The sequence below is a fragment of the Staurois parvus genome, unplaced genomic scaffold, assembly GCF_062004578.1.
Source record: "Staurois parvus isolate SC_StPar_1 unplaced genomic scaffold, SC_StPar_1.0 ptg000069l, whole genome shotgun sequence".
Classification (NCBI taxonomy): domain Eukaryota; kingdom Metazoa; phylum Chordata; class Amphibia; order Anura; family Ranidae; genus Staurois; species Staurois parvus.
Window position 1 is genome coordinate 170,931 of NW_028317865.1, and position 72,089 is coordinate 243,019.

The window sequence follows — 72,089 nt, forward strand, 5'->3', positions numbered from 1 at the left end:
AGAAGCCACCAGTCTCAAGCTTGGCCATACACTAGTAGCATTTAAAGTTCTAAGAATTGTCTGCAAAAGTCGCCTTTTGTTTAGTGAAGGGTTTACCTTCGTGTTTAACCATCAGTGGTGATGCCATGTGTGTTGTCCAATCTAACGAGAACCCTTTTTTTTCTGCCCACAGTGAAGAATGCTCCGTTGTATCAACGGCTATCACGAGGTTTTGGACCGAATGAAAAGCCCACTTAGGAGCATCTTAAAGGGTAAGTGGAAATGTCTCTCATTAAAGGGGTACCAATCAGCCGTAGCCCATGACATCCATTCAGATGTAGGCTCTACTGAGTCCTATATGGTGGACACTTGGATCACTGGACAGCCAAAGGCAAGAGGCTCATTAAAGGGCACCTGTCATCCATCCACAATGTAGAGAGCCATACTATGGAAGAAGACCACTCTTCCCTTCATGCCGTATTTGTGCGGCATGAGATGTCCATAGCATGGCTCTCTGCATTATGGATGGAAGACAGGTTCTCTTTAATACAACTTTTTTTACAGATCCTTGTTCGGTTGGTGATAAAGGTGCCAAGATTCAGCTTGTCACTCATCCTCAATAAGCCAGTTGGAGGGTAGGTTGTCGTGAATAATGGTGGTTCTCGAACCTTCCTGTGGACAGCTTGAACCGCTGCTAAGCAGCATAAATTCCAAGTAGCCTCAACTTGACTTGGTCACCCCACCAGTGATACATTGCAGGGGGCTAATTGGCATAGAACCAGGGGCTTTTACATGCCATTGAGAGGGCCCATATTTTTTTTTTTTTTTTTTTCCTCCCAGCCACCCAACGATTCCAGGTATCATCACTGTGCCTCCCAGAAGAGCTAAGAGTTTGAAAAAAACCCCATAAATAAACAAAACAATGCTCTGGCCTTTCAAAGATTCCATGACATCACAGTGCCTTCACGTCACAGCTAGGAGCATAACAGCCGCTGAGATCTACTCCAGCCCAGGGGCAGACTGACCATTTGGAAACTCGGGCACTGCCTGAGGGCCCGAGGTCAGTAGGGGGCCCCATGAGATGCCCCTGGTACCTTTTTCATAGGCTTTTTTGAGTTTGGGCAAGGACACAGGGGCCCCATGATCCCCCTATTAGCCCGGGGGCCCCATGAGTTGTCAGTCCGCTCCTGCATAGAACACCTCATTCCAGGCTGACCAATGCTTTGTCTTTCCTCTGTACTATTTGAACATTGGTAGTAACCGATCTTCTTGTTTTCCAGGGCTGTGGAGGAAATCGGAGCATTCCAATGAGTGCTCACAAGCTGCTACCTTTCTTCTATATGGATATCTACGCCTATACCGGACCCTTCGCCTATACCGGACCCTTCGCCTATACCGGACCCTTCGCCTATACCGGACCCTACGCCTATACCGGACCCTACGCCTATACCGGACCCTACGCCTATACCGGACCCTACGCCTATACCGGACCCTACGCCTATACCGGACCCTTCTTCCTACGCAAGCTGTGATTGTACCATCAAAGCAACACTAAACTTTATTTTTCTACCTTTTTTCTTTGGAAATTGTCCCTGCTGAAGTCACATCTCTGGGAATGTACAAGACATAGATATCTATTTTTTTCAGGCCAAGACTTGTTAAAAGGAAAATGACCAAATATATTGGGAGACTTTTATTTCTGTATACTTGAGCGCCCCCTGCTGTATGTTTTACCGGGGCTGAATTTTTGTTTTTTCATATGAAGTGGCTTTTCTACAAGTTTTTCGTTTGCCATCTCGTTGACTTGATTAACAATTTAAATGGTTGAAAATGATCAAACTTTGTTTTTTTTTTTTTTATCTTTCCATGGCCACTGTGTGTATAGATACCTCAGGTATATATGGAGAAACTGAACCTTTTTTTTTTTTTTTTTAAATTTTTTTTAGGTCGGTTTTCTTCCATGCCTTGAACTCGCACTATTACTATGCTGTTCACTGTGGTTTTTTCCCCTGTTAGACGTCTTCTATGACTGTTGCTGTAATTTTGATCCTCAAGTGGGACCTACAAACCAAATCACCCCCCATTGTGAACTTGGCTTGATCTGATATACACACCAAAAAGGGCTGCTTTCCCTCTAAGGCCTACAAGAACTTTTTTTTTTGTGGACGAATATATAAACATTTCAGAGACTTGGCAGAACCTGGAACTCTTTTTTTTTTTTTTTTTTTAATTTTTTCTTTTTTGTACCTCCTTGGAATATTGCTGCCAAGTGTTAGTTGTGGCCCTTCTGGAACTCAAGATGGCAGCTAAAGCTAGATCGGGCTGATGTGAATATTCTGTTGGGGCATGGGAAGGTATTACAAAGTATATTATTGGTGACCCGTTTTATTTTCAAATCAAGTGCCTTTTTGTTCTGGGTTTGTTGATCCTTTAAGATGGGTTGATGGTTATTTTTGACCCGCAAGTTCTCTTGTAAACAGAATTTTTGGTGTACATTGGATGGTTTTTTTCTTGGGTGCTAGACTTTTTTTTTTTTTTTTTATTTCTTAAAGTGGACCTTACATGCCATTGAGAGGGCTCTTTTTTTGTTTGTTTTTCCTCCCAGCCACCCAACGATTCCAGGTATCATCACTGTGCCTCCCAGAAGAGCTAAGAGTTTGAAAGGCAGTGGAGAAGGAGGGTTTTTGTGTTTTTTTTTTTTTTTTTTTTTTTTTTTTTTTTTTTTTTTTTTTTTTTTTTGCAAGCTCCTCAATATCCCCTCCCAAAAAACCCCCCATAAATAAACAAAACAATACTCTGGCCTTTCAAAGATTCCATGACATCACAGCGCCTTCACGTCACAGCTAGGAGCATAACAGCCGCTGAGATCTACTCCAGCCCAGGGGCAGACTGACCATTTGGAAACTCCGGCACTGCCTGAGGGCCGGGGGTCAGTAGGGGGGCCCCATGAGATGCCCCTGGTACTTTTTTTTTTTTTTTCATAGGCTTTTTTTGAGTTTGGGCAAGGACACAGGGGCCCCATGATTCCTTATTGCCCGGGGGCCCCATGAGTTGTCAGTCTGCTCCAGCCCATTACTTATTATAGTACAGCTCTACTGGAAGGCACAATGATGCTACCCAAAAGCGTTGGCGACCAAAGTAATTTTTTTTTTACTAATGACGTTTTTGTTTTTTGGGGGTCGGGTTCATTCGGCATGGAAGAGAAGGTCTGCTTTAATACAGATGTGTTACTGTTCTTGGTGCTGCTGTGGTTTTTTTTTTTTTTTTTTTCCTTGCTGTAGACTACTAAAGCAATGACGACCTAAACCGTGGCCCTCAGGACAGCTGTTTACTTTTTTTTTTTTTTGCACTAGCAGTTCTTCCACCCTTCTTGCAGGTCTCGAAGGGTTTTGTAGATCCTTGACTTCCTGGTTGTGTAAGGTCACCAAAAGGAAACTTGTCAGGACAGCATGACGAGAGGGCCATTGGTGCCTTGTTTGCCTTCAAGGCTGTCGTCCAAAGTCCTACCTCACTGACCTGAAACAAAAGTGTAGCCATTGGCCTGCTCTGCTTGTTCTGGTCAATGATGGGTAAAGAAGCAGACCAGCAAGAGACCAATTTCTGTCCGAACTTGACCTGTCTTCACCCTTGGACAACTTTACTCTGGCTTCTGTAGGTTATTTCACACTGGCCAGAACACTATTGTTTGGTTTGTCTTTTTTCTTCTTGGCACTTCCTGCTCATAGTGGCGTTTCTGTTGCCCTAAGATAAGTCCCTTAAAAAATACTCAGCAGTGTGAGCAAGCCACAGGGTTATCCTATGGAGCTGGAATCCCCCTTTAAAGCCAAGTCGATTTGGGATTAAAGCATGACACACTTGGGCTGGCACTACAGAATACAGGTAAAGGGCGGTTCCTGCAAGGAATGTTGTAGGCCTCACCCTATTATATGTTAACTTACTGCAAACCGTTTGGGCACAGTTGAGTATGAACATCCAACATAGGCCAGGCAGCTGCTCTCGCCCACCTCCTTGGCCCGGGGCAGCTGCTCTCGCCCACCTCCTTGGCCCGGGGCAGCTGCTCTCGCCCACCTCCTTGGCCCGGGGCAGCTGCTCTCGCCCACCTCCTTGGCCAGGGGCAGCTGCTTTTTGCCCAGTGCCTTCTTAAGACCAAATACAGCACAGTAGGGCAATGGCGATTTATATAAAGCATGGTAACCTAGCGTAACTGACCAGCTTTCATTTAATGGGGTCAGAAAATTGAGAGTTCCAGATGCCAACATTTTCCACACATAGGGGTGAGCCTAATGTCTAGTGTGCAGGAACCGCCCGGTCTTATAGGATTAAAGGCGACAACATCCCACCAGAAGGATACGTGACCTTATGACAATATGAGCCAATAGACAAGCTCCTGGTAGGAGAGGGAGGGGATTTTCTGCACTGCTGATGGAACTACAAATCCCAGCATCCCCTATTCTCTATAACCTATTGTGGGAAGTCATCTGAAGTCGTCTACCATGCTTGCCTCCTATAAATCCCCGTTCGTTCAGTGTTATGGGATATTTGCTGTATATTCCTCGTTCAGTTCCTTTTTCATTGATATTTATTGTTGTGGTTTTTATTTTATTTATAATTTTTTGGCTTAAGTTATGTTTATCTCATGAGAACCTCAGAATGATTTTGTAAATACAGATTTGGTGTTTTTTTGCAATCCAAATTTTTTTTGTTTTGGTTTTCTTTACATGGAGAATAAACTAACATGGGTTTAAAGAGGATTTCTGGTCTTCATTTTGTTATTGGTGTGCGTTATTAACTGCATCTCTTAAAGAGAACCGCGAAACAAGGAGCGCCTCGTCCTGCAACAACGTAGGGGTGACTACTCCACTCTGAAAGTCCAAGGAACGCCAGGCCATATGCCAAAATGTCACAACTTTATTATTTATTTCAGGTACTTATATAGCGCCGTCAATTTACACAGCACTTTACATATATATTGTACATTCACGTCAGTCCCTAACCCTCAAGGGGCGTACAATCTAAGGTCCCTAACCCTCAAGGGGCGTACAATCTAAGGTCCCTAACCCTCAAGGGGCGTACAATCTAAGGTCCCTAACCCTCAAGGGGCGTACAATCTAAGGTCCCTAACCCTCAAGGGGTGTACAATCTAAGGTCCCTAACCCTCAAGGGGTGTACAATCTAAGGTCCCTAACCCTCAAGGGGTGTACAATCTAAGGTCCCTAACCCTCAAGGGGCGTACAATCTAAGGTCCCTAACTCCCATTCATATACAACAGCCAATTTAGACAGGATCCAATTAACCTATCGGCATGTCTTTGGAGTGTGGGAGGAAACCAGAGTACCCGGAGGAAACCCACGCAGGCACAGGGAGAACATGCAAACTCCAGGCAGGAGGTGCCATGGTTGGGATTCGAACCAACGACCCGAGTACTGCCAGGCGGAAGTGCTAACTATTTAGCCACTGTGCTGCCCATTATAAAGTAACCTAAGCAGCCACATACCATAAGAATATAATGCAAAAATCATTATTGAACAAGTGGACCAGGGGGGTAGCTTAGTGATCCAAAATAGGGGGATTCCCTCAGTGAATCACATAGACTATTATCTGATTCAAACACCTATAGTATCCTCATGGACGATCCACTCCCTGTTTTCAGCCAGCTCTATAGAATCTGGTGGAAGAAGCTCATAGAGAAGGGGTGCCCAAGAAGAGGGAAAAGCAATTTTTGCTGCTGCTCCTTATTACCACCTGCCTAAGGTCTACAAGTCCACCAGCAACCCACCTGGGAGACCTATCATTGTGAGTACTAATAGTTCCACCAATGGTTTATCTCAATATTTTTTGTTCTCCAGCCTATTGTAACCCAGCTTCTGTCCTTTTATTTGGGACTCAGGACATGTAATTGAGTTGTTACTGAATTACAAGTGGGAACGTCACCAGATGCTCGCTCTCTATATATCGATCCCACACAAGGTTGGGCTACAAGCTCTCAAAGATCCCAATATGAATTCCCACCAGGCCCAGTTTTTACTGAATGCAACCAGGTTTTTGCCTCAAGCATAACTATTTCTCCTTCCTTAACCTCCCCTACCTCCAAATTAAGGGAACGGCTATGGGTGCTGGTTTCTCACCTTATGTGAATATCACCATGGGGCTCTGGGAGGAAATGTCCATCTGGGACCATAATCCCTTCTCCAGACATCATTTTTTTTTATGGTGGATACAATGACAATGTGCTTTTAATCTGGGATGGTACCACTGAAGCTTTCCTCGATTTTGTTTCTTGAAATGCTAATGAATTAAAGCGGAGTTCCACTCAACCCATCAAAAAAAAAAAAAAGTCAGCAGCTACAAAAACTGTAGCTGCTGACTTTTAAAAAACAGCCACTTACCTGTCCCTCGGTCTCGTGGTATGTTCCCCGCAGCCCGTTTCACTGGCCATCCTGGATTCCAGGAGGCCGGCACCTTCAGTGTGGGCACCCGGCTGTGATAGCTTGCGGCTTCCCAGCCAGGTACCCACTGCGCATGCACAAGTAGCTCTGCACTTCATGAATGGTCCTGTAGTCTTCTGGGACCTGTCACGTGTCCCAAAACACTACAGGGAGGGAGGACACCTTCCGTTTCCGATCGCCTTGGTGATCGGACTAGAAGTGGGAGCAGGTGCCTGTCAAATTCGGGTACCTGCTCCCCAAAGGTGCCAATCCTTAATGGGGAGCGGGGGAGCAGTCCTTAATGCAGAACTTCCCCTTTTGGGTGGAGTTCCTCTTTAAGGCTGAATTTTACCCATGTCATTGACCCCAATAGTATCTTTTTTGTTTTTTATCTGGAACTTGCACATAAGAAGGACCAAATTATCACCAAAAATGACTGTAAACCTACAGGAGGTAATTAATACCTGTTCTACACAAGCTGCCATCACCCCTTATGGAAGAATAAGATAGCTAGGGGACAATTCTACAGAACTAGAAGGAACTTTTACAAAACTGAGGATTATGTCTCCCAGAGTCACATCTTGATGGAGAAGTTCAGGGAGAAGGGCTATCTGGATGGTCTATTGTCAGAAGCCTTCACAAGCATTCTAGATGGTCCTATTGGGTCTCCTTCATCCAAGGAACCATCAGCACACAACCCATCCAATGGGAGGTTTGTCACAGGATTTTATAGTGATTTTAGAGACATTTGTTACATTATGAGAAAACCTTGGCACATTTTACAATCAGAGCCCAAGTTAGTCCCCTACTTACCCACAGTCCCCAGGACACCGTTTGAAGAGCGAGAACATTAAATAACCGGATTGCTCCCAGCAGCGGCGGACTGACAACTCATGGAGCCCCCGGGCAATAGGGGATCATGGGGCCCCTGTGTCCTCACCCACACTCAAACCACACCCAAAAAAGCCTATGGCAGGTACCAGGGGCATCTCATGGGCAGTGCCTGAGCCCACTAATGACCCCAGGCCCTCGGGCAGTGCCTGAGCTCCCAAATGATCAGTCCTCCCCTGTCTCCCAGTAAAATGAATGGTTCAATTAATAATAAATGCACTGACATTAGATCCCACTTTGACAACAGAATTGGAATTTTCCAGCACAAAAAGCGTAGCTGTTCGACATGCCAATTCATTCAGCATGGGTGGACCAATTTTGTTGACAATCTTGGACATTGTTATACTATCAGACCATTATCACCTGTTCCACCCAGTATGTCATCTCTGTATTACAGTGTCCTTGCAGTTTTGTTTTATGTGGGTTGCAGAATTCAAACCCTTCAAAAGCACATTGAGGAACATCGTAGGCTCATTAAGGAAGGAAAAGACCACCCCAGTGTCCCCCCGACATTTTGCTTCCCACCACAATAAGGACATAAACTCCCTCAAAGTCGTAGCTGTTGAATACATACCGGAAGGTTCCCTGACTGAGATCGAGAGGTTTCCACTTTTGTGCAGGAGGGAAACCTGGATTTCTAAGCTTGGTTGTATGTCCCCCGATGGGCTGAATGAGGACCTTGAAGTCCACACTATTTTGGGATGCTATAATTGTTTCTCTTCGTGTCTTTCCCTTTTCCTTTTGGTTTTTCTCCTTTTAGTTTTCTGTTTTGGTTCTATGTAATTTTACTTTATCAGAATTTGTTTTCGGCAACTCTCATAACATTGTGTAATAATTTATTCATTTGATCAACTATTACACTTTTTAATATTAACCAGGTAATATGGGGCTAACTGTCCGGGGGGTCGGTATAATTCCCAGCTCCCGGGACTAACCAGGCAGTATAGGGTTAGCTGTCTGGGGGTTGATTCAGTTCCTGGCTCCCCTTTATATTCAGTCCCTGTAGCCGATGTGAGTCACATGACCCGATGAAGGGGCCCACATCCCTACTATCTACCATCGACAATCGATTCCAAGATTGGCCCCAGCTCCAGGTGATTCCAGCCCTGCTCACAGCGGTAACACAACATTTACTGGTGCCCTTACTACAGCCAGTGGTGTATTTAGGTTCCGTGCTGTCCTAGGCAACACAAAAATCATCTGCCCCCCCACTCGGGAAAGCCTTCCACTACCCCTACCCACCCCCAGCAATATAGAGAAAGACACTCATCTTCAAAGCTCTGGACATCCCTGGACTCAGGCTCCACACACACCATCAAGCAGCCCCCAGTCTCTCTTGGATCCCACCTGGTTCCCATGGCGCGTTTGTCCCCTGAGGGGATGCGCTGCCCCCCTGAAAAATGCCACCCTAGGCAAGTGTCTTGTTTGCCTTGTGTTAAATACACCCAAAAGCAAACATTTTATTATATTCTTAGATTGTGATGGCTGCATCCATTTTTCTTTTTTTAGACTTCTTCTGTTTTCACCTGGTGATCTAGCTAGTAAGTCCATAACAAAAGACCTGTCCTGTAAATCTATCAGTTAAGAGTGCTGAGACAAACCATTTACTACTTTCAGGGATGTTTACAATGCTCAGCTTTTATAGATGTAAAACTTTTATCCCAAAGGAAAACAAACAGACCTTAATCCTATAGAAAATGTATGGAGGGAGCTGAAACTTCGCATTGCCAAGTGACAGCCAAAAAACCTTAAGGATTTAGAGAAGATCTGTAAAGAAGAGTGGACCAAAATCCTTCCTGATATGTGTGCAAACCACCAAAATCCCTCCTGAGATGTGTGCAAACCACCAAAATCCCTCCTGAGATGTGTGCAAACCACCAAAATCCCTCCCGAGATGTGTGCAAACCACCAAAATCCTTCCTGAGATGTGTGCAAACCACCAAAATCCCTCCTGAGATGTGTGCAAACCACCAAAATCCCTCCCGAGATGTGTGCAAACCACCAAAATCCCTCCTGTGATGTGTGCAAACCACCAAAATCCCTCCCGAGATGTGTGCAAACCACCAAAATCCCTCCCGAGATGTGTGCAAACCACCAAAATCCCTCCCGAGATGTGTGCAAACCACCAAAATCCCTCCTGAGATGTGTGCAAACCACCAAAATCTCTCCCGAGATGTGTGCAAACCACCAAAATCCCTCCCGAGATGTGTGCAAACCACCAAAATCCCTCCTGAGATGTGTGCAAACCACCAAAATCCCTCCTGTGATGTGTGCAAACCACCAAAATCCCTCCCGAGATGTGTGCAAACCACCAAAATCCCTCCTGAGATGTGTGCAAACCACCAAAATCCCTCCTGAGATGTGTGCAAATCACCAAAATCCCCCCTGAGATGTGTGCAAACCACCAAAATCCCTCCTGAGATGTGTGCAAACCACCAAAATCCTTCCTGAGATGTGTGCAAACCACCAAAATCCCCCCTGAGATGTGTGCAAACCACCAAAATCCTTCCTGAGATGTGTGCAAACCACCAAAATCCCTCCTGAGATGTGTGCAAACCACCAAAATCCCTCCTGAGATGTGTGCAAACCACCAAACTCCCTCCTGAGATGTGTGCAAACCACCAAAATCCTTCCTGAGTTGTGTGCAAACCACCAAAATCCTTCCTGAGATGTGTGCAAACCACCAAAATCCTTCCTGAGATGTGTGCAAACCACCAAAATCCTTCCTGAGATGTGTGCAAACCACCAAAATCCCTCCTGTGATGTGTGCAAACCACCAAAATCCCTCCCGAGATGTGTGCAAACCACCAAAATCCCTCCTGAGATGTGTGCAAACCACCAAAATCCCTCCTGAGATGTGTGCAAACCACCAAAATCCCTCCTGTGATGTGTGCAAACCACCAAAATCCCTCCCGAGATGTGTGCAAACCACCAAAATCCCTCCCGAGATGTGTGCAAACCACCAAAATCCCTCCCGAGATGTGTGCAAACCACCAAAATCCCTCCCGAGATGTGTGCAAACCACCAAAATCCTTACTGAGATGTGTGCAAACCACCAAAATCCCTCCCGAGATGTGTGCAAACCACCAAAATCCTTACTGAGATGTGTGCAAACCACCAAAATCCCTCCTGAGATGTGTGCAAACCACCAAAATCCCCCCTGAGATGTGTGCAAACCACCAAAATCCCTCCTGAGATGTGTGCAAACCACCAACATCCTTCCTGAGATGTGTGCAAACCACCAAAATCCCTCCTGAGATGTGTGCAAACCACCAAAATACCTCCTGAGATGTGTGCAAACCACCAAAATCCCTCCTGAGATGTGTGCAAACCACCAAAATCCTTCCTGAGATGTGTGCAAACCACCAAAATCCTTCCTGAGATGTGTGCAAACCACCAAAATCCCTCCTGAGATGTGTGCAAACCACCAAAATCCCTCCTGAGATGTGTGCAAACCACCAAAATCCCTCCTGAGATGTGTGCAAACCACCAAAATCCTTCCTGAGATGTGTGCAAACCACCAAAATCCCTCCTGAGATGTGTGCAAACCACCAAAATCCCTCCTGAGATGTGTGCAAACCACCAAAATCCCTCCTGAGATGTGTGCAAACCACCAAAATCCTTCCTGAGATGTGTGCAAACCACCAAAATCCTTCCTGAGTTGTGTGCAAACCACCAAAATCCTTCCTGAGATGTGTGCAAACCACCAAAATCCTTCCTGAGATGTGTGCAAACCACCAAAATCCTTCCTGAGATGTGTGCAAACCACCAAACTCCCTCCTGAGATGTGTGCAAACCACCAAAATCCCTCCTGAGATGTGTGCAAACCACCAAAATCCCTCCTGAGATGTGTGCAAACCACCAAAATCCCTCCTGAGATGTGTGCAAACCACCAAAATCCCTCCTGAGATGTGTGCAAACCTGGGAACCAATCACAAGAAACATCCTAGCTCTGTGATGGCCAACAAGGGTTCCTCTACCAAGTACTGGGTCATGTTTTCCTCGGGGATCAAATACTTATTTTACTCACTGAACTGCAACTCCATTTATAACATTTGTATCACATGTGTTTCTTCTGGATTTTTGGTTGATATTCTGTCTCTATCATTTATACATCTATGATAAAAACTCTAGGCCCTTCATTGCTTTGTAAGTGGGCAAATTTACACCGTCTGCAGGGGATCAAATCATTATTTTCCCCACTGTAAATCGGATTTTATAGTGTATGGCCAGCCTTACCATCTGACCATACAACCTATTTAATCTAGCCAACCAGACAGGCTGATGCAGCTGACAGTAGATCTAAAAGAGATTGTAGAGTGTGTTTGGAGGGAGCAGAGGAGGAAAAATCTAAGCAGATTCAACTTTCTGCATCTAAAGGTCCTGCTTTCTCCACTCCAGGTGCTACAGAGATTTAAATCAATAATAGCCCCGAAGCTGTACCTGCAGCAGCATGCATCACAGCAGAGAAACTCACATCATATCATATGATCACAACACTGATCTCAGACCACACAGGTCCCCCAGAGATACCATGGCCTTTCCAGGGCCTGTATTCTTATATATTGCCACTAGATGGCACCACACTACCATCTGAGGAACATTAGCGCCTGTAGCTAATAGAAAGTTCCCATACCTTCTCATATTTGCTTCTTGTCCCCTTAATGTGTTTTCTGCTTGAAATAAAGTTTCTATGAGCCTGAAATGTGGATAGCGAGGCTCACAGGGGCTTGTGTCCATGGCATCAGTTTGGAATGCTTTGAATTCATTGACAGTTGCTGGTCACCTGCTTACAGGGCTGTGGATAAGGGGCTACCACCAGTCCTCCTGTACGGGGCCCAGGCCAGCAGGGGGGTCAAGGCAGCTGACTGAATCAGATGTGGGCAGGGAGGGTGATCTGCACTGCATGGGGAGGGGGGGCAATTACTGGAACCGATCCCCTGTATGGCTTGCTCTGCAGCAGCTGAAAGCTGGCTTCTCCTCTCCCACTGTCTTTCAGCTGCTGCAGAGAGAGCTACAGAGGGGATCAGTTCCAGTAATTGTCCCATGATGCACCCATTACCCTCCCTTTGCACCATATGTTTCCCTCGGCTGCCCAGGCCCCCTTGTGTGCCTCTACCCCCCACAGAGTTGCCGGCTTCCCTCCTCTTCTTTCTATCAGCAACTGCAAGGACACAATAGGATCCTTTAGGATGGAGACTGAGGGAAGTGTCTGGTAAATATGTAACATTTACCAGCTCCTTCCTTTCTTTACTGAACACAATGAGTGATAGGTACCAATCACTCACTGTGTTCATTGGGGGGGGGGGGGGTGCTGTCAGGTTGGCTGCTTCAGGTGTGGTTTGCATCCCCATAGACTTGTGTTTGGAAGGCTTGACCCGTCTGAAACAAATAAGTCCACCAACACAGGCCCTGGTAATAGGTTGGCTTCTGCCATGGAGGGCTCTTCCCCATCATAAGCCCTCCCTTACACTTTTGCTATGCGTTATGTCACAGGTGTTAAACTGGCAGCCCTCCAGCTGTTGACAAACTACAAGTCCCATGAGGCATTGCAAGATTGACAGTTACAAACATGACTCCCAAAGGCAGATGCATGATGGGACTTGTAGTTTCGTAACAGCTGGAGGGCCGCCAGTTTGACACCCCTGCGTTATGGCAACCTCTACTCAATGGGGCTGCTAAACGCAGCCAAACAAAGTTGCATGCACTGCTTCCCTACTTGCCAACTGTCCCAGTTCCACTGGCCATGCCTGGATTCTCCCCCTTTTGTCAACCCCTAGCAGTCTTGTTGCAGAAATAACACAGAGGTGTAGGAAGAGGATCCATACTGCTGCTGACAAGGTCAGGCACAATGGAGGTACAACACCAGCCTCAGATGCTGCAATTCCAGCACTGCAGCCTCTGAATAGGTTTTCGGCATTCAACACTTCTGGAAGTGTTTCCTCTATCATGTGCCCTGCCACACCTTCTGACCCCTATATTACTACCAAATACCAGGCCATTGGCTCCTACTGCTGTCATTCAATTCCTGAGTGCATGGGGGCAGTGCCGAGCAGTGCAGTGTGTGTCAATGGACTCACACAGACTGGCTCAGAATCGGGCCCGCACGTGTGCCACCATAGGAAGTGGCTTTCTATGGTGGCATACTAAGAAGAGTGCTGACGGGGGACCCCAGAACAGGAGGATTGGGGCTGCTCTGTGGAATACCATTGCACAGAGAAGGTAAATATAACATTGTTTGCTGTTTCAAATTATAAAAAAAAAGCTTTACAATCACTTTAACTGTAAATTTCTGTTTAATAAAAATCTTACAAACAAACAACATAATAAAAAACATATTTACATATATACAGAATAAACAAAATAAATATATATAATTAAACAAAAATAGTTTACTTCAGCATAGAAAACAGGAAACGGCTTTTTTTTTGCCGGGAAAAACAAACAGAACCAATCATATTTTACTATTATTATCATCTTTATATTGTATCTCAGCAAACCCGACCTTCACCTAACCCCCCCCCCCCCCCCCCCCAGGCTAAGAAACGATGAAACATTGATCCCATGCATGCAGCCTTTTTTCAAAAATCTGATCTTACAAAAATCTAGGAGACGTGAAAGGACAGAAAGAGAAGCCACGCCCCAGAAACTGACAGCAGCTACGGGGACCTGACATTCCTCCACGCCTTTGTCCAGGCTCCCGGCCCCCACCTGTCCTTCTCAAGACCCCGAATCTTCCCAACCTCACCCAGAATGTTCTTCACCGCCACCTCGACAGGAGGAAACCTGACACCGTGCATTCCACGTGTAGTAACGGACTACTAAGCTAACTAGAAAAAGTGTCTCAAAATCAAAGTCCCGGTGAGTCTGAAAGGCTACGTAAGACCACTCCGCGTAACTCAAGCAGGAAAGGAAAGGGATACCCAGAGCTCCACCCACCCGCTTTTAGACTTCTATATTGAAGGGGCACTGAACCAAGAAATGGTCCATCGTCTCCTCCACCCCACCGCACTCCACTCTTGGACAACCATGGTTCTCCGCAGAGCAATGCTTCAGGTTTAAGCGTAAGCCCCAAAACAATGTGTACAGTTGCTGCAGTCTTGAAGCTGTCCATCAGGGGGCAGCCTTGGATCACACTTGCACCCTTGTTCTAATAACTCTGGATAGCTGTAAGATTTTGTATGGGGATCATTGGTCCATAGAAATTCTGGCTTTTCATGAATGAAGCAGCGGGGCCCCATGAGTCGGTGGCCCCCTTCTTATATTTTGGTCAGGTACTCTACTGCACCATAGCAGGCTGATATACAAATCTTCTCCACCTTAAAGGGGAACTACTCTGCACCTGAGCACCACCATCTGAAAACACTATTCAATCCATTTTTAAAATTCCAAGCAAACTCCCCCCATTCATCCATGCTTTATTTTGTTCAGAAATCACTTTGAACCCCCCGAGCATTTCTAGTCATGACCACCTTATGGACAGATGATTCATGTAGCATTTACTTCCTGGAATCTATCTTCCCTTAGCTTAGGCACGCAGACAGAAGGGTGGGCTTAGCTGAGAAAGCCCCTCCTCAAGACTCCTGGACGTATGACATCATTTTGGGCTAGGTCAGAAACCAGAAAGTAACTGAAGAAATGTAAAACAAAAAGTTGCAAGCAGGTAAATATGATACACCTTCCTATTTATTTACTAATGCTAGCAGCACAAGGATTAACCAGTTGCCGACTGCAGGTAGCCAGATGACGGCTGCACTGCGGCCGGCCAGTTCTGGGAGGCTGTCATATGACGTCCTCCTAGGACACACTCTCCGGCGTGCCCCCGGGGGCACGCACCCGGTGATCTCTGCACCCGGTGATGTGGTAAAAGGTCAAACACAGCGGCCTTTTACGACGTGATCAGCCATGTCCAATGACACACTGATCACTGGGAAATGCAATTGCCGATTCTCGGCTGCACTTTCCTCACGTTGTCAGAGCGTGAGGAAAGTACTGCTGAGAACCGGCAGTTGTCAGAGCAGGGATTGGCACTGATCATCAGGGCACTGATGAGCAGTGCCCTGATGATCGGTGCCCAGCAGCAGGGGTGGACTGACAACTCATGGGGCCCCTGGGCAATAGGGGATCCTGGGTCCCCTGTGTCCATGCCCAAACTCAAAAAAGCCTATGAAAAAGGTACCAGGGGCATCTCATGGGGCCTCTTACTGACCCTGGCCCCTCGGGCAGTGCCCGAGTTTCCAAATGGTCAGTCCGCCCCTGCCCAGCCGTGCCACCCACCAGTTCCGCCCACACGTGCCCAGCAGTGCCACCCACCTTTGCCCAGCAGTGAAACCCACCTGTGCCCAGCAGTGCCCACCAGTGTCCCCCACCAATTCCGCCCACAAGGGCCCAGCAGTGCCACCCACCTGTACCCACCAGTGTCACTCACCAGTGCAGCCCAGTCAGTGCCCAGCAGTGCCTCCAGTCAGTGCCCAGCAGTGCCGCCAGTCAGTGCCGACTATCAGTACCCATCATCAGTGCCGCCTATCAGTGCCTATCATCAGTGCCAGATCATCAGTGCCGCCTATCAGTGCCACCTCATTAGTGCCCACCAGTTCCGTCTATCAGTGCCCATCAGTGCTGCCTATCAGTGCCAACATTGCCCATCAGTGCTGCCTATCAGTGCAGCCTCATCAACGCACATCAGTGAAGGAGAAAAATTACCTGTTTGCAAAATTTTATAATAGAAACAAAAAAACTTTTTTCACATTTTTTTGCTCATTTTTTTTGCTTATAGCGCAAAAAAATGAAACACCCAGTGGCAAGTAAATACCACCAAAAGAAAGCTCTATTTGTGAGAAAAAAATGATAAAAATTTCATATGAGTACAATGTTGCATGACCACGCAATTGTCATTCAAAATACGACAGCGCTGAAAGCTGAAAATTAGCCTGGTAAGGAAGGGGGTAGAAGTGCTCTGTAGGCGAGGGGTAAAAAATACTTCATGTTGATTGAGAGGGTGAAGTCCCACTTTAAATCAGGAGAGGGCAATCTTTCAGGTGGAGATCTACGGGACCAACACTAAAGAGATCACAGATCACCGGAGTCTAGCCCCGAGCGAATGAAAAGTAAGGACAGCATGAAGAAATCTATAATAAATCAAAACTCACTTTAAAAATACAACCTTAGCCTACAGTGTAAGTACCTGAATGTGATCTGCTATCAGCCTCTTGCAGTCCCTGTACAGCAGGGCTGGAGTGTAAGGGGAAGACGCAGCACAAGGAGCCAACCAGTTCATGTGCTGATAAGTAGCATGCTGATATTGAGGAGAGAGCAGAGTGTCAGAGAGATGAGATCATTACTGTGCTGCTTCTCCTTTCACTGTCTAGTCACAGGTGGGGGCTCGTCCGGGATGAACTTGGATTCAACTGCTATGGACTTCCTAAATACAATTATAGAAGATTTTTTGCCCAATACTCATCTCGGCTTTCCCAGCCATTTATATAGATGCAGCTAAGTGAAAACGCTTTTTTGTTTTTATTCACCGATTTTATTTTCATGATTGACAGTGTGTACACCATGATTCCAATGCCAACCTTTTCATGATCTAATTGATCTCAATATAAAATATTTGCATCCATTACTTATGGTGATAATTTACCCTGCATGGGATTCATAATATACCGTCTTTTTGGCAGGTCTGCTCTCGTCAGCTGCTAACTTCTTTTCTATGAGCTTGTCCGGGATGACCTGGGCTCAGAAGAAGTGGGTTGAATGATGCTGGCCACCATAATGAGGACATCTAGTGGCAGAAAGTAAATACTGCAGAGGAAATCTTTGGGTTGAAGGTGAATATTACAGGAAAGTCCCCCTTTCATCCTTTATTGGGCCGTTCACTTTTATCTCGGTATATTTGGCTGGAGTTCTGCTTTACATAGAATCTCTAGCCAAATTTTTTTTAATTGTAGTTTTGGGTGGAGTGGAGAAGGTTTGGAACTCCTGATCCCACCTGGGAGATTTCCCTTCACTTCCTGCCCCAGGGAGACAAACCCAGGAGAACTTTCTCCCAATTGAGAGGACGGATGTTGGTGTCCCCATTGGAAGATTGCCCTCCCCTTCCTGTTCCGGCGACATTTTGGAAATTTTGATCTTTTATTTTTGTAGCGTCACCAGGACAGATAGAGAGGACGGATCTCCCCAGCGGGGACACAGACTGCAATGATAACCTGGCAGAGGATTCTAACTCCCCCATACTCCATCCTAAACTTAAATAAATTGAAAAGTTTCTGGAGGTTCACTTTTACGGTTTGGATCTCCATCATTTTTATAGCAGGAATAGCTGAACAAAATCTGAATCCTTCTCCGTCTTTATGAATTGGGTGGAGCTGGGCTTCAACTTGGAAGTTTAATCTGCTTATACTTCCTCTCCCTCATCATCATTTTTATTTTAATAAAAACCTTTTCCATTTATATCACATTATAAATTATTTTTAGAGCCAGTGATCACTGGGTCTTTGTGCTTCTCTATGCAATACAGGCACATCATGGCTGGTGGGAGGGGCCAGCAGGATGCTGTACATAGCTTCCTGAAACCATCACAGCCCCCTGCCTCAGTATTCCTCTCAAGAGCCATCCGTCCTGATGGAAGCAGTGGGAGGTGTTATGAAAATGTCACAATCAGGGGAGGACTGACCATTTGGAAACTCAGGCACTGCCCGAGGGCCCGCGGTCAGTAGGGGGCCCCATGAGATGCCCCTGGTACCTTTTTCATAGGCTTTTTTGAGTTTGGGCAAGGACACAGGGGCCCCATGATCCCCTATTGCCCGGAGGCCCCATGAGTTGTCAGTCCGCCCCTGGTCACAATGCCTTGATGGGTGGGTGTCAGTCTGGAGGAATGGGTGTTCCTAGGCAGGATGTATTTGCATAGGTAACGCCCACATGTGATATGTAAAAGAAATGACATCCAGTGAATGAAAGGGGTGGGGCCAGGAACAGTCAGGCTGGGGATGAAAGTGATAGATGATGTTGGACGTCCTCCAGCCAGGAAATGAGGCGGAGCTCTGTCTGACTTGTTGCAGCTTCTAATGCATATTATGAGAAGCTCACAGTGTGCAGTGAAATCAGAGAAAGCATCTTCCTGTGCAAGACCAAAGGGGAGGCCACCATTGCAACCGCCACCCCCCCAGCACATGTACCCAAGTGGAATTGCGTGTCATTGGCTGTAACTGCTCAATAGGCCATCGCTTACAAAGGATGGCCCCACCCACTTTCATGACATCATTAAAACCCCACCAGCAGCTGATGACATCATTGTGCTCTGTGGAGGAGGCCCGCCTCCATGCCTACAGAGGTACTCTGCTTTCATAAACAGGCACGGCCATGGACACCCTAAGAACACCTGAGGACCCCTCCTATCTCAGTGCACAGGGCCCGAGGGAACTCCTGCGCAGCAGAGTGGGTGGTGCTTAGTTGTGCTGAGAGCTGGAGGGGGAGTGGCTACCAAAATCAGAGGTAAGCCCTTATGCAGTGAAGTGAGGCTCTGCGGGGGCGGGTCTGGCTGAGTCTACACTGGAGAATATACTATCTGGAGACCCAACAAGACTGCTCTGCCTGGAGGTAATATAGTGGGGGAAGGGTGACACTCTGTAGAAGGCGGGGCCATGACATTAACGGTTCCATGCCACCATCTGTCTGAACAATCTCCTCTGCCAGTGATCGTATTATGATAGGCCAAACCCCTGAACAGTGCTGGCATCTGATTGGAGCAGCTGATCCCCCTCCTTCTAATTTTTGAAGGTGGATGATGTTGGCAGGGCTGCCCACTGCTTGAATTCTGTCCCAGTCACCCCTGAGTGTGTCGTGAAAGTGCGTTTACAAAACACACAATAAACGCACGTCATGTTTGCATTGCCATTCATTGTTCATAGCACCCCATACGCAGCAAGTGGACGTGCGTTTCTCCGCATGGGAAAAAACTTCAACAATCGTCTCAAATTGCAAAAGCTACATTGTCATATTTGTCACACGTCTGAAATGATTTGGTCGTGCGAAAACAACGGACGCAAATTCACGCATTCGTGAAACACTCAGCTGTCAACCCGACCCTAGAGAGCCAGCAGGAGGCGCCAGCAAGGTGTTAAAGAGGGACTTTACTCCCCCATCCCCCCTTACCTGGTGTGCACCGCCATCTTCATCCTACCCTGAGTTCACTCAGCCCAGCCCTGATGATGCATGCAGCTACACCCCCCCCCCGGCCCCTTTGTGAATGGGATCCCGCTACCTCCTGGGATATGAAGCAAAAACTATCCACGGGGGGGGCTGCTGGAGCATGACTGGTCCAAAATGGTGGTGGGGGGCGTCCCAGCTGGAAGGAGTAAAAAAACCCCAAAAACCCAGAAATAGACCCCCCCACCCCAAAACACAGCGATTATTGTAATTGTTGAGGGGGGGGGGGCATAGCCATGGCCCCTCCAAATCAATTTACAGAATAAAGTTCCTCCTTAAGTTTAATTATAAACAAACCCCAGTGATGATGTTGTTGCCCCCTGTAGGTGTCTATTGGTATATATATATAGTATCTGTGAAGTAGTTTTCAGGGGTGTTGGTGGTACGTTCATGTGTCTCGTCCTGTTTATCCCTCTCCATCTTATGTGGGAATGATAAGGATACAATAATGATACAATGAGGATGTAATAATGATACAATAAGTATACAATAATGATACAACCAAGATACAATAATGATACAATAATGATACAATGAGGATACAATAATGATACGAGGATACAATAATGATACAATGAAGATACAATAATGATACAACGAGGATACAATAATGAAACGAAGATATAATAAGAATACAATAATGATACAACAAGGATACAATAATGATACAAGGAGGATATAATAATGAAATGAGGATATAATAAGGATACAACAAGGATACAATAATAATACAAGGATACAATAATGATACATCAATGATACAACGAGTATACAATAATGATACAACGAAGATATAATAATAATACAGGGATACAATAATGATACATCATTGATACAACGAGGATACAATAATGATACAACGAGGATATAATACAACGAGGATACAATAATACGAGGATACAATAATGATACAACAAGGATATAATAATAATAATACGAGGATACAATAATGATACAACGAGGATATAATAATGATACAAGAAGGATATAATAATAATATGAGGATACAATAATGATACAACGAGGATATAATACAACGAGGATACAATAATACGAGGATACAATAATGATACAACAAGGATATAATAATAATAATACGAGGATACAATAATGATACAACGAGGATATAATAATGATACAAGAAGGATATAATAATGATACAAGAAGGATATAATAATACAAGGATACAATAATGATACAACGAGGATACAATAATGATACAACGAGGATACAATAATGATACAAGAAGGATATAATAAGGATACAACAATGATACAACGAGGATATAATAATAATACAAGAATACAATAATGATACAAGGAGGATATAATAATACAACGAGGATATAATAATGATACAACGAGGATACAATAATGATACAACGAGGATATAATAATAATACAAGGATACAATAATGATACAAGGAGGATATAATAATAATACGAGGATACAATAATGATACAACGAGGATATAATAATGATACGAGGATACAATAATGATACAAGGAGGATATAATGATACAAGGAGGATATAATAATGATACAAGGAGGATATAATAATGATACAACGAGGATACAATAATGATACAAGGAGGATATAATAATAATACGAGGATACAATAATGATACAAGGAGGATATAATGATACAAGGAGGATATAATAATACAACGAGGATACAATAATGATACAAGGAGGATATAATAATAATACAAGAATACAATAATGATACAACGAGGATACAATAATGATACAACGAGGATACAATAATGATACAATGAGGATATAATAATAATACGAGGATACAATAATGATACAACGAGGATATAATAAGGATACGAGGATACAATAATGATACAACGAGGATATAATAATGATACGAGGAGGATATAATAATAATACGAGGATACAATACTGATACAACGAGGATACAATAATGATACAACGAGGATATAATAATAATACAAGGATACAATAATGATACAACGAGGATATAATAATAATACAAGAATACAATACTGATACAACGAGGATATAATAATAATACGAGGATACAATACTGATACAACGAGGATATAATAAGGATACAATGTATTCGTCCAGTCACGTGATCAGGAAGGGGTCGGTCTTTGGCCCCATAAATAATCCAGGTGTGAAGAGTGGAAGGTTCCGGTGGAGGAAGAGCAGGGCCTGCTGGGTCCTTATTAGCCCGGCTTTAAGCTGTTTAGCAGAAGGTGAAGCTGAAGCGAGGTGAGTGAAGCAGTAACTCTTCTAGAAAAGGCCTGTCAGCGGCTCCCCCCCTTCCGGAACCAGAGACCACACACAGCTGGTGTAGAAATGGGGCCCTTGGCTCCTGGGAGGACTAGAGGTCCCAGCATGCCTTGTTATGGAGTGGCTCTGATTTCCCCTTCCTGGAAGTCTCCAGTGGCGTTGACGTTCCCTCCAGCTGTAGAATACTGCGATGGTTCAGCCACATTTATGTAGTTTGCATAAAGCTCAGCTATCAGAGGGGCTGCGAGTTCGTTGCCCATAAGGGGCGGCTGCTACTGATCCACAATGACTGACGGCTTTCAAGGAGAAGAACAGTCCAGGATCTGTTACTGTAAATAGGAAGGACGTTCTCCCCGGGCATTGATTCAGCCAAGTTGGACATCCCATAATCCCTATTACCCTATACAAGTTCTTTCCCCTAATAACAAAGACCAAGCTCACCGAATGTTCACTGTGGATGCAGGTCTGGAAAATGTGTGTTGCCTGGCTGTGCAAAGATTAGAGGGATCCAGAAACACAGCAGCCTTCAAGAGGCTAGCGTTACATTTTTATTGACAATTTTTTTAGGAGCCCCATTGGGGGTACTTTGGTGAGATATCTGACCACCTTTGAGTCAGAGAAAGGAGACTGAGGACACAGCCTTCGTTCTCCAGCTCTGCTGCACTGAATGAATGGGGAGGATTAGCTCTGTATAGAAGCTCCTGTCCATTCACAAACTGAAGCATAGTAAACACGGAAGCATAGTAAACACTGAAGCAGGGGCGGACTGATCATTTGGAAACTCGGGCATTGCCCAAGGGCCGGGGTCAGTAGGGGGCCCCATGAGATGCCCCTGTTACCTTTTTCATAGGCTTTTTTGAGTTTGGGTAAGGACACAGGGGCCCCATGATCCCCTATTGCCCGGGGACCCCATGAGTTGTCAGTCCGCCCCTGCACTAAAGCATAGTAAACACAATTGACCAATTTTCAGTAATGAATGAACAGAGTCAGTGATCGGTACAAATCACTGGCTCTCCATTCAGAAAAGGAAGGGGCCGGTAAATGACACATTTACCGGCCCCTTCCCTGCTCTCCATCCTGACAATATCAGGGGACAAGGGTGGGGGGTGTCATCAAATAAATGCTGTATAGGAGCGGCGGGGACGGCTGCCAGCTTCTGCTCCTCTCCCTCCCATGGGCATTTAACAACTGCAGGAGGAACATAGAGAGATCGGTTCCTCTATATGCAGCCGCTCCTATCCAGGCATAAAGGGGGGCTGCACTGGCTGCAGCATGGAGCCAGGATGCAATTGTGACCCCTGCAACCCCTGTAGGTACGCCCCTGGCTTCCATTATGCCCTGCCTCTTTTGGTGCATTCTGAAAGCACAGTAAAGATGCAGACTGCAGAACGTTTGGTGCGTTTTCAGAAAATGCATCAAAGACAGCTAATCTAGTAGAAGTCTTTGGGAAAGCATGGGTAACCCGCAGGAAAACTGCAAGTACACTGCACTGTGGCCGGACAGCAGAAGGACAATGTGAAAGCAGCCTAGAGGGTGTGGCTCTTCAGACCTACCCTGAAGTCTAGGGGGAGGATGTGTGGCCCTTAGGTTCCTTTTTCCCCTGGGATCTCTTTGTAGGAGGGCCCCTCGCCCAGTATTTGTTGATCAGCTGACCAGAAGGCGTCAGTGTGCGCTGGCATACTGCAATGGGATGCATAAATGTGAATGAGCCCTATTTTTTTGATACATACCCTTTATGAAGGGGAGAACCATAGCAGGTACGGCGTGTGACGCTCCAAGCGTGGTGCGGAGTGAAGAATCGCAGGTTTTTTGATGCTATCCTGGAACTGAAAAGTGATTGATGACAGCTTCACTACCGAATACCGATTCCACCAATGGCGGATGGCGGATGGCGTTTGCAGGTCCCTGGCGACTGTGAATTGCAACCTGTTTCTTTCCTTTGGATAGAGACAGACCCCCCCCCCCTCTTCTTCCCCACCCAACTCATCCCATCATATCAGCACCTTCCTCTCCATGGCAGCACCACATCCGATCGACTCATCACATGTAGACGCCGCCTTCCTCGCGGGTGATTGATTGATGGATCCGTCCTGACATTTCAATGAAGCGATTTCACCCGCCATCTCAATCGGATGATGTGAGAGGTATATTTTCCCTCCACGCCTCATTACTCCGCAATGACATTGGAGGAGCTTCATGGACTTATCTACACCTCCCCCGACCGGCTCCGTATTCCCGCACCTCTGGCGTGACAAGTCCCACACATGCATCAATCCCATCCTTCCACCATCTGCCGCTGATTCCCAAACTACCCGACTACAAGTGCGGCTTGTGTGCAGTTGAATGGAAAAGTCGTTAGTGGGGCAAGCAGAAAAACTAGAAATGGGAATAGGGGCCCCCCCGTCCTTTATGGGGTATGAGTGCGCGTTACGTCACACCCGAACTTGTGTTACGGCAGCCCATTGACAATGCTTAGGCTGCCAATGTGTTCCTAAAGGGTTAGTTCACCTTTTCATTTTTAAGAAGACCCTACATCCTCCCCCCACCCTGGTCCCCGCTGCACTTACCTCTGTGGGTGACACAGCAGCACCGTTCAAACAGCCCGGTGTGGGGGTCCTGGGGTCTGAAAACAGCACTGTTCTTCCTTTCCTTAGGGACACCAGGATGGATTAGACCCTTTCTGATTGGTCTGCAGGGCCGTGACAAGGGGTGGGATGAGGGGAAGCCACCCTGGCATGGTGGAGATTGTGCAAAGAGAGGAAAATGGTGGCAGGGCAAGGATCAGAGCCAGGAGATGGGTTGTGGACAAGGCAGAGGTTTTAAGCTGTGGAGGGGATTTTCAGGAGGGAGAGGATCTGACCTAGGAGGTGGGGGGGGGGGGGAGAGAAGATTTGAGCGCAGAGGGGGGATTTCAGGAGGGAAAGAAGTTGAGATGGGCAGGGGTATTCAGGCTTTTTGGGGGGGGGGAATTGGGGAGGCAGAGGATTTGAGCTTTGGGAGAGGGAGGAGTTGGAGAGGCAGAGGATTTGAGCTTTGGGGGGAGGGGGAGAGTTGGGGAGGCAGAGGATTTGAGCTTTGGGGGGGGAGGAGTTGGAGAGGCAGAGGATTTGAGCTTTGGGGGGAGGGGGAGAGTTGGGGAGGCGGGGGAGTTGGGGAGGCAGAGGATTTGAGCTTTGGGAGAGGGAGGAGTTGGAGAGGCAGAGGATTTGAGCTTTGGGGGGAGGGGGAGAGTTGGGGAGGCAGAGGATTTGAGCTTTGGGGGGGGGAGGAGTTGGAGAGGCAGAGGAGTGGAGCTTTGGGGGGAGGGGGAGAGTTGGGGAGGCGGGGGAGTTGGGGAGGCAGAAGATTTGAGCTTTGGGAGGGGGAGGAGTTGGAGAGGCAGAGGATTTGAGCTTTGGGGGGGGAGGAGTTGGAGAGGCAGAGGATTTGAGCTTTGGGGGGAGGGGGAGAGTTGGGGAGGCGGGGGAGTTGGGGAGGCAGAGGATTTGAGCTTTGGGAGGTGGAGGAGTTGGAGAGGCAGAGAATTTGAGCTTTGGGGGGGGAGTTGGGGAGGCAGAGGATTTGAGCTTTGGCGGGGGGGGAGTTAGGGAGGCAGAGGACTTGAGCTTTTGGGGGGGGGGGGGAGGGGAAGGGAGAGAATTTGACCTAGGAAGGAGACAGGGAGGATCTGGGGAGGGAGAGGATTTGAGCTGGGAGGGGGGGGGGGGGGCACTTGGGGAGGTGGAGGTTTTGAGCTAGGAGGGGAGGATTGGAGGAGGAAAAAAACTTAAGCTAGGTAGAGGGATTTGGGGAGTGAGAGGGTCTGAGCTGGGCAGGGGGGAGTTGGGGGATGGAGCGGATTTGAACTTGAGAGGATTTGAGCGAGTGGGGGGAGAGAGGGGGGGGTTTGTGGAGGCAGAGGATTTGGGGGATGGAGAGGATTTCAGCTAGTAGAGCAGGGGTGTCAAACTGGTGGCCCTCCAGCTGTTGCAAAACTACAAATCCCATCATGCCTCTGCCTTTGGGAGTCATGCTTGTAACTGTCAATCCTGCAATGCCTCATGCCTCCCCTGTCACTGTTTCTCGGTGATCACCGGGTGCCGGCGGTGATTGACATCTGTAGCTGCCAATGGCGGCATGGGTAGGCCAGTGTGCATGCCAACTCCCTACCTGGAAAGAGAGAGAGAGCGTGCGCGTGCGTCTTGTGGCAGTAATTCTACTCTAGGGCGGCAGGGAGGGGGTAAACATTCATCTGAAGAGATTTACCCTCTGTATGGGTCCTGGTGACCACTGAAAGTGAAAGGACTTCCAAAATTTTATCTTGACACCCCAACAGAGATAGAGATGAAATCTTCCAATGGGGACACTTGTCCCCTCGACAACTAAAAGGAGATTTCCCACATTCCCTGTTGTCTCTACTGGATGGGGATTGAAGGAAATCTCCATGAAAGATATAAATCCATGTTGTATATAGCAAATGCAAATGTCACCTTGTAAAAAGTAGCAGGGATATTCATGGCTACTGTAGAAACCACAGGGGGCCCATACAGCCAACCTGACAAACCCCCCCTCCCAAAAAAAAAAAAAAATACATGTTATGAGGCTTCAGTTATGAATGAACACAGCGAGTGATCAGTACCGATCATTCATTGTGTACATTCAGGGAAGGAAGGGGCTGGTAAATGACATATTTACAGGACTCTTCTCCCACTCTCCATCCTGGAGGATCCTATTGTGTTCTTGCAGCTGCTGGTGGGAAGGAGAGGAGGGAAGCCGGCAGTACTGCGGGGTTAGGGGCACACAGGGGGTCAAGGGCAGCAGGGGGAACATATAGTGCACAAAGAGGGTTATGGGGGCAACTACTGAAACAGATCCCCTGTATGGCTCTCTCTGCAGCAGCTGAAAGTTGGCTTCTTCTCCTCTCCCTCCTGCAGCGCTTTATTATATAATGGGAGACAATACAGCAACAATACAATGCAATACAAGAGGGAAAGGAGGGCCCTGATCCTGGGAGCTTACAATCTAAGAGTTGTGAACATGGCCCATAGGAAATCATGTTATGTACCCAGGGGCGGACTGACAACCCATGGGTCCCCCGGGCAATAGGGGATCATGGGGCCCCTGTGTCCTTGCCCAAACTCAAAAAAGCCTATGAAAAAGGTACCAGGGGCATCTCATGGGGCCCCCTACTGACCCCGGGCCCTCAGGCAGTGCCTGAGATTCCAAATGGTCAGTCCACCCCTGGTTCTATGGTTGTCAGTGTCATAGTTCACATCAGTGCTTACATTTCCAGTGTGTTCTGGATGCAGAAAAAAAAATGTAGAACAGGCTGCACTTTTCCTGCACAGAACTGTACTGGAATGTGGTAAAATAAACATGTGGGAGGGGGAGGAGAAGCCAACTTTCAGCTGCTGCCATGAGAGCCATACAGGGGATTGGTTCCAGTAATTCCCCCCCCCCCACACACACACACACTATGCCAATCACCCTCCCCGCCCATCATCCAATTCACCCAGCTGCCTGGGCCCCCATACAATGGGACTGGTGGAACCCCCTTACCTACGGCCCTGGGGATATTATCACTCTGCTATACATAGCCTGTGCAAAGAGCAGAGCTGTGGGAGGAGCCTAGCAGGAACCTCCTACGAAAGGCTGTCTGCAGAAAACTACAGGAGGGGGCGGAGATTAGACCAGTCTCCCTGCACAAGTAGAGAGAGAGCAGCAGCGGGCGGTGTTCTGTCTCTCCAGTCTAAGCATTGAAAGTGTGATCTCTGGAATGTACAGTTGTGATGAGCTAGCGATAACTCCAATCTTAGTTGTATATCACAGGCAGTGACTCAATCCAGAAGATCTCTTGTAGATCTTGTGACGTTTATTCCATAAACTGAGAGAATCTTACAATGAACATCTGATAGGTCAAAAGATCATAATGAGACCTGCTTCATGACATGAGGCTAGAAGCTGAAATGCATTACTGGGAAAAGGGGTGGGGCTATCTATACAGCATGAACTAAACCAGAGGAAAGGGAGGAGCAGAGAAAAAAAAGCAAAGAACACTTAAAGGCATATGACAGTCATGTAGGTCTTTATTACAGGAAGTCCCACCCTGGATGACTGCACAGATCTGGAAGAAATACATAAGTAATCCGCAATTCAAGAACACTCATAAGGAATGGATTTACTAAATATTTACTTGGGTAACGGTCAGGGGCGGACTGACCATTTGGAAACTCTGGCACTGCCCGGGGGCCCAGGGTCAGTAGGGGCCCCCATGAGATGCCCCTGGTACCTTTTTCATAGGCTTTTTTGAGTTTGGGCAAGGACACAGGGGCCCTATGATCCCCTATTGCCCGGGGGCCCCATGAGTTGTCAGTCCACCCCTGGTCACGGTTCAGCTTTAATGCAACACGCTTCAGCCAAAAATATTAAAACCCGGCGGCGGAGTGGTTGGCGTCTCGTGATCCAATCTCTTCCCAGCAATCAGAAGACATACATTGTGAGCTGTCAGATTACAGTTATAAAGTTATATCATCTTCTCCACGTTGATTGACGAGATAAATCGTGTTTTCAGATTTTCCGTCAGAATGTCAGGCAATTTTGTCACATTTTGGAGTCAAACTTCTCCCCAGATATGAATAGAGAGAGAACGAAACCACAAATTTTGATGAGAAAAAGAAAATATTTTACAAAGCACCACCACACATTGCTTCTCGAACATCTTGTATCCACTTTATTATCCTTTGTTACATCTCACAGCTTCTGAGCCCCACTTGTATGGAGAATCCTGAAGGTGACAACTGGAGCTCATTCCTGTGTAATCTCCATCACCAGCCAGAGTGACAACACAGACGCACAATTGCCACACTGTTGTCACTCAAGGCTGCCAAAACTAGGAAGGTAAATGGCCATAACATAGAACTAAAGACAATTTTCCTTTCTTCCTTTTAGACAGAGTTAGGGCCAGTTCACACTAGAGCAAGGGGGAGGGGGGGGAACAACTGTGGCCCTCCAGCTGTTGTAGAACTACAAATCCCATGAGGTATTGCAAAATTGACAGTTACAAGCAGGGGCGCACTGACAACTCATGGGGCCCCCCGGGCAATAGGGGATCATGGGGCCCCTGTATCCTTGCCCAAACTCAAAAAAGCCTATGAAAAAGGTACCAGGGACATCTCGTGGGGCCCCCTACTGACCCCAGGCCCTCAGGCAGTGCCCGAATTTCCAAATGGTCAGTCCGCCCCTGGTTACAAGCATGACTTACAGAGGCATGATGAGACTTGTAGTTCACCAACAGCTGGACAGCCACAGTTGCCCACCCCTGCACTAGAGACATGCAGTACAGATACATTTGAGCATGTGTATTTTTAATTCATTCCCCCCCCCCATCATAAAAAGAGGGACATGTACATTTTACCCCATTCCAGTCCAGTTCTGTGCAGGAAAAAATGCCACCTGTTCTACACTTATTTTCTGCATCCAGAACTGTAAGCACTGATGTGAACTACGCCATTGACAACCATAGAACCTACTTTATGTGCATATTGGATGCAGACAGAAAAAATGAACCGCATGTCATGTGACCCAATCCTAACCGTAGGTTCACACCTAAGCATTTACTGCCACGTTTTACAGTCCATTTAACATGATTTCCTATGAGCCACATTCACAACTCTTAGATTGTAAGCTCCCAGGATCAGGGCCCTCCTAAACCATTTGTATTGAACTGTATTGTTGCTGTATTGTCTCCCATTTTATTGTAACGCGCTGAGCAAACTGTTGGCGCCATAAATACTGTATAACATCATATTCTCTTAGATTGTAAGCTCCAAGGATCAGAGCCCTCCTATCCAGGGGCAGACTGACAACTCATGGGGCCCCCGGGCAATAGAGGATCATGGGGCCCGTGTGTCCTTGCCCAAACTCAAAAAAGCCTATGAAAAGGGAGCAGGGGCATCTCATGGGGCCCCCTACTGACCCCGGGCCCTCAGGCAGTGCCAGTTTCCAAATGGTCAGTCTGCCCCTGGACCTATCCTTGTATTGGACTGTATTGTTGCTGTATTGCCTCCCTTTATATTGTAAAGTGCTGAGCAAACTGTTAGCGCCATATAAATCCGGTATAAAATAATAACTCCACATTTTCACCTGAAGTGTTTTTTGTGAAAGGTTAGGAACTTTTTTTTAAATGCAAAATGTAGCATTTTTGGTTCTATAGGCCTTAATGGGAACACTTCAGAAAAGCATGTATTGTGTTTTTGCCACGTTTTGCAATTAAAATCTGCCTAGCAACAAGAACATTTTTAAAAAATGGAAACGCAGCAAAAACACAAAACAATGGAGAAACTCCTCAAAACAGAACCTGCATAGGTGTGAACCTAGAATAAGGGAGGATTATAACCCGGACTTTTTGCCATCTATGTCCCATTGGTCAGATTTCCCTTCCTTTCCCATCACCAAAACAGGAAGGGACATGAAATCCCCAAACCAAATCCAGGATCCCTCTTTGGGGATTGCCCTTCTATTCATTTTCCAGTGACAACCCAACATTGATTTTATTGCACTGATGACCATAAACATGACAGGGACTCAGAGCAAAAACAAAAACCTGACCAGTGTTCTAATCCTTCACTCCATGCAAAACTTTAAAAAGTATGTTTTACGTCCCCCCCTTCCAGGCCGGACGCTTCCCCCCCTTCCAGTCCGGACGCTCCCCCCCTTCCAGTCCAGGCCAATTTTTAACTTCCAGCACTATCCCACTTTGAATGCGCGGTCATGCAACACTGTACCCATATGAATTTAGCATTTTTTTTGAGACAGAAAACTTTATTTTGGCGATATTTATTCACCACTGGGATTTTTATTCTTTGCTATATAAATGAAAAAGTCCAAAAATTTCGAAAAAAGTGTGTTTATAAAATTTAGCAAATATTTCATCATAAATCTTGCCCAAACTTTATTCAGTTATATTTTTAGTAAAAAATAACTCAAATTACTTCATAACCGCAAATTATAATTTTTAAAAAAATTTCACTTTTTTTATATTTATGTTTTTTCTACATGCTGTCACCCTAGCAGTAGTGTCACCATGGTAACTATACTACATGTGAGGGTGATGAATTATTTTTTTTTTTTTTTTTTTTTTTTTTTAAACACAGATTGCTGTTGCACCCATAAAGGCTGTAAAAGCAATCATTTCTCCTCTCTGGCTGCATTCTTGCAGCCATTGAGAAATACTGTGTGAACTGTAATTGGTCACAGCTTGTCACATGGTACAAGGCTGTTGTGAATAGCCCTGTACCATGTGATCTCTGATCATTCACAGATTTCACATGTAGTAAGCAATGATGTGAGAAGTGACATCTTGCTTACTACTCTGCATATGATCACTGATTGGCCAATCAGTGATCACAGGATGGGGACCTCACACAGAGGTCCCATACGAATATCGACCATACGAATATCGACCATACGAAGGCTACAGCGGACACCGGATTACAGTGCTGCGCGCTCCCAGGGAGAACGCAGTCCAAAATGGTGGGCGCCGTTTATGAATGGCAACCCGCTCCTGGACTGCCACCATCCAGCCGTTTATATAGAGTAGGCGGATGGAAAGTGGTTAATAAAACACAAAGCACAAATTAAAAAAATAAACATGTGTCATGCTACCCTTGTGAGGGCCGTTGTGTTTCCAGATCCCTCTAAGGTTTGTACAGACAGGCAACACACGTGAGCTTGGTTTTTGTCATTTTATTAGGGGAAATAACTTGGATAGGGTCAGAGATGATGGGATGTCCTAGTATTACTGAATCAATGCACGGGGACAAATTCCTTCCCATTTACAGGAACCAATCCTGGACTGTTCTTGAAAGCCCTGTAGAACTGCTCCCAGCTCCCCACCACTACCAGGCTCCTGGCTGCTATGAAGATCTCCCAGGACAAGGATAACTATATACAGCACTGAGCTGTCCTTTGAACACTTGCTACATGTGGAAGTCTTGTAAATCCCAGGGTGTGCCGATGTACACACACTGGCCTCCGTGCTTCTGTTCATGCCATGATGCTGAATGGATGCTCCTGAGCCCAGCCCTCCCTAGGGGACCCCTACCAGGCCACCAACAGCCTCCTCAACACTCCATCCAGATGATGGAAGTGTTACTGGTCAGATCACCAGGTGAAAGGAAAAGCTTAACAAAAAGCTGTCATTTTCAATAATATTTGTGTTTAGTACGGCGCCACCAAGATACCGATTTACTCCCCGGTCATCTTTCCCATTGACTATACAACTCCCTCTACAAAGGCCATCCCCTTCAATCCTTCTCAAATGCCGCTGCCAGACTCATCCACCTTTCCAACAGTTCATCGTCCGCCACCCGACATGTGCAGTTCGTTTCGCTCTAAATTGAAATCCAGATGAAGATTGTTATTTTGAAGTATCAAAACTTTTAAATAGTGATGAATTTAAACAAATCCCAAATAAAACCATTTGCCAACAAATTATCCAAATTTGATTTGAATACAAAGTGTACTCAAAAACTAAACCAAATTCAAAAACAAATTTGAAATGTAAACATAGTGCTGATTTCCTTCAAAGACCATGTATTAGAAAATAGCCGTCTTCTGAAATTGGAATGGAACGAAACAAGAAAAAAAAAAACAAAACCAGCAAAATGAAAACCCCAAACCAGAACCCCCCAAAAAAGTAAAACTGAAAACAATCCAAATATCAGAAACACCTCCAAACCAGAAAACCCCCTGAAGAAAAAACCCAAAAACCCCCCACAAACCAGAAAAACCCACCAAAACCCAGAAAAACAAACCAGAATAAAACCAAAACCAGCAAAAAAACCCCACTAAAACCAGAAAAAAAAAAAAGAAGTCTTCCAAAATTTGAATTTCAAAAATAGAATAGAAAATAAAGGAATAGAATGGAGAAAAGGAGTAGAAAAGAATATAGCTGTCTCCAGAAATAAGAATTTCAAACAGAAAAAAAAAATCAAAATATATCAGTCTTTCGAAATTCAAAATTCTAACATAACAGAAGAAGCAAATCTTCACAATGAATTCAGATCAATTCAATCATTTCAATTAAAAACAGATTTGATTACTTTGAACCCATTGGAAAAATTCAAATCTGGTCAACGAAACAATACAAATTGTTACGAAAGCAACAAAACAAAATTAGTAACTTACATCAAAACAAAATGTTTTTGTTCTGTACATGTCCATCTACTACCCCTCTGCCAATCCGACCAGGTACTGATCATCCAATGAAGACCCAAAATACTAAAAATCATCAACTCTTTCCCAAGTTACATCACCAACCTCGTGTCACAATACTGTACTCTTTTCCTTAAAGGGAAACCTTAATCTAAATTCTGGAATAAACTAGTTACTAGTTTAGAGTAGATCAGAACCAGGGGCAGACTGACAACTCATGGGGCCCCCAGGCAATAGGGGATCATGGGGCCCCTGTGTCTTTGCCCCAACTCAAAAAAGCCTATGAAAAAGGTACCAGGGGCATCTCATGGGGCCCCCTACTGACCCCAGGCCCTCGGGCAGTGCCCAAGTTTCCAAATGGTCAGTCCGCCCCTGGGTGCAAATTAAAAAAGGAAATGAAATGGGACACAGTGGTGTCACATAGTATTCAGGAAACATGGCGGGTCGTCCCCTGTACCCTTGTAGCCTGCCAGAAGGTTGTCCTCCATTTGTAGTCGAACATGTGGCAGGTACAATGAACATTTGTTATCCAGAAATCACTAAACTTCCCTTCTCCACCGGGGGAACTTGTCCTGCACATGTCTCTGCCGCCAGATCAAGGGCAGAAAACAATGCAAGCGCTTGTGATCTGGTGTCACCACACACGTGGTGACAATATTCAGCTCAGCTGGAGATTAAAGGACGACCTTGTACTGCGCCAGACTCGGGGAACACGAACCTAGGCGAGGGCGATAATGCAGGATATGAACCCTTTATATACGGACAGCAGCAGGGGTGGACTGACAACTCATGGGGCCCCTGGGTAATAGAGGATCATGGGGCCCCTGTGTCCTTGCCCAAACTCAAGAAAGCCTATGAAAAAGGTACCAGGGGCATCTCATGAGGCCCCCTACTGACCCTGGGCCCTCGGGCAGTGCCCGAGTTTCCAAATGGTCAGTCCGCCCCTGATCAGAACACCTCCTTTAACATCCTCATTGCCTCCATCATGACTTCTCCAGAGCCTCTCCCATTCTCTTGAACTCTCTACCCCAATCACTCCAGCTATCTCCTATGCTCTCTTCAGCTTCAACCCTAAAACTCATCCCCACCCAGTTATTACCTTCTATCACTTGCCCCTCCCTATTGGATTGTAAGCTTTAATGATCAGGACCCTCCTGCCTCCTTGTAGTGGTATTGTTTCTTCTCCCTTTATCGGCACTCTGACACAAGACCCAATTGCACTTTGTGTATCGCGTCGATTCTGTTAATGTATAATTAAGACATCCGTTAAAAATCCATAACGCTAATCTAATGAGGAAAATCTAATAAAACTCTATTGGAATTTTTACGTTAAATTAACTTTAACTGGCTTTTAATGCGTGTCTTAATTAGATCCGATTATTAATGACTATATGGCACAGATTAAAAGCCAGACCGGGGAGACTTTTTAAACAGGATGAAGATGGCACAAGGGTATATTACCAACGTACGGGAGTTCAGAAGACGTCTCTTCAAGTTGGGAAATTAAAGTCGGCTGAATTTGTCATATGGGATGAGTCAGGGGACGAGGTGCTTAATGGAGGCAAAGATTTAGAATATTGCTAGGAGCTCATGGTATGGGAAGAGAGGAGTTTTACTCATCAATATCCATTTTTACAGCAGTGAGAACTGTGCTCATGTCCTATTAGAGTTCCACTAGCAATAACAAACTGAAGAGACAAACCTATTCATGGAGAATGGGAGAAGACATTGTTTTAGTAGAGGTTAGCAATGGTGGCCTTTGGGTTCCTCTCGAAAGTTTGCCTTAAAAAAGGCAGCAAGACTGGTACTTGATGGCCAATGTGCCTAGATACAGATCAAATACCAGCATGACCACCATAAGGGTTTTAGGATGTAGGCATGGAAGTCCATAACTACTCCACTGATCATGTAATGCAACTCATTAAATTGTATGGCAAACGAAAGATCTTCATTTTGATGTAGTGAAGTCTCGATTGATTTTTGCTGATCACCTCTGTTACCAAAGAGCCAAGGATAATTCAAACCCATGAATGATCTCATCACTTATTACCGACAGATCTTTTTTTTTTAATTGATGCTTTTCAGTCATTTGAAGGGTGAAATATTGTGTGTTGGATGAATCTCAATTTGCTCATACCCAAATCAAACCATTATAAAGGCCATCATTCTTGGCCCCAATTCTAAAGTCATGGCATCTCTACAAAGGACCTTTGACATCACCTATGTAAATAGAAGCAGAACCCTTGGAGCAACATGAATGCCCTAGGATCTCAATAGGTGAACTTTCCTAGGCAGCTTCATTCAGCCCTAGACTTAACCATGTGTACAACTATGCCCATAGAGGCCGCTGGTAATAGTGGGTTCTCCCTTAGTAGTTCAGAGGCTGCCCACCACAAGCACCAATCCATGGATACCAGCTCCAATAACAGTCTAGGGGACATGTTTTTGAAATTTATTGCTTGAAGAACACAGGAGAGGCGTTAGGGCATGGGATACAGCAAACTTTCTAGGCTCCCACTGGAGAATTCTGCTGAGAACATGAGGACAGTTTTCAAGGACCCTATGAGAGCCATCTTAGTCCATAGCTACCTCTAGCATTTGCTTCTTAAAGACAGTCAACTGGAATTACAATTCAAGGTCAGTACTCAAGTCCCCAGGACAGCTGCATACGTTCCAGCTTCCTCTAGACACAGGGTGATAGTGACAATCCTCTAGGCCAGATTCCTTCTGGTCAAGTCCCAAAGTCACCTCCTCAGATGATCCCTTCAGGCCCTCAGCTCTGCCACATCTGAGGCCTCAACAGCTACCCAGTCTATGGCCTGCCTCTTGGAGCGGCAGCTCCAGAGGCTTTGGAACTCTTTCTGCTAAAGGAGGATCTTACCAGGGCCCCAGACCATTTATCACTTGCCCAGCCGTCTTTCAGAGACTACCCACCAAGGAATGTCTAGGGCATGAAAAATATTCAGGCTAATCATTTGAATCTCCCTCCAGGGACAGGGGATGGCAAAAAAAATTCTCAGCATGTGAAAACATGGACTAGAACAAAATCGCTCCCTTGACTACAGAAGGGGCCAAAAACTAGATTTGCCTAATATCCTACACTTGGGAGGGTACTACACATGCATTGCATTTTAATTCTTAATGTAAAGTAAACGCAATCACAATCCTCCAGTTTACTGGCCATCAATTTCCCAAAACATTAGGTCCAGCACAAACACCTACACCGCCAAGCAGTGCATCTTTTTCAGCCACTTTGCATTGGGGGCGCAACTGGTACATGTTATTAATAGGCCATCTAAAGCCATTAAAATGCAATTGGTAAAGCAACACCTTTACCCACAAACATCTGCATGAAAGGGTGTGATTCTGACCATCAGCATGTGTAGAGCCAACACATTTGCCCCTTGTGCATTCAAAGAAAAAAAACAAAATATTCACGTCTGAACTTCAACATGAAAGCCAATTTGCTAATGTGTGCAAAAGCAACGGCTGTCCCACCAGCAGCTTATCCTCTTTGTTCCTCTGCTGCTGGCAGTGTGAAGAAATAGCCCAACTTCCAAGTAATGAAAAGGGGACTTGCCCTGTTGCTCCCACAGAGGTATTCATGCTCCCATGGAGGTCATGTTTGCCTTTAAATCCTTAAGACACCCTTTGCCATCACAGCAGGGAAGAGTTCTTCACCCTTAGAACAGGGGCGTCAAACTGGTGACTTCCAGCTGTTGCGAAACTACAAGTCCCATCATGCCTCTGCCTTTGGGAGTCATGCTTGTAACTGTCAATCTTGCAATGCCTCATGGGATTTGTAGTTTGGCAACAGCTGGAGGGCCGCCAGTTTGGCACCCATGCCTTAGAAGGTTCAAGTTGCAAACTGGGGATTTTGCAGATCTGTTTCTGGCAGCTAATGGAAGGTAAACGTTATGAGCAGTTGGTTAGGACAGCAGTTACATAAGCTTTACAAAGGTGTACTAGACCAGGGGTAGGCAACCTTGGCACTCCAGCTGTGCTATAACTACCAATCCCATCACAGATCTGGGAGTCATGCCTGTTCCAGTGTCTGTCAAGGGCCATATTGAACAGTAACCGCTGGAGCAGTGAGGTTGCTTGCCAATATGCCTTCAGGACAACCAATAAACCATTACGACAACTATAGCTGTCAAGCAGAGTAGAGTCCTCAGCCCTTGAAGGTCCGAGTTACCATTTGGGGCTTACGCAGAAATGTTCCTAGCAGCTAATGGAAGAAAAAAAAAAAAGTATAAAGCAGCTGGGGAGGACAGCAGTTACAGAAGCTTTACAAATGTGCACCAGGGGTGGGCAATCTGTACATTCCAGCTCTGCTATAACTACCAATCCCATCATAGGTCTGGAGTCATGCCTTTGGCAGTATCTCACATGGGCCTTGTTCGAGTAGTTCAGCAGCTGGAGTGGGGAGGTTGCCTACCCCTGCTCTAGAATAAAGTTAATTGTAAAGAGCATGTAAGAAAGCAAGGCTGGTATTTCTAGAAATGCTTGTTGCCAGGCATAGAGTTAAAACTAAGCATATTTAAAAAAGGTCCACCTAGCTTGGACAGTAAAACTAGCATGATGCAGCTGCATAGACTGTTGCACATGCTCCAACTGATGGCCAGACCAACAGACTGACCTAGCCTGTCCAATGTGGGGGTTCAGTTAAAATGCCAGCAGGGCAGAGGACAGGGGGTCACCGTTGGCTCGGCAGAGGACAGGGGGGTCACCGTTGGCTCGGCAGAGGACAGGGGGTCACCGTTGGCTGGGCCAAGCATATTAAAAAAACAAAAGTCCACCTAGCTTGGACAGTAAACCAAGCATGATGCAGCTGCGTAGACTGTTGCACATGCAAACCAACAGACTGAACCAGGGCCGGATCTAGCCTGTCCAATGTGGGGATGCAGTAAAAAATGTCCTGCTGAGAACATGGGTCACTGTTGGCTGGGCAGAGGTCACTGTTGGCTGGGCAGAGGTCACTGTTGGCTGGGCAGAGGTCACTGTTGGCTGGGCAGAGGTCACTGTTGGCTGGGCAGAGGTCACTGGCGCAGCTTCTCCCATCTCTGCACTGCACACAGCTTGGGCACAGGAAGAGCTCCTCCTCCCCACACAACGCATAACTGAGGGTAGCATAGTGGCAGATTAGGGTTGGCTTGGGGGGGCACAGCCCACCCCAGCACCCCCCTAGATCCGGCCATGGGTTGAATGGTGTTCAAATTCCATCTACAATCAAGCTAGAATGCTCCAGCAGCCTCTGTCCGCCGTGCAACTTGTGTTTCAACTCTGCTGGCATCTCAGACATCTCCTTCCGTCATAATTCAGCCATACTCCCATTTTTGGGGTCTCTGAAATGTGCAGATCCTGACATATTACAGACTGCAAGAGAAGAGAGGGAAGAAAGCCATAAAGAAAACTGCAAATAATCAAACGTAACAAATCTCTGGCAGCTGTACAGTTAAGCATTACCATTGGAACAAGATTAACATTGCTCAGAGGCTTGCTGGCTGGAGCTCTGTTTAAACTTAATAATTCTTCCACTTACGGTGATCTATTGATCCCCAGTGCAAGGCCTGGATTGGGCAGGCCAGGTGCTGTAGTAATAGCCGCAGTGAATAGAAACATTTCTTTAGACAAACTATCCCACAGGGCTTATAAATAGAAAACGGACATTGCGCTGAAAACAGAGTTTGCAGCCGGACTGGATTGTGTGCAGCACACTGAGACATTAAACGATGAAAAATTGGACTCTCTCCCCCCTGTCAGGGCCTACAAATTGATGCAATGTGCGGCACTACATCAGTGTTTGCGGTCATTATCTTACTTCGGTGGTACTTTGTTTCGGTGACAGCGGGAAAAGGGACAGTGGAGGCGAAGAGTTCCCTTGCACAGTTTATCAGCAGAAATCTAATATGGGCCATAAGCGGGCAAGTGAAAATCAATACTTCATTACCAAATTGTTAGTGAAGATGAAGAAAAATGGCCACGATGTCTTTACAGGTTACACGGGCGGGGAAAGGGGAGGAGGGGGGGACATCCTATGGGGAAATGGTGAAAAGTCGCAGAGGAGGGAACAAAAGACCATCAAGATAGCCAAGCAATCAGACGGATATAAAAAAAATAAACAGATAATTGGCGATTGCTTTGTACAGAAAAAACAGCGAAGGCATTGCCGCCAAATGCAACCAGGGCCAGCTTCCTAATTATAGTGTACGATGGAGTAACGACTCTAGACTAATGGAGTCAAAACATCTGGGAGCCATTTTACCTTCCAAGATTTTAATCTGTCCAGGAGGTTATGAGATTTACAGTGCAGCCAAGGGTAATGACCTCACTTCTCTACTGTGGGTAAAACCGGTGGTCACTTGACTTTCAGCCTGTTAGGAAATGAAGGAACAGAAGACTGGCAAAGTTGTCCCTCTGCTCACTAACAAGTGCAGGCAGCAGAGACCAACCAGCTTTTGCCAATTTGATGGCCTTTCCCCTAATTTTTGCTCAGGAGAAAGCTGGAGTTCAGCATCACCATGAACATGATGGCACCTTCATGGTGTTTTCCTACCTTTTTATAGCTTTCCATAGAAAACAGGCTTCAGCCAAGGTGAGTCCCACTCAACTCTCATAGTTACCCACCACAAATGCAAAGAAGGCCCTTTAAATCATTAACTGTCCATGGAAAGATAACGTCAGACCCTACAAACCCAATGACTAGCCAGAGATGCTCAGGTGGCAAAAATCCAAGACATTGTTAGTACAAGGCTGCAAAGTACCCCAGAATCAACCAGTCAAGCTGCACTAACACCACACAAGGACGTTTCCCATTTAGGAGGACATGCACCCTAGGTGATGTTGTAAGGGGTATAACTGAGATGACCAATCTGTACTATCTTGGTGCCAAACAGATCTATGTGTGAAACCCTCCTAGAACAGGGTCCTAGAGGTTCAGGTAAATTTAGTTCTTTATCTCCACTAACATTGCAGCAGTGTGCGATTTTTCTTGCTGTTCTAGGTCTTACTGGCTGCAGGCTCTACTGCTTCCCCCCGTCTTCTAGTCAATTCTAGAATGTAGTAGGTTGGAAGAGAGACACTGGGCCAAAATATTTAAGTGGTCTTAGCCAATCCCTAGGGCTGAGGATGCCAAGTAGGTGGCGGAGTGTACAGTCTTGGGCCTAGAGCAGCAAAATTCTTGTCCAGGAGGAGAAGACCCCAGCCTGAAGGGCTGTTGCCCTTCTGGGCACAGTAGCTGAAGTCTGCAGGAATTTGAGAACCCAGCTCAGTGGGAGCTGGAGCCATGCCAAACGGGATTCACTGAAGATCAGGTCCAGAAGCTCACAGGACAAGTATCTGACCGCTATTAGACAGACATCCAAGTGTCTGGGGCCATCGAATAAAGGTCTGAGTGTAGTATCCTAATGACTGTTTACTTTTAGAAACCTTTGAGCGTATTCTCCAGTGTTGCTGAATTGGGCCATTTCTTGTACTTTGAGTCCCCGAGCTGCTTTTTCTATTGTCTACCAAGAGGGGAATAGTACTGAAGAGTGTAGTCAAGGCAAAGTACATCCTTTGTACACTAAATTTGGACTATCCCAAAGCATACCCTGCAACTTGGCAGGGTCCATCAGGTGTCTGCGTTACATATAAATGGTTTTTACCTTCATCAGACATGTATAGATCACGTCACCTAGCAAGCCACTGAACTGCTTCCAAAAGGTTCTACACTATCAATTTTAGCCATCCAAAAATTAGTAAAGTCATCCGATGTTCTCTTGAGATGTGCTACATAGATGTTGCTAGCAATACAAGGCTTTGATAAGGCAGGCAAAGTTAATGGGTTGGAAGAGGGAAGTACCACCAACATGCAACCCTAGCACTAGCTAAATGCAGTTAGCATTGGAATTACCTGTCAAAGGGTCGAAAATTAAAATTGGTTCTGGTGAAACCCACCTCCCTGAGATGTATGAATATACCACAAAGGGCATGACTAGACATGCAATTTGGTTTGTGCCACTATCTCATGCTCCTGCCTCCTCTGGACTTAACCTCCATCAGGGGCGTACTTACCACAAGGCAAACAAGGCATTTGCCTAGGGTGGCATTTTTCAGGGGGGCAGCAGAATTTTTCAGGTGGCCAGCGCCACCCCCCAGAAGGGATGGAAGAAGGGACACAGCATGGGGAACAGGTGGGATCTGAGAGAGGTTGCTTGATGGCGTATGCAGAGCCTGCCTCTTGTTCCCAGTGATGTAAGGAGCTGTAAAGATGTCTCTCTCGCCAGGGTGGGGGGGCGGTGGCCAGTGTATGGGTGGGCGGTGGTAGTGCAAGGCTCTCTCGAGTGTGCGGGGGGGGGGGGGAGCTGGAGTATTGTTGGTCAATGTCAGGCTCTCTTTGTGGGGGAGGGGGCTGTTGGTTGGTGTCAGGGTCTCCGTGGAGGAGGGAGCCTATTTTTGTGTTGCCTAGGGCAGCACAAAACCTAAATACATCACTGACCTCCATACCTCTGACACCCACCCTTAGCGCTCCCCCTTCCAACCCATCAGCTTCCATTTATCGGTCTTATTACAACTTTCAGCTGATGAAGACAGCTGGCAGGTAACTGCAATAGGTGGATTAAACTGCAGTTGGGATACATGAGCTAAAAGCAGTTTATAATTGCCTGGAGCTGTTTTTTATCTTTCACAATAGCAAGCATTATGTTCATGTGTACATAGATTTCCCCTTGCTCCAGTTTTAATAACGGATGGACCCCACAAGTAGTTTCATTTGCCTGTAGAACGTCATCTCTGCAGCCCCCCTCAGGAAGACCAGCCATGTCCTCAGTGCTATAAGCCCCCTTTTATGGCTCACCGAATCCCTTCCAATACTTCTGAAGAGGTCTGACAAGCTTTACAAATGGTGTTCAAATAAGGCACAAGGCAGCCTCTTCTGCGGTTTGTTTCTAAAACTCATTCATAGTTTTCAGAGCACAGAATCATTACTCCGAATTAAGGTGACGCGGCTGCCAATCTTTGCACACATTGCAAGTTTACACACAGGAGAAAGCCAAGCTCTGCACTTAGTGAACATCTGCTTTAAATCCACATGTCCAAGCCAAACTAATGACAAAAGCATGGCGAGAAAACATTGCTTTGTGCAAGGATGTTTTGTTTCAGACGCTACATTTGATGGAGCATTATGACCGGCTTTTATATCTACCTGTGTTATCACTTTTGCAAACCACTTAAAACGTGATGGGAAGAGTTGGTCAACTGCAAAAAGCCTTTTGCCAAAATTCAGACATCCAAAAAGCTGACAAAAGTGTTCGTAATAAACAGAATTCCATAACTGCCAATAACCAGTTAAAGAATCCTCAACGGTCTACTTCAAGGACAAGCCCAACCAAAGCTGCAAAATAGCCAGTCCAAGCCCAACCAAAGCTGCAAAATAGCCAGTCCAAGCCCAACCAAAGCTGCAAAATAGCCAGTCCAAGCCCAACCAAAGCTGCAAAATAGCCAGTCCAAGCCCAACCAAAGCTGCAAAATAGCCAGTCCAAGGACAAGCCCAACCAAAGCTGCAAAATATCCAATCCAAGGACAAGCCCAACCAAAGCTGCAAAATATCCAATCCAAGGACAAGCCCAACCAAAGCTGCAAAATATCCAATCCAAGGACAAGCCCAACCAAAGCTGCAAAATATCCAATCCAAGGACAAGCCCAACCAAAGCTGCAAAATATCCAATCCAAGGACAAGCCCAACCAAAGCTGCAAAATATCCAATCCAAAGACAAGCCCAACCAAAGCTGCAAAATATCCAAAGACAAGCCCAACCAAAGCTGCAAAATAGCCAGTCCAAGCCCAGCCAAAGCTGCAAAATAGCCAGTCCAAGCCCAGCCAAAGCTGCAAAATAGCCAGTCCAAGCCCAGCCAAAGCTGCAAAATAGCCAGTCCAAGCCCAACCAAAGCTGCAAAATTTCCATTCCAAGGACAAGCCCAACCAAAACTACAAAATATCCAGTCCAAGGACAAGCCCAACCAAAACTACAAAATATCCAATCCAAGGACAAGCCCAACCAAAAACTACAAAATATCCAATCCAAGGACAAGCCCAAACAAAACTGCTAAGTTTTTAGTGAATTTTTCATAAAAGGTGGACATTGTGGTAAAACCACTAACCTGAACTGTTTACAGGACTTTGTGCCAATCTGCAAACCCCAGCACTCACATTGAATAAAGGGGTGTGTTGTAATGCACAACTATTTAGATGCCAGCAGTAGCCAGAGCTGCGAGGACCATAGCCAAAGTGTGTCTAGCACAGCGTTTTCTGACAGGTTTAATCTTGCCTATTCTTCCATTTTATGGCTTTTGTTCTATAATATAGGACCTTACAGAAGCCATCTGAGGGGCTGAGAAAGTAAATAGGGCCATACACTGCTCAAATTTCAAATGGTTCCTTTGCCAAATTAGGCTGTGTGGGGTCCCAGTGGCACCACCTAGCTCAACAAGTCTTAAAATCTAAGTATACAGGTAGAAAATCATGTAACAACTGCATCCAAATCAGATGCACTGTTCTGGTATTTAGACAGTGCCAGGTGCTAGGCTGTCAGAATACAAAAGCTGACAATCCTCCATCCATATTTAGTGGATCAATGTGATAAATCAGGCTAAGCCCCCCCCTGCCCCCAAAGCATTTCACTCCACCCCCCAGAGCTTAATCATGGGGACATCCAATCATGTGCAAGCAAAAATTCTGTTCATTTCCCTTGCATATAATTGGTTATTTTTTGCAAAGTGAATCTACACCTCATTTACTAAGCTCTGGAGAAACAGCACTTACAAAATACAGTCTATTTGCCTTTAGTAAATCTACCCCATAGAGTCCATGTAGAGGTGTCAGCTTTGCAGGAGATGGGGCTCAGCATCCGTGTAACCTTGTAATCTCTTGCTCTAAAGCAACAGCCATTTTGGACACCAAAAGGCCAATTGGCACCTTTAGTCTATGGGATTCATGGGCAAGGTTCTTCAACAATGCAGTCAACATTGTCCAATGGTCTCGGGAGCAAGCTCTGGCCAAGGTCTTAAACGTCAGCAAAATTTATAAACTCCATACTGTCCAATTAGGCCAAGACTCGGAATGGTGTCAGATCTGTATGCAGAAGCTCTGAAGATGAGGGGGGAGAACGATCACAGTAGTAAGCCATTTGGGGGGGGGGGGGGAGAGACTGTGTGCCTGCCTATCACTGCAATAACGCAGAGCCTTCCACCTTCCCAATTACCGGCGGCATTCATTAATTACCGCTGCAATTCTTTAATAGAATCATCTGTCGTCTTCTTATCAGCGTCTTCCCTCTGCCTGCCTAAACCGCAGCTCAGCAGTCCATCACAGGAGAGGAAATGAAGCCGCCTCTTCCAGAAGAAAACTCATGTATAGAAAACACAAGCAATTCCACCTTTGGGTCCATTTTCAGTGGTAAATGCAGCATAAAGGCTTCAGTTACTCCATCTTTTCTGTGATAATGTGTCTGCAAAAAATGCTCATTGCTAGCCAGGGCTCTGTTTATTAAACCTAATTCACACCGCATCCCTCACTGTGCCGAGGATATATAGCAGAGCACACATTCGAGTTGGGGGCATCCTTGAAATGAATATAGGACACGCAAGTTGGGTGCATTCTTGACTAGGATATACTGTACATATGAATTGGGTACATCCTTGAATAAGATACATTGGACACACTATAGTTGGGTGCTTCCCTTATTGGGATACACAGTATAGGACAAAGTTCAGTTTGGTGTATCCTTGTATAGAATATAGTAGAAGAGGATATATGGTAGGACACTTTGGATGAATCCTAGAGGACAAATGAGACTTCCATTGATATATTAGTAGGACACTTCAGTTGGGTGCATCCTTGGAGGTATATGGCAGGACATACTTTAGTTGGGCGCATCCTTGAAGAGGTATATGGCAGGACACACTTTAGTTGGGTGCATCCTTGAAGAGGTATATGGCAGGACACACTTTAGTTGGGTGCATCCTTGAAGAGGTATATGGCAAGACAAACTTTAGTTGGGTGCATCCTTGGAGGTATATGGCAACACATACTTTAGTTGGGCGCATCCTTGAAGAGGTATATGGCAGGACACACTTTAGTTGGGCGCATCCTTGAAGAGGTATATGGCAGGACACACTTTAGTTGGGCGCATCCTTGAAGAGGTATATGGCAGGACACACTTTAGTTGGGCGCATCCTTGAAGAGGTATATGGCAGGACACACTTTAGTTGGGCGCATCCTTGAAGAGGTATATGGCAGGACACACTTTAGCTGGGCGCATCCTTGAAGAGGTATATGGCAGGACACACTTTAGCTGGGCGCATCCTTGAAGAGGTATATGGCAGGACACACTTTAGCTGGGCGCATCCTTGAAGAGGTATATGGCAGGACACACTTTAGTTGGGCGCATCCTTGAAGAGGTATAGGGCAGGACACACTTTAGTTGGGCGCATCCTTGAAGAGGTATATGGCAGGACATACTTTAGTTGGGCGCATCCTTGAAGAGGTATATGGCAGGACACACTTTAGCTGGGTGCATCCTTGGAGGTATATGGCAAGACACACTTTAGTTGGGTGCATCCCTAAAGAGGATGCATGGTAGCAGGGGTGGACTGACAAGTCATGGGGCCCCCGGGCAATAGGGGATAATGTTGCCCGTGTCCTCGCCCAAACTCAAACCACACCCAAAAAAGCCTATGAAAGGTATCAGGGGCATCTCATGGGGCCCCCTACTGACCCCGGGCCCTCAGGGAGTGCCCGAATTCCCTAATGGTCAGTCCGCCCCTGCATGGTAGGACACTTTAGTTGGGTGAATCCTTGAAGAGGATGTACGGTAGGACACATTAGCTGGGCAGATCCTTGAAGATGACAAATCGGACACTTTTGTTGGTGATCTATTGTAGGACACACTTCAGTTTGGTGCATCTTTGAACGGGATGTATAGAAGGATGCACACCTCTGAAAGAAGCACATTTCCTTTCCCAAAACACAGGATTACAGAAATTAAGGATTTGAATACTTAGAAATCACATGACCATTTTAATGTGAAGGGGCAATACCATGAGTATTGTCATGTAATGTAACCAAGGAAGACCATGCTGAGGTGAAAATGATGTCCAACTTTCCATCATTGCATAGTCAGAAGGGTGTAAAAATCTGTCAGGTTTGATTGCCATCCCTATTGGAGAGATTTCACCCTGACCTTCCCTTCTGCACCAAGACAAGTAGATGTAAACTAACTGCTAAAGCACTGCACCTATCAACTGCCCTTTAAATATACTTTTACTTCTGATCTCCTACAGCCACTTCGCACGCCCCCTATGTAGGGTCCCTTGTTAGCATCACCAGCTCTAGAATGAGCTCTGCCATTCCCCAAGCCTTTGTTGTAGAGGAGAGACTCCACTTAGGGGAACAGAATCCTGCTATCAAATTGCTAGTTAGAGGGAGCAGAGGCATGCTTTACCAGGCGCTGTTTTGACGCACATAGCTTGGGCTGGAGTGCACCTATGGTCGTCTTTGTAGCCAGCTTGCTTAAACAAACCTGCAAAAAAGACTGAGACATCATTTTGAGGACCAGCCTAACCAAAGGACATTAAGGAAGGCCATTAAACCAGGCAAAGTGTGGACCTTTTAAAATAAAAAAAAGGGGTTATTAACTGGGAGACAGTTGTTACCCCCCATAACAGTGCCTTAGGGACATTCAGGGCAAAATCACCTGGTATTTTAATGGGAAGCAGATTAAAACCATTTGAAATCACATTACTATGTTAACACAGGATATTTTAGCAACTTTTGTCCAGATCAGTTTTAAAAAAAAATCAGTTTCAACAGGTAGGTTAAAAAGCCCAAGTACATGCATTTCTGGGAAAACAGGTTAACAAGTCCCAATTTACCTGTTAGGTGACAACTGTTTATAGTGCTGCGGCTAGGAGTTAAACCTTCAACCAGCCTCTCAACCTATGTTACCTCACAGGAACCTGTAAACTTTTTTTTGTGTTGGGGAACCCCAAATAAAGTCACTTCAGGACTAAATGGGGAAAATGATCCCTGACATTGGAAGCCTTGGAAGAATGCCTGGTTAAATTGATGGTCAGAATCTTACCCCTTCAGACATCTAAAGATAATTGGTTTCATGCTGCTGGCCTCCAGTAGTGAAGGCCCTAGAACTATGCAAGCCCCATCAGATGAGAAGTTGGTCACCGCTCAAGGAACACCAACTAAAGCCAATTCAAGCAAAAATGGGGGAAAAAATTACCCCTTACATTGGTAGCCTTAGAAGAATGCCCCCCTACAGTGGTGGTCAGAATGTCACCTTTTCAGACATCTAAAGACAAATGGAACCTCAGCTAAAGCCACTTCAGGAAAATGGGAAAAAGTCACTGTACATTGGAAGCCTTGGAAGAATGCCCCCTTACAGTGGTGGTCAGAATTGCACCCTTTCAGACACCTAAAGATAATTGGTTTCATGGTGCTGGCTCTCCAGTAGTGATGGCCCTAGAACTATGGAAACCCCATCAGATAAGTTGGTCACTGCTCAAGGAACACCAAATAAAGCCAATTCAGGCAAAAACTGGGGAAAAAATTACCCCTTACATTGCTAGCCTTAGAAGAATGCCCCCCTATAGTGGTAGGAATCTCACCCTTTTAGACATCTAAAGACAACTGGAACCTCAGCTAAAGCCACTTCAGAAAAATGAGAAAGTCACTGTACATTGGTAGCCTTGGAAGAATGCCCGCTTACAGTGGTGGTCAGAATCTCACCCTTTCAGACATCTAAAGATAATTGGTTTCATGCTGCTGGCAATGATAGCCCTGCAACTATGCAAAGCACCATCAGATGAAAAGTTGCAGATAGCTCAAGGAACCCCTAGAATTGTCAGGAACCCTAGATTTCCACTGAACCCAAGTTGATAGCTGCCTTAGACAATATTGGCTTCTTTTATAGGCAACTTCACAGACCTGCACACTAGGAAAGCTACACAACATCTGTGGTACATGGGAAGGATAACAGGATGTTCCCTCAAAGGCTTTACACCTTGTTCTGGGAAGAAAGGGCCTGAGCTGACGCTTGTTCTGAAACCCTCCAAAATGGCCACCTGATTGTAAGGCTCCAGGGCCAAGTTAACAAAAGAAAATGAGCAAAGTGGGGCAACAGACTGCAGCAAAAATGACACCAAGTTTAAGATTTTTATTGTTTTAAATTGCTTGTTACCTGGCGGCGGTATGTTGCTGGTCACAGCTGCATTTAATGAACAGGCTTCGGCCTACTCCATCCTGGATTTTCTCTAATTGGAACACTACAGGGCCATAAATTAGAGCCACTTCCCCTCTTTTGGCTGCCAGTACCTGCTGCCTCAATGTAAGCAAACTCCTCGACGTTTATTTCTTGGGGAGCGACAGTAAAAGATTCACAAATCTTCCCCTGTTGATATTATATTTCTCCTCAGGACGACCAACTGCGTGAGCTTATTTCCATTTTCCCTCTACCTATTATTCCTTGTAATGGCATTTCTTAAATTTTAAATTAGCTTTGAAGAATCAAATAATTGAATTCCTGCTGTTTTGTGTATACAGAGGGTGACAGCAGCTAATGTGATAATTTAAACTGTGAATGAGTCTTCACTTTGTGTTCATTAATTACAGCTAATTACGGAATTATAAACCTTCTTGGTTAGGCGCTCTTATGTATTCAGGAGGCATGTTGGGCCCTCCAGCTGCTATGAAATTGGCTAATGTGCAGAACTTCAGACAGGCTACGGCGTACGGCGCCCACCTGACTGGGATTTTCCCGCCTGGACGGCAAAAAGAGGCTTATGTCAACAACGGAGCGGCACCCTTAGGACCCTTTCCCAGGAATGGTGGAAACCTTCACAGCTTAAAGGCAAGACTAGGCCTTAGAAAAAAAAACTAACATGAGAAAATACAATTCCTGACCTAAAAACGCTGCTTCCTTGGCTGAAAATTGGAAAGCCCAAGTTGGCCTATCCATGTGTCAATTTCTGAAGATCAGATTTGATTTTGAAATTGCAAAGCCATCAAACACCCAAAATGGAGATAGTCAACCATAAAGATCCCTAAATGAGAGCCCCGGCAGAGCCCAGACCGCCCCGGCAGAGCCCAGACCGCCCCGGCAGAGCCCAGACCGCCCCGGCAGAGCCCAGACCGCCCCGGCAGAGCCCAGACCGCCCCGGCAGAGCCCAGACCGCCCCGGCAGCCATTTCTGAATTTTTACTCAAGAATCAATGGGCAACGCTCGTAAATGAGAACCTACACAATGCAAAAGTCATAATTCAGCCACACGCATCTATCTTAGCCTGCAAGTGGCAACCTCTGGATCAAGTCAATTTCTATATGGACCCGTTGAAGTGGCCTGGTGGAAATTGGTCAGCTGCAGAAGGAACTGCCCCATTAGTGCTTCGCTTGGATCGAGGTATCTGTTAACCAACACTGTTTAGTTTATCAGAGCATAATAAAATCATCCCAGTAAATAAAATTCTTATCCACGCACGCAGCTCTGCTTCCCTGAACTTCCAGGCTTCATAGGAAAGAACACTGAACAGTAAAGGAGCAGGGAAGTCTTTCCATCCTAGGCTACAGGGCTGTGTCTTGCTATTGACGCACACAACGTAGAGAACTTGCGTCCTTGCATTCAAGGGTGAATCCACAGGAAGCTGCAAGAGAAAGGAGACCCTGAAAAAGGAAACCAGAGGCAGCAGTCATGGCAGCAGCTTAAACTGGATTAAAAATAAAAGCATAGAGAATAAATTCTCCTGAAAGTGCATTTCACGTCCTGCTGACAACCAGACAGGAAGGGGGGGAGGCAGGGGTGGACTGACCATTTGGAAACTCGGGTACTGTCCGAGGGCCCGGGGTCAGGAGGCCCCATTAATTGCCCCTGGTACCTTTTTCATAGGCCTTTTTGAGTTTGAGCAAGGACACAGGGGCCCCATGAGTTGTTAGTCTGCCCCTGGGGGGAGGTAAATCTTCAACAGGAACACAAATGCTTTTTAGTGGGGAAGGCTTTTTATATCTGTACTTCATTGCACGTTTTCATTTGCTGTCTAGGGACTGTCTTTACATCTTTAAGGTTCAAGTGACAAACCCCTTGCAGTTGAGCATTCCTGCCCTACAAGGTCAAAATGCTAAAGGCCAACTCCACTTTCCATACCACGTTACACCCATATTTCACTGCCCCCATCACCTTGCCCCAGCAGGATAACTGGAATCTGACACTTGCATGGCTATGCATAGCTTGTGTCATTCATTCACAGAGATCAATGAATAATCCACAAGGCCCATCTGTCACCATGACAGAAGAACTTGTAGTTAATGTGTGGTGATGACCATCCTTGTAATTCATGCACACTTGTATGGATCTTCGGAAGCTTCGGAAAGTCTACAGGTGCACCTGCCATTATCTATTCTTGGTTGCAATGCTTTGTAGGCTCAGATACAAAAAAACGTTTTCCCTGCAAATATGGGCGCTATTATTTTTGGGGCTATTACTCCTGCATTGTACGTAGAAGAGGCAAGAGCAGCTTTCAGAGGCAGTGGAATACCATTGCATGGATCAAGGAAGATTGCTCAAGTGAGAAGGCAAAAGTGGCTCCTGCAACCCCCAAGACTCAATGAGCATTTAGTCTTTTCAGTATGGGAGGCTGCACTGCAAAGGAAAGTCCACTCCATATCCTAACTTCACTAGAAGTAAAACAGGCAACCCCGTCCTACCCAACAAAAACCCAAAGAACCATGCAGCCTTTGCAGATCAAGCCACCACAGAAGATTGATCTCAGTAGCTCAGGACAGAAACATGAACATTGTCACAGGCAAGTGAGACAACCTGCTGTCCCAACAGTTCTACTTCAACCTGAGTAGTAAAGGTGGGCAAATCCAAACAGGTCGGGGCAGGATAGAGCAGAGCAGACCATGATACATACCGGGACCAGGCCAGGGACTACCTGTTGCTGTAGTGCTTCTCAAACCGATCAGCAGTCTAGATATATGGGAACTTCAATGTGTTAAATCCACTAAAATGAAGTTAAACCATCCCTTGGATCCAACCACTTACAATAGAGACTAACCTGGGGCCCTACATGGAAACCACGTTGGGTAGGTACAGCGTGGTGCGGCTGCAGTAAGCACATTGTGAACCAGGATGCAGTAACTGATGTATTGAAGAACTTGCAAACAGTACAACAGCCCAGAAGGAGAAATTACCCAACCAGGAACTTGGTCAATAGAGCAGAGAGTCAGCGGTAGTAGGCCCAAACTGAAGACAGCACTACCCGCTGAAGGTGGTATGCAGCCTGGCTGGTCCAACCCAAAAAAGGGAGCTTGCTGAAGATGTAGGCCCCAAACTTTCTGTACTCCTCTGGAACCTCTCCCGTCCGCTACCGCTGTTCCTGACAGGGGTTATGCTCTCCCTAGACTATCCACTTCGCAAAAGCACACCAAAACCAGGAGGCAGGGACTTAAACTCTGCATGACCCAAGATGGCCACCAGGGTCATCTGGATGCAGCGTAGCCAACCAGAAAGCTTTTCCAAGGAAGAGAAACCAAGCTTCCCTTGACTTCCCTGACAGCTGTAGTACCTCTTCCGATGAGCGCCACCTACAGTGAAGAAAATAGACCACCTGCGAACAACCAGGCATGGCAAACATGAGAAAGCCAACAGGTCACTGACTATTATTATACAGTATTTATAAAGCGCCAATGGTTCGCTCAGCGCTGTACATTACAAAGGGGGACAGAACATGTGACAACAATACAATGCAAAACATGAGGGGATCGAGGGCCCTGCTTTTTTGAGCTTACAATCTAGGAGGGAGGGGATGGTGGCACAGGAGGAGATAGCTGTGGGGGATGGAGTGGTAGGGAGAGTGGAGGAGGTCGACAGGTTAGCAGGGGGTGGGGTAGGCTTCCCTGAAGAGATGGGTTTTCAGGGTGCGCCTAAAGGAGAGGAGAGTAGGTGATAATCTGATGGGTTGGGGCAGGGAGTTCCAGAGGATGGGTGACACCCTGGAGAAGTCCTGGAGGCATGGGAGGAGGAGACCAGAGAACTAGAGAGAAGGAGGTCTTGTGAGGAGCGGAGTGCGTGTTGGGTGGTACTTGGATATTAGGTCGGTGATGTAGTTCGGGGCAGTATGGTGGACAGCTTTGTACGTCAGTGTTAGGATTTTGAATTTGATCCGTTGGGCAATCGGAAGCCAGTGGAGGGATTGGCAGAGGGGGGTGGAGGACACTGAGTGGAGGCCAGTGGAGGGATTGGCAGAGGGGGGTGGCGGAGCTGGAGCGGCCTTTTTCTGCTGCAGCACAGAGTTCAGTCACCCCAATGGAAAGCCATCTAAGAAAATGTACAGAAGCTGAAACATGCCCGATATTTTATTCCCAAGTGTCTCCGACAGTATGACAACGCTATACAATTCAAATCTCCAATTATCCATTTAGCCCAAACTTTTTGCTTTAAAGTTCAATTAGAAAACTCCAATTTCCAACCATCTTGAAACAATTCAAACAACAAGACTGGGAGGCCAGTGCAAAAAAATTCCATCAAAGCGGTCATCCGACCCCCCCTCACTTCTCTAATCAAGGGTTAATTTAGCAGCTCACCGCTTCATCTGGCTTAATATCTCTTCCGACTAATTAAATGTGTCTAATAACGCCAGCGTCTTTGTTCTTCCTCGTCTTTGTCTTACACCCTTCACATCTCATCTCCACCACGAACACACCATCAGCGCTCTCTTGACAAGCAAAATCCATCCCTAAAATTAAAACATTCCTGACCTATCGGCGCTGACAAGGCAGGCGAGCTGCGCGGTGCCCGAGCTTCGTGACGAAGATGACACATTTGTTTTTAATTTCAAAAGAGATTCACGGAGAGGGATCTGACCCTGTCAATCAGCCCCGATGACAAGTTTAATCATCGCTGCCCCACAAAAATCACCACTAAATAGGAATGCAAATAACCGATGGCACAGCTCTTATAAATGCTAATCAAGACACGGTAATCAAGTGACAATTTCGCTGATCTGTCCTCTTCACGAGTCACTCAGCGCTTTACCTTTGTATCAAGTGAACCAAGAGGAGAATTGTCGTCGGTTTCAATCCTTTTCTTTCCAGCGAACAAAAAAAAACGCCGTTCACAATGCAGCCGCTATTATCCGGTTTATAACACCGGAATTATTCTGCCGCTTCGGCACGCTAAGGTGACATCTCTAGTGGATGACTGTGTTGGGGGTCTTTGTAGCTTTTTTTTTGGGGGGGAGGAGAGAAAGTTTTTTAGGGGTCAAGGGCAAAATGAGGCATTAGGAAGTCAAACCCATGAGGAGCTAGACAAAGCTGTAAAAGCTGACAAGTTTTAATACTAGTGTCTGAAGATCTGTCTACAGTTCCTACTAAGACACATTTTATAAATTATATTTTGGAGCCAGAGCCTAGTCATTTTTATTTTCAACTAGGTGGCGCTTGACCACTTTTCACATGTTTTCCAGGCATTAACTGCATTGCTACCCAATAGTTTACAAAGCCCTATAACTCAAACTGCATTACACAAATGAAGTGGTGCTATAAACAGTGATCTCCAAACAGCAGCCCTTTGGTTGCCTTTATCCAGCACTATTCCTCCAACTAGCGCCAAAGGGGCACTACTCCGCCCACCAATAGGAGGGCACTACTCCGCCCACCAATAGGAGGGCACTACTCCGCCCACCAATAGGAGGGCACTACTCCGCCCACCAACACCAATGAAAGGGCATTACACCTTTCACTACCAATGAGAGGGCACTACTTCCACTGACACCAGTGGTGGGGCACTATTCTTCCCCCCCCGACGCCAGTGGTGGGGCACTATTCCTCCCCCCCCCGACGCCAGTGGTGGGGCACTATTCCTCCCCCCCCCCCCCCCGACGCCAGTGGTGGGGCACTATTCCTCCCCCCCCCCCCCGACGCCAGTGGTGGGGCACTATTCCTCCTCCCCCCCCCCCCCCCGACGCCAGTGGTGGGGCACTATTCCTCCCCCCCGATGCCAGTGGTGGGGCACTATTCCTCCCCCCCCCCCCCCGACGCCAGTGGTGGGGCACTATTCCTCTCCCCCGACGCCAGTGGTGGGGCACTATTCCTCTCCCCCGACGCCAGTGGTGGGGCACTATTCCTCTCCCCCGACGCCAGTGGTGGGGCACTATTCCTCTCCCCCGACGCCAGTGGTGGGGCACTATTCCTCTCCCCCGATGCCAATGGTGGGGTACTATTCCTCCCCCCTGACGCCAATGGTGGGGCACTATTCCTCCCCCCTGACGCCAATGGTGGGGCACTATTCCTCCCCCCTGACACCAATGGTGGGGCACCATTATCCACGTAATACTCCTCCCACAGATAGGGCACTACTCCTCCCACCGATGCCAATGAAAGGGCATTACACCTTTCACTACCACCAATGAGAGGGCACTACTTCCACTGTGTGCACTATTCCTCCCCCTGACGCCAATGGTGGGGCACTATTCCTCCCCCTGACGCCAATGGTGGGGCACTATTCCTCCCCCTGACGCCAATGGTGGGGCACTATTCCTCCCCCTGACGCCAATGGTGGGGCACTATTCCTCCCCCTGACGCCAATGGTGGGGCACTATTCCTCCCCCTGACGCCAATGGTGGGGCACTATTTCTCCCCCTGACGCCAATGGTGGGGCATTAATATCCATGTAATACCAATGGTGGGGCACTATTATCCATGTAATACCAATGGTGGGGTATTGTCTCCTCCCACTGGTCACAGTCTGGCCCCCTCAAGTCTCAACAGTAAACTGGCCCTTGTTCACACAGTTTGCAGACGTCTGCTATAAAAGATTCAAATTTAAAGTTTGAACTGACCAGAAAGTTTGAGATTTGAACAAAGTTTTCATATGGTAAAAAAAGGGAAGCTCCATCGTATGGAAGACTGCGCAGGAAAGCAAAGCTGAGACTTTTGATGAGGATAAAGAAAACACAGCAGATCCACAAAGAAAGATCACTGGAGAAAGTTCTCAGTTTGAAGTGCCGCAGTCTTCTAATCTTTTGAACTTTTGATGTTCCCATCTATCAGGGTGTAGCTCTGTTTGCACTTCTACCAAGAAGGAGCTCAGGATAACCTCTCTTTGGATACTCATGAACCTGGCATCAACCCTCAGTTCACTGTCGGGTTTTATGGAGAATTTCTAAACAGAGTAAAAGGCAAAACTTCTTAGACAACCCATAGCGATCAGTGAATTGAAAGTCATGGGTGCGTGCCATATCAAATGTTTAAAGCGGATGTTATTTAAATGGCAATAAAGCACATTTAAAAACCAAAGTGAAACTCCAGTTTTAAAATGAAAAGCCATCGCCTTGCATAAGTCTAGCTTTAGCAGCTATACGCACTCCATGTTGTCATCTACATTCACCATGTGGCCTAGTACCTGTCCCCTGCCCTGTTAATGTGGAACTTTACCCATAACAGTTGGGCAGCAATGTTCTCCAACATGAATTATGCTCCCAAAATGAGTACACGCTTTTAATTGCTTTTGTTTTTTCTTACTAGAGGCCACCATTTTGTTGAAGCCCAGAGCAGTCACTTCCTGAGAACCCTTCCTTGTCTCCTTGGTCACTTTCCTCCACTAAAATAAGTACATTTCCAGCCCTGATTGGAAATCTCGGCTCAAGTTAAAACATATCTCCACACACTTGATCAGCCAGCAAATTCATACCACCTATAAGAGTGGATCATACCAAACCACATTGAAGCATCAGCAATATGCGGTTTGGCTTTATAAATCTACATCTTGGCTCAGTTATAGAGGAAGGCCGACAGAAGCTTTACTGTTCATAAGTTTACAGGCTGCTGGAGAAAGGAGAATATCAAGGGGATAGGATAAGACTCCTGGCATCTTCTCAGAGTCATCACTTTTTGGCAACACCCTCCCTCTCCTTGGCTCCAAAAACCATATCACTTTCAGCAATTAAAATAGGTACATTTCCAGCCTTGATTGTAGGTCTTGGCTCAGATAGAGAGGCAGGCTGCAGAAGCTTTGAGGGAGAATGAGAATACCCGGGACATAAGACTATCCTTTCAAGTAAAGCCTAGTACACAGGATCAGAAAATCATACGAAAAATATCACTTTCGAAGCAATCAATCTGATCGTTAACACAGCTTTCGTCAGAAATTTGGAGAGGCACAAACATTTCTTGTACGATACCAGATTGTTTGGTTTATGCAGTACAGTTTCCGTCCGAAAAATATATTACATCACTTCCGAATTTTTATTCAGTTGTACAAGAATTTATATAACTTTAGTAACCTCTCAACTTTCCACATGAGACTAGCATATAAGAAAAAAAAAGATCATTCGTCTGATTCTCGTGTGTACGGGGCTTTAAACTTGTGCCTCTCTGTCAGCATAGTTGGTCCTTTCACCCCTCCTGCTGTTTTCTCCCTCCCTAATCTGTGTTCCTTTCAATGTCATTCCCTTCAGCAACAGTAGATCTTAAAAGCTGTCAGCTGATTGGCCTCTAGTGACTGGTTTTAGGCACAGTGCAGAGAATAGAGAGCAACTGAGCATGTGCAGAGCAGGGTGAGAGCGCATTACTAGATTTTAATCAGAATATGCTTTTTTTAAGTTTTAAAAGCTAACCTGCAAAAGGGGGCAAGCTTGAAGAGACCAGGACCTACATTTCACTTTAAACACCCATTGTAATAAAACCCCACCTCCTGTGAGCCCAGGCAATGAACGTGCCAAGATAAAAACTGCCCTGTGCTCACCAGAGAATGCAGCGAGGAACAGTGCCCATGTTAACCATTCTCCACAGCATTCAGGAACATTTAACCCAAGAAAGAACCTGTGATGCCATGGGACCACCAGAAGCCTCCAGTGAAAAGGAATGATTGGACATTTTAAAGAGAAAGCTTTAGGCTTAATAGACTCAACCACTACAGTCTAAGCGGCATTGTTCTACATGCATAGGCAATGTATGGCTGAAGAAAGCTGGAGGCATCAATGAAAAGTGACTTGACTGCTCCCCATTGGGCCATCCTGGAATATGACTGGAGGAAATACTTTAGTAATGATTTACGGGAAGTTTACAGGATGCCACACCACCACATACATGGTTCTGCCCTCCAGACAGGAAAAACCCATCACTTCTGCCACAGCATAACGAGGCCAAAAAACCCAAGAGTGACCATTTACGAGCGCTTGAACACCATAAACTGTAGCAAGCCATCATGTGAATATCATGCATGCCTTTTAAGCAAAAAAATCGCTCCCATGCAACCATGGCAAAGGCTTCTGCTGTAATGCAGAATACAGACGTCACAAGTACATCATAAAGGGGTTCATTTATACATATAGCTGTACATCAAAACCATGGTGAAAGGGGCAAAAACAAGCGTTCGCAGGCTATATTCTCTGCAATTCAAAACGTGTGAATGCGGAACACTTGGCAACTAGATGGCGGCCATCGCCATAACGCATGCTCAGGGCCCTCTAGCGACCATAATGTGTTTTTTCGCAGAAATACCTGGAAAACAATAGTTTTTGCCTCATTCGCACAAGTTGACATGCAGTTTAGGTAGACGAATATGCTATTCACTTTTTTTAAAAACATCCCGTCATGTAGAGGAGCCCTATGTTTTATTAATGGGACACTATATTGCCAAAGTACTGGCCCCGCCCTCCATATCATGTGATTCAGGCGTTCCAATCACTTCCATGGCCACAGGTGTATACAATCAAGCCCCTAGGCATGCAGACTGCTACAAACATTGGGGAAAGAATGGGTCGCTCCCAGGAGCTCAGTGACTCCAAGCGTGGTCCCGTGATAGGTGGCCACCTGGGCAATAAGTCCATCCGTGACATTTCCTGGCTACTAAATATTCCACGCTCAACTGTTAGTGGGATTATAACAAAGTGGAAGCAAAAGGGAACAGCAACTCAGCCACCAAGTGGTAGGCCACGTCACATGACAGAGCGGGGTCAGCGCATGCTGAAGCGTACAGTGCGCAGAAGTCGCCAACTGTCTGCAGAGTCAATAGCTAAAGATCTCCAAACTTGGTGTGGCCTTCAGATGAGCCCAACAACAGTGCGTAGAGAGCTTCATGGAATGGGTTTCCATGGCCGAGCAGCTGCATCCAAGCCTTACATCACCAAGTCCCATGCAAAGCGTCAGATGCCATGGTGTAAAGCATGCCGCCACTGGACTCTAGAGCAATGGAGACGTGTTCTCTGGAGTGACCAATCACGCTTCTGTCTGGCAATTCGGTGGACATGTCTGGGTTTGGCGGTTGCCAGGAGAATTGTATTTGCCAGACTGCATTGTGCCAGGTGTAAAGTTTGGTGGAGGGGGGATCATGGTGTGGGGTTGTTTTTCAGGGGTTGGGCTTGACCCCCTAGTTCCAGTGAAGGGAACTCTTAAGGCATCATCATACCAAGACATTTTGGACAATTTCAGGCTCCCAACTTTGTGGGAAGAGTTTGGGGATGGCCCCTTCCTGTTCCAACATGACTGCGCACCAGTGCACAAAGCAAGGTCCATAAAGACATGGAGGAGCCAGTTTGGGGTGGAGGAACTTGACTGGCCTGCACAGAGTCCTGACCTCAACCCCATAGAACACCTTTGGGATGAATTAGAGCGGAGACTGCGAGCCAGGCCTCCTCCCCCGACATCAGTGCCTGACCTGACAAATGTGCTTCTGGAAGAACGGTCCAACCTTCCCATAGACACCCTCCTAAACCTTGTGGACGGCCTTCCCAGAAGAGTTGAAGCTGTTCTAGCTGCAAAGAGCGGGGCCAACTCAATATTGAACCCTACGGACTAAGACTGGGGGGCCATTAAAGTTCACGTGTGTGGAAAGACCGGCGGCCCAATACTTTTGGCAATATAGCGTATTAAAAAAAAATTAACAGCCACACTCACCTTCATGCTGCAGCTGCACCACACCAACTAAGCCCAAGAACTGAATCACATGCCTGCTCTTGGTCTACTACAAGAGGAGAGCACTCCTCCAAGGCTCACTGGAGCGCTAGGCTGGGTAGAGGGGTGGATGCAGCTTGTTCCTGCTTTCAGCTATGTGCTGAAGGGCAGAGCCAATCAGGCAGTAGGGTGGATCTTGACACTATTGTCAGGAACATTCCCAAGCCCAGGACTGCTGCCTTACAAGCCGATAGCAGTTCACCAGCTGACAGTCACAGGAGGACAACAGTAAACCTACTTCTGTGACCCACAAGAGATTACCAAAAGAGCTATGGCTACACTTTTTAAATACATATACCAGTAAGTGATGTATGGGACTTCTGACCTATCACAGCATGGTATAGTTATTCTTGCAGTGCCGGAGTCTTGGCTTCAGTTACTGCCATTAAAATACAATACAAAAGAATGCAGCTGGAGCATTACTAGACACGAGCTCCCCATATACAATGCCTAGCTATACAGACAAGCAATGTACAAGGTCAGGGAGTTCTATGGGCAGGCAATGCCCCCAATTACATCACTATACATATCCTGACCCTCTATAATTACATTGTAATACATTATGGATGAAGGCTCAGCTTTATCACTACACATGAAGACCAAGACATAACTCCACTACACGCAAACATACAACATGGCACAGAATGGGGTCAGATCACGGCACTGAGCACCATTCCCATCTCTACCCATGGAAGGGACCGTCTCCCCCTCTACATGCAGTTTTGGGGGATCATTTTGTATTAAATGGCTTGACCGCATCTGATTGCCGGGAGGTAAACTGTTAAAATCCATAGTCATTCCCCCCCACCCCCTGATGTCATGTATGTGGCTGGCAGTGTAGAATACTACATGACACACGGCATAGACTGCATAATAGATGAGTGGCTCGGCCATATAGGAAATCTGCACAATTCTAAGTGTTCATACGTGAGGTCTACACTGCAATGCAGACAATTAGGGAGACCCAACATCTGATACCCCATAGGTATGACCCCATCACCAGCCATTGACCTGTGAGACGCCGATCCCTGGGAGCACCGTACAGGTAATACGATGGGGGAGAAGGGCATATGCAGCAGTTTCATACATACTCTCCATTGTGGCGAGCCGTAAACGTGTTTTATCAGGTACATACACGTAAAAACAGAGATCCGCGCTAAGAATGTAAAGTACAAAGAAATGTAGCAGCTGAACCAGGGGGGGACTGACAACTCATGGGGCCCCCGGGCAATAGGGGATCATGGGATCCGTGTCCTTGCCCAAACTCAAAAAAGCCTATGAAAAAAGGTACCAGGGGCATCTCATAGGGCCCCCTGACCCCAAGTTTACAAATGGTCAGTCCGCCCCTGAGCTGAACACTAACACCCTATTAGGCAATTCAAAAATACTGTGCAGAAATGTCCAAAATGGAAAACGAATCAGAAGAAGATAGTCCCCAAAGGCTGATGAAACGGGGAAATTTCCAAGGATAGCTGATGCGTCACCAACCACTCGCATGCAAGGCTCACCAGAAAGACATGACCCCCTGTGAAGAGCGGTCAATCGCACTTTTGTTGTACAACCAGGGAGGCTACAAGGCGCAAACTTCCTCTGAATCCCCCGAGAGTACAAGGTCCTCCTACAGCAATCCCCTACTGGGGTGACTATCCGCTCCAGATAGGTATAGGACCAAGACTCATGGCATTCAAGCGGAGCTCCAGTCACCTGGCAATAAATAAAAGTCAGCAGCTACAAAAACTGTAGCTGCTGACTTAAAAAACAGCCACTTACCTGTCCCTCGGTCCCATGGTGTCCCCCCCCTGCAGCCCATTTCACCGGCTGTCCTGTATTCCAGGAGGCAGGCATCTTCAGTGTGAGCTCCTGGCTGTGACAGCTTGCGGCTTCACAGCCGGGTACCCACTGCGCATGCGCGAGTAGCGCTTCGCTTCATGAATGGTCCCTGTCGTCTTCTGGACCTGTGATGTGTCCCAAAAGACTACAGGGAGGGAGGGCACCTTCTGCTTCCAATCGCCTAGGCGACTGGACCGGAAGTGGGAGCGAGTACCTGTCAAATTCGGGTACCCGCTCACCCCCTGCCCACCAAAGGTGCCAATCCTTAATGGGGAGCGGGGAAGCAGTCCTTAAAACGGAACTACCCCTTTTGGATGGAGCTCTGCTTTAAACATGCAAAAGGAATACATTGCTTTAACAAGGAGAGCCCCCCAAACAGAGGCCCCCCAAACAGAGGCCCCCCAAACAGAGGCCCCCCAAACAGAGGCCCCCCAAACAGAGGCCCCCCAAACAAAGGCCCCTCATCTCTAACCTCATCTTGGGCAGAGGAAGGTATCAGCTAACAAGATTTCTGGCAGGATCAACAGGTTTAATACATTTACTAAACACTCTTGTGAAATATGTTTAGCAGGCCAAAAGGGAGCAAATGAGTGAAGCTCATTGTCGGGGTTTACATACCCTTTAAAGCCGGCCATACACCGGTCCAATTCTGAAAGATTTTCTATTGAAAATCTTTTGAGAAATTCTCTCACCAGTGGGGCCACATCAACGGCTGATTTTCAAGCAACCATCGAATTTAAGTGATCAGGCATGTTGGCGATTTCTTGAACAAGGAACAAATTTCTAATCAATGATGGGAGAATTGTGCCAGAAATGTAATAGAAAAAAAAGGAGCGAGAGATGCGACCTGGAACAAAAAGAAAATTCTTGGCCACGAACATTCTTGTGTAGCAACATGAAGCGAAAGGCGTGGTTGGTCAAATCTCCAAATCACTGGTGGCACCATCGGATTTTAAAAAGGCATGAAATTTCCGATTCTCTACAGAATGTGTTCGGATTGGGACCCATGTATGGGCTGCATAGGTAATGAAAAGGAAGAGGTACAACCAATCAGCCCCATTAACGCCAAGGTAGCAGGAAATTGAGGGCTATACAAAGCAACTCAACTGGCAGCAGACCCCAGTAGCACCCCCCCAGGTGGAGGTCATTCGGTTGAATTAGGGCTGTGATCAGGGGCAGATGACCATTTGGAAACTTGGGCACTGCCCGAGGGCCCGGGGTCAGTAGGGGGCCCCATGAGATGCCCCTGGTACCTTTTTCATAGGATTTTTTGAGTTTGTGCCAGGACACAGGGGCCCCATGACCTCCTATTGCCCGGGGGCCCCATGAGTTGTCAGTCCACCCCTGGCTGTGATCAGTCTCCATGTTCAGGTGTGCAGTGGGGAAGGTGCTGTGGAAGACCACCTTTCTACATGCTAGAGGTAGTTTCTAGCAGAACACATCAACACCAAACAGAAAAATCAGGGATGTGTGCAGGCAGAACCCACCTACAGCACCTGAAATGTTCTCAGCATCCAGAGAACTAAACCAAAAATCAGTGGCAACAGTAGGGTTGGTGTCACCTTGTGCGGTAAAACATGGTGTCACCCACCCAATTAATTAGGAGTTCTGTCTGACCTGCCAGTGCCCTGCAGGGGCTGGGCAGGCTAGTTGTGGGCCGGCAGTAAGTGCGCACCCCAAACCAGCCCATGTAAATGATGCGGTCGGTGCCGGCGTGCCGATCCGTGTGCTGTCTTGGATGGAGTGACACCAGGGGCGGACTGACAACTCATGGGGCCCCCGGGCAACAGGGGATCATGGGACCCCTGTGTTCTTGCCCACTCAAACCACACCCAAAAAAGCCTATGAAAAAGGTACCAGGGGCATCTCATGGGGCCCCCTACTGACCCTGGACCCGAGTGCCTGAATGGTCAGTCCACCCCTGGGTGACACCATCCTCACCGGTTGGATATCACTTCAAATTAAGTGAACCTTGATGGTGTCACCTGGGGGCAGTCTGCACCCCCATAGCAGCACTACTGCCAAAAAAAAAAAATAAAGGGCAAAATTCCAATCCCTACCGAAGTGGAGCCAAGACAATTCCTGGAATACATAAAGAATGATTTCAGTGTCTCCTGTGCACTGTAAAAGGCGGTGCATTATGGGCCAAAACCATGGACCTGTGCGGAACTTGGACTTAAATTTGATGCACGCTTCACCTTTTAGAACACAGGAGACAACTGCAAAACCAGTCTGTGCCAACCTCTCTCCATACACACTAGCATTTTTTTTAAGCTCCTAGAAGCAGTTAGCTTTTTTTTCTGCTCCCAGAGGCAGCAGAGTTATCCGGTGTCCATGCACGCGACTTTAGGCTAGTAGCATTTTTTGAGCTTCAGCATCGAAGCAGAAATATATTGGAGCGTTTTTTGGAGTTTACAGCAGAAAAAACCCCTAGAGGATACTTTCACACCGAGGAGTTTTTGAAGTGCTTGTGCATTAAAAAAGCAACTAAAAGTCAAGAAAAATGCTTCACTATGTATGTTTTCACGTTGGGGCATTGCGGTGTAAATACTGTATGCAGCATCTTTGGAGCATGTTCAGTTAGAAAAAACTGACCCCAAAAAGGCCTCTTCCCATTGAAACCAACAGAAAATGCCTGAAAGGCACCTCCAAGCTCTTTTGGTGCAGTTTAAGTCATATGTCTTTAAAAATGCTCAGAAAGCACGTCAAAAAGCATGAAAAACACAGAAAAACCGCATATTCTGAGCTTTTGAAGCACATTTGCATTAAGAATGCTGTTAAAACACAAGAAAAATGCTTCCCTATGTCTGTTCCACACTGCGGCATTGCGCTTCCATTGCAGGGTAAAAACACCTGTTTGCAGCATCTTTGCAGCATTTTCAGTTAAAAAAATCCCTAAACTTCCTCTAACCATTGAAAATCCTCAAAAATGCCCATTAAGCGCCCCTGCCCACTGTCACCCCCAATAACCGCCCTCCCCACTGTCGCCCCCAATAACCGCCCCTCCCCACTGTCGCCCCCAATAACCGCCCCTCCCCACTGTCGCCCCCAATAACCGCCCCTTCCCACTGTCGCCCCCAATAACCGCCCCTTCCCACTGTCACCCCCAAAAAACACCCCTTCCCACTGAAAACCCCCCAAAATGCTTCTTTCCATTGAAATACCCCGAAAAGGGCCCAAAAATACCTAAGAAGCGTTTTTGGTGCAGTTAAGTTACGTGCCCCTTAAATTCAAAGTATGGAAAAAGAATGGTAAAAACACGCTTCACAATGGAGAAGTAAAAATAGCAGAAATGCTCCTAACACGCCTACCAGCATTTTATTAGCCAGTCTTAGCCACCAAAATCCCCCAAAAGTGCCCCCTTCCCACCAAAATCCCCCAAAAGCGCCCCCGTCCCACTGAAAACCCCCAAAAGCGCCCCGTCCCACAGAAAACCCCCAAAAGCGCCCGTCCCACAGAAAACCCCCAAAAGCGCCCCGTCCCACCAAAAACCCCCAAAAGCGCCCCATCCCACCAAAAACCCCCAAAAGCGCCCCATCCCACCAAAAACCCCCAAAAGCACCCCATCCCACCAAAAACCCCCAAAAGCACCCCATCCCACCAAAAACCCCCAAAAGCACCCCATCCCACCAAAAACCCCCAAAAGTGCCCCATCCCACCGGAAACCCCCAAAAGTGCCCCATCCCACCGGAAACCCCCAAAAGTGCCCCATCCCACCGGAAACCCCCAAAAGCACCCCATCCCACCGAAAACCCTACATGGCACCAATATAGAGAGTGATAGAAAGGGGAACAATGTTACATGACCACCAGGGGCGGACTAAAAACTCATGGGGCCCCCAGGCAATAGGGGATCATGGGGCCCCTGTGTCCTTGCCCAAACTCAAAAAAGTCTATGAAAAAGGTACCAGGGGCATCTCATGGGGCCCCCTACTGACCCCAGGCCCTCGGGCAGTGCCCCAGTTTCCAAATGGTCAGTCCGCCCCTGATCACCACCTGCAAGGACAAGCAGAAGAGCCAATGTCCTCCACACTGGAGCTGACCATTCCCCTCCATAGCTCTGCCTACACCTGGCGATCAGTCCTCCCTGTCCTGTCTGCTCCCAGCACTCACCTCCACTAAGAGGCCCTCCTCCCCCACACTGCAGGATTTATGCATTTCCCTGATCAGGCACACCTGGGCTCATCACCTGTCCTGGGAGTGAGGTGGTCATGTGACCAGGGAAATCCAGAAACCCTGATCAGATGAGGACAGCACTGCCTGCAGGATCTGCACTGTGACCCCTTGCTGCACTGACTGGTGGGTACTTGGATGTAGTCGCCGTGCCCAGCACTGAGGGGGGGCGGTAAAACTGATAGACTGAGTTGTGTGTGGGGAGGGCAGGTCCCGGCATGCTGAGAGTTGTAGTTCCTCCACAGCTGGAAGCTCCGGCAGATCCATTGATGTATCGTTGTGTAGATTATAATGTTCGGCTTTCTATATAAATACAGATTGTTGTCTCTTATACATTTCTACACTTTATACATCGTATCCAAATACCAATCATCAGTCTACCATGTGACACCCCACACCAGGGGCCGACGACAACTCATGGGGCCCCCGGGCAATAGGGGATCATGGGACCCCTATGAAAAGGGTACCAGGGGCATCTCATGGGGCCCCCGGGCAATAGGGGACCATGGGGCCCCTATGAAAAGGGTACCAGGGGCATCTCATGGGGCCCCCGGGCAAAAGGGGATCATGGGGCCCCTATGAAAAAGGTACCAGGGGCATCTCATGGGGCCCCCGGGCAATAGGGGATCATGGGGCCCCTATGAAAAGGGTACCAGGGGCATCTCATGGGGCCCCCGGGCAATAGGGGATCATGGGGCCCCTATGAAAAGGGTACCAGGGGCATCTCATGGGGCCCCCGGGCAAAAGGGGATCATGGGGCCCCTATGAAAAAGGTACCAGGGGCATCTCATGGGGCCCCCGGGCAATAGGGGATCATGGGGCCCCTATGAAAAGGGTACCAGGGGCATCTCATGGGGCCCCCGGGCAATAGGGGATCATGGGGCCCCTATGAAAAGGGTACCAGGGGCATCTCATGGGGCCCCCGGGCAATAGGGGATCATGGGGCCCCTATGAAAAGGGTACCAGGGGCATCTCATGGGGCCCCCGGGCAATAGGGGATCATGGGGCCCCTATGAAAAGGGTACCAGGGGCATCTCATGGGGCCCCCGGGCAATAGGGGATCACGGGGCCCTATGAAAAAGGTACCAGGGGCATCTCATGGGGCCCCCGGGCAATAGGGGATCATGGGGCCCCTATGAAAAGAGTACCAGGGGCATCTCATGGGGCCCCCGGGCAATAGGGGATCATGGGGCCCTATGAAAAAGGTACCAGGGGCATCTCATGGGGACCCCGGACAATAGGGGAACATGGGGCCCCTATGAAAAAGGTACCAGGAGCATCTCATGGGGATCATGGGGCCCCTATGAAAAGGGTACCAGGGGCATCTCATGGGGCCCCCGGGCAATAGGGGATCATGGGGCCCCTATGAAAAGGGTACCAGGGGCATCTCATGGGGCCCCCGGGCAATAGGGGATCATGGGGCCCCTGTGTCTTTGTCCACACTCAAAAAAGCCTATGAAAAAGGTACCAGGGGCATCTCATGGGGACCCCGGGCAATAGGGGATCATGGGGCCCCTATGAAAAAGGTACCAGGGGCATCTCATGGGGATCATGGGGCCCCTATGAAAAAGGTACCAGGGGCATCTCATGGGGCCCCCGGGCAATAGGGGATCATGGGGCCCCTGTGTCTTTGTCCACACTCAAAAAAGCCTATGAAAAAGGTACCAGGGGCATATCATGGGGCCCCCCTACTGACCCCGGGCCCTCGGGCAGTGCCCAAGTTTCCAAATGGTCAGTCCGCCCCTGCCCCACACTACACAATTTCCTTTCAATTCCCTAAAGCTCTGCAGGGTGAGGACAGTCCCCAATCCCGCTTCCATCGTCGTGTAATTTGTCTCAATCCTGCCCATGATTCCAAATGGGGCCCTGTGATTGGTTCTATACATGAACCCCGTACTGGGCCGCTGATTGTTCAGTGTGTGGCGCATACAGCGATCTTCTCAGTCTGATTGTGTATCCTGTATATGAAGTCATCCCGTGTAGGGTCACCATAATGGCCAATGCAGTGATAAAAATGAGTCGATCTGATCGGAATATATACTCAAAATTGATCGAAAACCAACCTGAGTTCCCATGTCTGTACGCCGGCTGCGCCCATTATGGGGGGTTCCCACCATCCCTGTGCCGAGTTCCCGGGTCTGTACGCCGGCTGCGCCCATTATGAGGAGTTCCCACCATCCCTGTGCCGAGTTCCCGGGTCTGTACACCCGCTGTGCCCATTATGGGGGGTTCCCACCATCCCTGTGCCGAGTTCCCGGGTCTGTACACCCGCTGTGCCCATTATGAGGGGTTCCCGCCATCCCTGTGCCGAGTTCCCATGTCTGTACACCCGCTGTGCCCATTATGAGGGGTTCCCGCCATCCCTGTGCCGAGTTCCCGGGTCTGTACGCCCGCTGTGCCCATTATGAGGGGTTCCCGCCATCCCTGTGCCGAGTTCCCATGTCTGTACACCCGCTGTGCCCATTATGAGGGGTTTCCCACCATCCCTGTGCCGAGTTCCCGGGTCTGTACACCCGCTGTGCCCATTATGAAGGGTTCCCACCATCCCTGTGCCGAGTTCCCGGGTCTGTACACCCGCTGTGCCCATTATGAGGGGTTCCACCATCCCTGTGCTGAGTTCCTTGGTCTGTACACCCGCTGTGCCCATTATGAGGGGTTCCACCATCCTTGTGTCGAGTTCCCGGGTCTGTACTCCCGCTGTGCCCATTATGAGGGGTTCCACCATCCCTGTGCCGAGTTCCCGGGTCTGTACACCCGCTGTGCCCATTATGAGGGGTTCCACCATCCCTGTGCTGAGTTCCTTGGTCTGTACACCTGCTGTGCCCATTATGAGGGGTTCCACCATCCCTGTGCTGAGTTCCCGGGTCTGTACACACAAATGGACGTACAGTTTCAGAGGATGAATAGCTGTGCGGGTTCCTTGTATATAAATACCTCCCGTAGTCCCATTCAGGACCATTTAGATCCCACTGATCCCGTCATCCACTGAGATGTAAGGACCCGCCTGCCCCAGACAAGTGTGGACTGGCCTGTACTGTGCTCACGGCTCTGACCCAATACCGATTTATCTGCTACATGACACTTACAATGAGTCCTGATTAAGAGGGGGGGGGAGTGGTTTTGCCTCCGAAACGTGTTGTATGTTGTAATGTGGTCATGTGATCATTGAAGTCATTTGGACTCCTCCACCGTTTGCTGTGGTGCCCCCTTGTGTTGTACGGGGCTCCTGGCCGCACCCAGCAGAGGGGAGGCTAGCAGCCGGCCCAGTGCCAGTGAGCTTGCTGAACGCTGCCTTCCCTGCGGATCCATATCTGAAGTCCCAGCACCTTTCTATATATTAAAGTGGTGATAAACCCTCCCATGTATCCAGTGCAGCGACCTGCCGCAGGTTATATAAAGAGACGAAAAAACAACTCCTCCTACGTAAGTTGTACCTTTTTATCTGTAGCCCTCTCTTCTCTACAGCCGTTCAAACGGCAGAATTTATACAGCTTGTCTGAGCTTTCAGAAAGCAGGGGGCGGAGAACTGAAGTTACACTCTCATTGAGAGATGATTGGGAGGTAAGGAACACCCCTCCTTTCACACAGCACACAGGAACAGGGCTGAGGCTGTCAATCACAGGCTGTGTGCTGGTGATCCCTCCCCTGTCACCATTTATTTCTTGGTGTCATTAAAACTTGTCAGAAGTGGCTCATGCTGATAGCAGAGGACTGAGACAAGCACACACTACAGAGGGATATGCTTTGTTCTGTATGCAGAGGAAGGAGGCAGCAGACAGAAATGACGCTCAGTGCTCTGGACTGAGACAAGCACACACTGTAGAGGGATATGCTTTGTTCTATTTACACTCGTCAAAACTTTAGCTCTGAGAAAATAATCAGGAATAGTTGGGAAAACATGTCAGAAGTGATTCATGCTGATAGCAGAGGATGGAGGCAGCAGACAGAAATGACGTTCAGTGCTCTGGACTGAGACAGGGACACACTATAGAGGGATATGCTTTGTTCTATATACACGATAGACCAGGGGTGTCCTCGCCCACACCCAAAAAAGCCTATGAAAAAGACAATGAAAGGTACCAGGGGCATCTCATGGGGCCCCCTACTGACCCCGGGCCCTTGGGCAGCGCCCGAGTGCTCAAGTGGTCAGTCCATCCCTGCTATAGACTTGTCAAAACTTTAGCTCTGAGAACATGATCAGCAATAGTCAGGAAAAGGTGTCAGAAGTGATTCATGCTGATAGCAGAGGAAGGAGGCAGCAGACAGAAATGACGCTCAGTGCTCTGGACTGAGACAAGCACATACTATAGAGGGGTATGCTTTGTTTTATATACACTATAGACTTGTTAAAACTTTAGCTCTGAGAAAATATTGAAGAATAGTCAGGAAAACTTGTGAAAAGTGATTCATGCTGATAGCAGAGGAAGGAGGCAGCAGACAGAAATGACGTTCAGTGCTCTGGACTGAGACAGGGACACACTATAGAGGGATATGCTTTGTTCTATATACACTATAGACTTGTTAAAACTTTAGCTCTGAGAAAATATTGAAGAATAGTCAGGAAAACTTGTCAGAAGTGATTCATGCTGATAGCAGAGGAAGGAGGCAGCAGACAGAAATGACGCTCAGTGCTCTGGACTGAGACAAGAACACACTACAAAGGGATATGCTTTGTTCATATTTCACGTCTGAGGTTTACAACCACTGTAAATCCTGGAGCCACCTACCAGGTAATGCGCCTCTGTTGGGTCATTTCACGTTTGATGGGGACGGACCTTCAATCGTCCGCCGCAGTTTTGCCGACTGTGGCCTTCGGAACCCTCCTTCATATCCTGGGTGGCGGATGCGTCGGTTTCCGAAGATGCGAAGTGACACTGAAGACTTCCTGAGACAGACTCAGCAGATCATCCCCGATTAATGCCGCCTTAAGAGGTTTTATCCTGAAAGTGGAGCTCTCCAAGAATTATCGTGATCAGGTTCTTACGGGCGACGCTAGCGCCTCGCACTTCCCTTAAGCTCTCGGGGAAGGAGGGCCGCCGCAGATTTGGAGGCTCTCCCTGATGGATTAATGACTCAAATTATCATTTTTATTTCAGCCGCGCTTTCGCTGTGGAAAGCCGTAAAGAGAGCTTGACACCGGATTGTAAGTTATCCTCCAAAACGGCTTTTCAGCTGGAAACGGCGAGGAATTAGAGGACGCGCTTCTCGGACGAGCGGGGACTCTTCAATTGGGGCTCGCAAGTCGTGTTAAAGGGGAACTCTGGGAAACATAGGAAAAAGGGCCTTCAGGTCCCTTATTATTCCTTTTAATTGCTATTTCAGTCCAGCTGGTGTCCTTAGCTGAAATCAGGCTTGCAGTGGGTGTGTCTGCTCTGTGATGGGCAGGCAGATGACACATGTCAGATACATGTAAATGAACCTTCCCTTTGCCTGACCTGCTGGGGGCAGATGGGTAGATTTCAGCATCGGTAAACTCAGGACGGACTGACAACTCATGGGGCCCCCGGGCAATAGAGGATCATGGGGCCCCTGTGTCCTTGCCCACACTCAAAAAAGCCTATAAAAAAGGTACCAGGGGCATTTCATGGGGCCCCCTACTGACCCCGGGCCCTCGGGCAGTGCCCAAGTGCTAGAATGGTCAGTCCGCCCCTGGGTAAACTGCTGCTGTATCAGTTTGTGGCGGGACTGGTAGCTCTGGGTGCAGAAGGTGGCTGTAGGGCTCGTTTAGGCCCCATGCGCACTGGGCAGTTGGTCCCGGTCCCTGAGTTTCTGGCCTTGAGCCACGGGTATAGGGCACATGTGAGCCTTCCAGCTCTTCTTGTCAAACTCTACGAGAGGCTAACAGCTGGTTCCGTACAGTAAAGGAAGACTAGAACCCAGGGGCGGACTGACCATTTGGGAACTCGGGGACTGCCCGAGGGCCCCCGGGTCAGTAGGGGGACCCATGAGATGTCCATGATACCTTTCATAGGCTTTTTTGGGTGTGGTTTGAGTGTGGGTGAGGACACAGGGGCCCCAGGATCCCTTATTGGAGTTGTCAGTCCACCCCTGCTAGAACCCCTGTTAGATAATTATTTTCTGACATTTGCAGCAATTGGTGCAAAGCAAGGACATCCGAGAGCCCCAGACACCACACAAAGACCTGCGACAACCAGAAATCCAAAAAGTACACAAGATAGTCTGTAATAATTGCTGTATGGCTTGTATAGTAGTCCTTAATTCCTGGTATTGAAAGGGTTAACAGTGGCTGCTCCCCCAAGGAACGAGGGAGATCCCTGCAATAGAAACACAAACAACAGGGGGCGCCTTCTAAGTGCAGTATATAAAGCTTTTATTGGAAGAAGCCAAATGGCTACTCGCCAGAATTCAGTGCCCAGCCATGGAATGGTCTTCAGGACCAAGCATGTGTTCCATAGTGGTTCCGATGCCTTTCGGCCTTGAATGGCTGAGCTGACTCTTCCAGCACCGATGGCTGCTCCCCCAAGAGACCAGGGAGATCCCTGCAATAGAAACACACGCAACAGGGGGCGCCTTCTAAGTGCAGTATCAAAAGCTTTTATTGGAAGAAGCCAAATGGCAACTCGCCAGAATTCAGTGCCCATCAACAGAATAGATGCCAAAAATCCCATGCCAGTGGGATCCACCAGTGGAGAGGGATCCTAGTCCTCCAGTGCTGGTGTAGTAATTTCGGAACGATCTGAAACACCGTGGACAGGTTACAAATGTAGGGTTAAAGCTTAATGTTAGGATCAGGCTTAGTGTTTCGATTAGAGTTCAGTGTTAGGATCAGGATAAAAGTAAAGACTGAACTTTTGGGTCGGGCCTTGGTGTTAGGATCAGGCTAAGTCTCTGTATTAAAGGTTAGTGTCAGGTTAGGAATTGAGGGTTAGAGCTCAGTATTGGGATCTAAGTGTTCGGATTACGGTTTAAGCTTTTAGGGGTTAAGGAAACTCCCCTCTTGGACAGCTGATACCCTAACAGGTTCTCCAGGCCTCCCCTCTATTCCTGTTGTATTTCTGAACACTTTCAGTCTTAGTGCCCATGGTCATCAGGTCAGCAGGACAGTGTGTAGATTATAGATTAGGGTCAGGGTAAGTGTTTAGGATAAGGGCGGAGTGTCTGCATCTGGGT

The 72,089-nt window shown here is 47.2% G+C and overlaps 1 protein-coding gene across 1 annotated transcript in view; it reads left to right on the forward strand.

Moving 5' to 3' along the window:
* ZNF217 (zinc finger protein 217) overlaps window positions 1-237 on the forward strand; it is a 10,013-nt gene extending 9,776 nt beyond the window's left edge. The window contains exon 4 of the mRNA XM_089669175.1: window positions 173-237. Coding sequence (XP_089525301.1) covers window positions 173-237 — 65 coding nt within the window. The remainder of the gene's footprint in view (window positions 1-172) is intronic.
* Window positions 238-72,089: the final 71,852 nt, after the last annotated feature.